This window comes from Populus trichocarpa, chromosome 17 (assembly GCF_000002775.5).
Source record: "Populus trichocarpa isolate Nisqually-1 chromosome 17, P.trichocarpa_v4.1, whole genome shotgun sequence".
In the NCBI taxonomy this organism is placed as follows: domain Eukaryota; kingdom Viridiplantae; phylum Streptophyta; class Magnoliopsida; order Malpighiales; family Salicaceae; genus Populus; species Populus trichocarpa.
In genome coordinates this window covers 7,920,497-7,992,585 of record NC_037301.2, presented here as the reverse complement: position 1 = coordinate 7,992,585, position 72,089 = coordinate 7,920,497, and the positions used below count along the sequence as shown (strand labels likewise).

The following is a 72,089-nucleotide window of genomic DNA, read 5'->3' as shown; positions in this document are numbered from 1 at the left end:
TTTTAACAATCACTACTATCATAGAAAGCTGAAAAGTAAACAAACGTTTATAACAGAATCTAAGGCCAGAAATTCCTCGCTGTTGCCCGAGCGCTCTTGGAAATGTAATGAAGAGATGCTGGGATGCTAATCCGGACAAACGGCCAGAGATGGAAGAGGTTGTCTCCATGTTAGAGGCAATTGACACGTCCAAGGGTGGAGGTATGATTCCTTCTGATCAGCCTCAAGGTTGTCTCTGTTTTCGCAGGTATCGAGGGCCGTGAAAGACTTCCTCCATGAATTAAACATCATCAGGATATCGACAGTGAATCCTATTGACCACTTCGCCTCTTGTTTTATTCAAGACACTGGCTTTAAAGAGCTGGGGGTGTAGTCTGCAGAGGCTATATGCTAAAGAGGAGCTCTGCGATCCCTGTCTTTCTTGGACAATGGATTCTGTTTTATTTCTTAAAAGTCACACCTCAGTTCTTGCTTTGTTTTATGTAATTGATTGAACATTAATATAATGGATGGGCCCTGTACACCTGTGGTTTTTTTTTAAGCAAATGCGAGGGGAGTCATACTTAAGTTTGTCATCAAGTTATGGAGATATCTTTTATTTTTGTTTTTATGTTTGAAATTGTATTTAAATATATTTTAAATGCTATAAACTAGGACACATAATTAACAAATATTAATATTTGATAAATTGTGTGCATTGCGTAATCATGATGCTGAAAACGAAATTTGATTTCTAAGAATTCAAATAAGAATATACAGTTAGAGCATGTTTGTTTTTCATTTTAAAGGTATTTTTTAAAAAATATAATTTTTTTTTTATTTTTAGATTGTTTTGATGTATTAATATCAAAAATAAATTTTAAAAAATAAAAAAAATATTATTTTAATGTATTTCTAAATAAAAAATAATTTAAAAAACAATTGTTATTATAATATCAAACTGCTAAGAATATTAGTAACGATATCCTAGCCTTCCTTTCACTCTCAACTAACCTCGTCATAGTTTTTAGTAGAACAAACTAGCATTTATAAGTTGTTATTACTCTAGGATTAGGATGGGAGAGAGGACCAAGTCCTAATTAATAATAAAATAATATTTTTGGGTCTATAATAAACCATGTATCAAGAGACAAACCATCACACCTATTTTTTTAATTGAGGCAAACCATGAGCCCTAATTAATAATAAAATAGTATTTTTAGGTCTATGATAAACCATGTACAAAGAAACAAACCATCACACATATTTATTTGATTAAAGCAAACCATGAGCCCTAGTTAATAATAAATTAGTATCTTTTGTTCTATAATAAACCATGTACCAAGAAACAAACCATCACACCTATTTATTTAATTAAGACAAATCATAGCTCACAATCTTTAATGGATAGTAATTTAGCTATAAACTTGACCTATTATTTTTTTATAAACCTTATATTCACTCCGACTTTTATTAAAATATAAAATCCACAATCATGGTAGCTCAGATTTTAGTAAAATTCTAACACCGCATGCCCATCATTGCTTGATATTTCATCTTTTAAAATTAAAAAATATTACAATTTTCAAAACAACACTTTAGATGATCAAGTAAACATACAAGCTCAAAGAACAAATATATCAATCTAGGAGTTTATCTACCGGTATTGATAATATAGAACTATAACAGTCATTGCAACATTTATCAACATAAATCACAAATATTAATCACTCAATGATATAAACCTCATGGTGTGACATGAAGTAGTGTGAAAATTTAGCATAATGATTCAAAATAAATTATAGCATGCTAATTTTAAATTATTCATTAGTAATTGAATAGCTCTAAAATCTCAAACTAATAGACAAATAGAGAAATATAAAAGAAGAAGCACGATCAATCACACAAGAACATACAAAGAATTTAAGTTGTTCGATAACTTAGACCTACTCCACGGTCGAGACGATCATAAAAATTCATTATGAGAAAGTAGGATATTACAAGGTGTTACACAAAATTGCTCTCTCACCTAAAATCCCAAAGTAACCCAAAACTTACCTTTTCTCTCTTCTCTTGAGCCATTAAAGTGTAGAGAATGGAAGCACTCACAAATAAACCTTAACCGTAAAATATGACGACTTTAGATTTTTCATATGAAGTAACTAAATAGGTATTTCTTTTCTCACTTAGGCTTATAATTTAAAACAAACTCAACAAATCTTCATTTTGGCTTAAATTGAGTCAACTTACAAAACTTAAACTTCTCTTTCATTGTCTCCACCAAGCACCTTTTAAGTATTACACAAGCCAATCAAGTCCAAACAATGCTTGAACTTGATTGATATAATACCTTGTGACATGATATCTAGAATAAAGTGTTACACGACATCAATATGTTTGATCATTTCATGATTCATCCAGTTCTTAACCAGATGAATAACACTCTGGCTATCACAATGCAGAACAATCAACTCATGTGACAAACCAAGATTATTAACCAAACTCTCAACCATAAAGCTTCTTTCATTGCCTCTATCAATGCCATATACTCAATCTTTATTGTAGACAAGGTAGCATTGGATTGCAAAATTGCTTTCCAACTAATGGCACACCTCAAAAGAGTAAAAACATAATATGTTAGTGACCTCTACCTATTCAATTCACCACCATAATTTAAATCTATAAACCCATCAACACTTTTTCTAATGCTACTACACTTATCATATACCAAGCTAAAATCTGTAGTATCTCTAAGATAATAGAGTATCCATTTTATGGTTTGCTAGTAAACTTTATCAGGATTTCTCATAAACCTACTGACCACACTAACAACATGTGAAATGTTTCAATGAGTACAGATGATAACATATATAATGCTTCCAACTATATTAGCATATGGAGCACCTGACATGTACTCCTTTTCCTTTTCAGATTTTAGTGACAAAGCTAAAGATAACATGAAATAGGTGCAATTAGAGCACTCACTGTCTTGTAGTCATGCATACCAAAATGTTTAAGTATTTGTTTGAAATACTTTCTCTGTGACAAAAACAACTTGCCAGTGTTTCGATCTTTACGTATCTTATACCTAAAATCATCTTTGCACCTAAATCTTTCATCTCAAATTTGGCACTCAACTGATCCTTTAAATTGTTGATGCTATACATGTTCTTAGAGGTAATCAACATGTCATCAACATACAACAACAAGCACAAAAATAAACCATTCAAGAGCTTTCTAAAATACACACAATTATCATAGTCACTTATAAAGTAACAATTTCCAAGCATAAAAAGTATCATACCTTTTATATCACTATCTTGGTGACTGTTTCAATCTATATAATGAATTCTTTTTAAGCACACATGGTTTTCCTTACCTTGAGTAATGAAACCCTCTAGATGATATATATATAGGTCATCTTTTATAGCTCACCATATAAAAAAGCTAGATGATATAAATAGGTCCTCTTCTATAGCTCACCATATAAAAAAGCTATTTTGACATTTAGCTGCTCAAAATCTAAGTCAAACATAGCAACCATAACAAGCAATACTCAAATGAAACTATGCTTTACAATTCGAGAGAACACTTTATTGAAGTTGACACATTCTCTTTATGTAAAGACCTTAGAAACTATGTGTACTTTAAACCTTGTATCATCAACCAATGAGATTCCATCTTAGTTCTTATAAGCCTATTTGCACCTAATAATATTTTGGCCTTATAGTGGTTTAACGAGCTTTCATGTCTGGTTCTTATAAAGAGACTCAATCTCCTCATCACAACAAGCATTCACTAAGAATTTTGTTTGCAAGAAATCGCTTTTTTATAAGAACAAGGTTCATGACCATCAATATTCTTTATAACTTTCAAAGTAAAATCAACTAGATCAACATGAACATATTTAACTAATGTTTTTATTTGTCTTATTTATCTTCATGTAGCAATACTATAAGGTTATTCTTCAGGTGCTTTTTTTTTTATATCAATAATATCATGCACCATTTTCTTAAAAGGCACAATTGAAACAATTTCCTCCACTATCTCTGAAGCTCTAACCTTAAGCTCCACTTATTTTTTAGTACCCTAATTCATCTCAACATCAACACTACTTGACTCATTTTCATTGCAAAATATAATGGACTCATCAAAGGTCAAATCTCTACTAGTAATAAACTTAGCCGACCTCGGATCAACACTCTACAATTGATATCTCTTCACTCTATATGCATAGCCTAGGAATATGTATTTCCTCATTCTCATCCTAAATGTATCTTTCTTAACATCAATATAAGTAAGACAACTAAATACTTTCAATTTAGAATAATCAGCAAGAGAACTAGACCATACCTCATATGAATTTTTCAACTCTAAAACTATCGATTGAGATTTATTCACCAAATAACAAGTTATGTTAACTACTTTAGCCCAAAAGTTTTTTGAAAATTTAGCTCCATACTACCTAATAAGAAAGCTCAAGTATCCTAAATGTATCATAAATGTATTGATTAGTGTATTAGCCATTAGTATAAGATATTTATCTTTTGGAGTTGCAAGATTTAGATATTTGAAATCTATGTTACCTTTAATTTGCCATTTTATTTTTCAAAATTGCCACTATATTGAATATTCACTAAATATATCTTACTAGCCTAATAAATCCAACTTTTAAGGGTCATTCAATCTCTACCTTCACATGATCAACCATATTTGGAGCCATTTTTCTTGGAGGTTATTAGTGTGCCTTAAACCCAGACTTGATTAGTAGAGGATGTCCAATCAAATTTCTATCTAAATTAGGCATTTCATTATAATCCTAAACAAAACAACCTTTTATAAATATGTTGTAAACACCCAAAAGAAAAAAAAAACAATATATATATATATATAGAATTGATGACTCAGTTTTCGCTGTCGATTTCTGCATCGGCAGCGAAGCAGTTTTCGCTACCTATTTTTGCATCGGCAGCGACGCAGTTTTCGCTGCCGATTTCTGCATCGGCAGCGACACAGTTTTTTTTTTTTTTTAAAAAAAATAATTAACTTAAGGAACTGGGAGGGAGGGGTAAAACCGGTTTTAGATAGACCAAAACAAGGATAAGAACACATCTAAACCACCCCCAAATAACCCACCTCATTTGATGGGGAGTATAAATACAAGAAGGAGAGAGAGGATGATCCATCCTCTTCCCAAACAGCAGCTGCATGTCGTTCTTCCCTTCCTCTTTCACAACAGTAACCTAAACCAAACCAGTAGAGAGTGCTTTGTGAACGTGTGAGGGAAAGATGAGACCTTGAGAGAAGATTAGACAGCTGCCTAGAGGGAGAGGGAAAGGAGGGCTGGAAAAACGTGAGAGGAAGAAGAAGGAGGAGAACCAGAAAGAGAAGAGAAAGAATAGTGTCAAACCTTCCTCAAACTTAGTTAGATTCGAAAGGTATGGGTCATGAAACTCCCTTCCTCTTCTCTTTAAGACCAGAAACAGAAATGAAGATGAAAACCCTAAGAAAATTGACCTAAGACCTAAGCTAGCTGTGAAGGAAACTGAAATTAACTAGGAGGACAAGGAAACAGAAATGAAATGAAGCCAATTTCAGAACATCTAACAAAGAAAAATGAATAAAATGGAAACAACAAATCATGGTAGAGGGCTGGCTTTAACTATGGGGTTGGCCAGCATGCATGTGTGTGTTCTGCTGGGATTTGTTGAGGGATTATGTGCTGAAATTGATGGTTTCCATGTGTGTGTTCTGCTGGGATTTTATTGAAGGATTATATGTTGAAATTGATGGTTTCAATGTGTGTGTTCTGCTGGAACTTAGTGACAGTGTATATGTTGGGGTTGTTACAGCATGTGTGGTATGAGTTCGTGCCAAAATGTGTGTTGTGCAGCGAAATTGTGATTCGCTGCCGAAACTGTGTCGGCTGCAGCGAATTAGCATTCACTGCCGAATTGTGTGTTGTGCAGCGAAACTATGATTCGCTGCCAAAACTGTGTCGGCTGCAGCGAATTAGCATTCGCTATCGAAACTGAGTTGTCTGCAGCGAATTTGTGATTCGCTGCCGAAACTGAGTCTTCTGCAGCGAATTAGCATTCGCTGTCGAATTGTGTGTTGTGCAGTGAAATTGTGATTCGTTGTCGAAACTGTGTCGGCTGCAGCGAATGCTAATTCGCTGCCGAAACTGAGTTGTCTGCAGCGAATTCGTGATTCGCTGCCGAAATTGAGTCTTTTGTAGCGAATTAGCATTCGCTGCTGAATTGTGTGTTGTGCAGCGAAACTGTGATTCGCTGCCGAAACTGTGTCGGCTGCGGCGAATTAGCATTCGCTGCCAAATTGTGTGTTGTGCAGCGAAACTGTCATTCACTGCCGAAACTGTGTCGGCTGCAGCGAATTAGCATTCGCTGCCGAATTGTGTGTTGTGCAGCGAAACTGTGATTCGCTGCCAAAACTGTGTCATTTGCAGCGAATTAACAATTCGCTGCCGAGTGGCGTGTTCTGCAGCGAACTTGCGATTCGCTGCCAAAGTGGAGTTGTCTGCAGTAAATCGCTGTCGAAGTTGAGTTGGCTGGAGTGAAATTGTGATTCGCTGCCGAAACTGAGTTGTCTGCTACGAGTTAGCATTTGCTGTCAAAATTGTGGCGCCAACAGCGAAACAATTTTCGCTGCCGAACTGGCTGCCGGTAGCGAACCAGTTCTCTCTGCCGAATTGGCTGCCTGCAGCTAACCAGTTCTCGCTGCCGATTTCTACAATAAGCCTCCTAGGCAGAAATAACTTAAATGCTAGTAACAATTTCATGGTATGATGGTGTAAAATGTGAAACACTTGAATGTGAACATATGAACTCTTGAAATAAGTGTGATGACGAATGTGATTCAAAAATACAAATGTACTTATTTGTGACCATTGATGTCTTAGGTGCTGCGGTTGGGATTGGACCATCGTCAAGACAAGAACAACCCACAAGTGGAGCAGGTAGGTGACTTGCACCTTTCTTTTTCATACGTTGAATAATGAAATACTTTATCATGAATATTACCATATTGCGTTAGAACCGATATTAGATTGTCGAACGCTTAAATGTTGACAAATGGTTAATTAGCTTCGGCTAATGGCATCCGAACGGATGGCCGGGACGAACGATTGATTAGTTTCGGCTAATGGCATCCGAATGGATGGCCGGGACGAACGATTGATTAGCTTCGGCTAATGGCATCCGAAGTGGATGACCGGGGTGAGTGAACGGTTAACCTCAGTAAATGATGCCTTAAAAGGATAGCCGGGTTTAAGATTATGGTTGATTGCAAAAATTGGTGCATCTATATGTACTACAAGCTGTTTATACCAAGTACATGAAGAAATTATAAATGTTAATGCTTCATTTAACTGCCAGACCGTTTAGTTACCATTATCATTATTATTAAGTAATTGCATTCTCTTAAATGTTTTGTACTGCAGCAGGGACGTCACACCAACGAGATGTCTAGGAAACCCAATACACGGGAACCTACTTTTGCAAGGAATCATGTAGATGCATTCTAAATCACAATGTATTTTGTATGAATCAATGTACTGAATGTGTAACTTTTATTAGATCCTTTTGTTTAAATTCGTAATGGCTATTAGTAGGATAGGAATGCAAACTCATGTCTATGTATGTATATTTTTAATATGAACTTCTAATCATGCAACCATAATATTATGTGTTTATGTAAGATTCACTTTTTAATGAAATGTTGATTGTATGGATTGTATTTTGATGATGTGAGGGATCAGGTTCGCTGATTACCGGCACCATGTGTGTCAGGTATATAAAAAAAAAATTATTGTTGTTTTGGGCTTGAAAAGCCGGGTTGTTACATATGTAGTAGTACTACTAGTTTTTTTTAAGCTCTTCCAGCATACTTGTACTTACAAAGGTTGGTATAAGCATGTCTTTAGTTCTAAACTTAACCACAATTAACATGCCTTGAACTCCACCCTATCCATTATCCATTTTTAATGGTCATGGAGGAAGACTAATCATATCAAGCAAGATCAATACACAATCTTGATCTAATTCTATTGAATAATCTGCTGCAGTATCCAAGACTTATTTCCTAAACAAGGTGTATGGTTGAGACTCCTCTCCTCTTACCAAATTATTTAGGTGTTGTATTCTCTTAAACTAGGCTTTAGAAAACTATCCTTATTTTTATGTCCTTTCCTAATCTAGGAGATGTTGGTGATGACTAACAATGTCATTCTCCTTGTCATTAGGCTTGAATTATTACTATTATAGCTAATGCATGTTCTAGTCATTGTTAGGTAATCTTTTAATCCTAAATGTTTTGGCTTGTCTCTAAGCTATTACATCATCAACATTTCCCCCAAGTCTTTACCCTTTGAAAGAATTATAAAGTGATAGAGCACTTATATATCTTATAATAAGGCATTTCTTGAGCTTGTTAAACCATCATTTTGGCTTTTCCATGATCTATGTATTTTTCCCAAAACTAGTGTTTGTGACCGACTCTAACGTTTGTCATGATTTATTAGTCTTTATCTTTTAAAGCTCACCATTTTCAAGGACCTATAAGGCTTAGAAGTAGCCACTGCTGTAGTAATTTTAGGTAATGAATCTTTATTTATCTTTATATCTTTGTCTAGAAAATTGATGCGTCCGAACTTTAGAACCTTTTAGATTTGGTTCTTAAAGGCTACATAATTGTTAGTGTCATAATTCTAAGAGTCATGGCATTTAAAATATTTATTTCCTTTAATTTTATTAATAGTAAAGATCATGTGATTTTCAAAGAGCTTAACTTGCCATTCAAGAATCAATTGGTTGAAGATTTCTTCATCTCTTTTGATGTCAAAAGATTACTCTGTCTTCAACTACCCTTTACTTCTTTACTACCAGATTTAGTAGCCTCCTTAGGCTTTCTCAATGTTTTTAACTAAAAGGTCTTTCATCCTTGATTTCAATGACCAATTTGAGATGTTGTTGAACCTCCTCAAAGTATTCATCAGAGTTTGAATCAATCAATGAGTGAGCACTCATGACATTATTTGAATATCCAATAGCATAAGTCCTTTTTAGTACCTTTTTTTTCTTGTGTTTGAGCATCTTCTCATAATGAGTAACATCATCTATGAAGGTATAAATATCTAAGTAATTGATTCCTATGAACCTCTTATTTATGTTTCGCTATATTTCTTTTAATAGTAACTTATGCACCCCTACTCATATATAATTATAATGTGCTTAGTTTTTAATATTTTAAATCATAAGGTACAACTTTCTATAACCTTGCTTCGATTATTCTAGCTAGTTTATCCAATGTTACTTCTAGTTTTATCCTATATAAGTACTTAGAGAAATGAGTTTCCATCTCTTGATAATTATTAATTGATTTGGGTGGTTGTGTGGAGAACCATTGTAAAGCTGTTTTGGTTAATGAAGTATCAAACAACCTTAGCCTTACAGTAGGGTTGGTTGAGTCTTCGTCATATTGATATGTGACTTAACGATGTGTTCCCTTATTGTTTGGTTATCTTTCCTAGAAAATTACATAAAATCAATAATTTTTATTCGTTTAGAGATTGTGTACATTTTATCAACATATTCAGGGTATGAATGATTGAAAACAAGTCTTATTATTTATCCTATTTCTAGCCCCATCTCTTTTAAATATTGGGCTAGTTCAACTATGTCTGTTTTATCTATTGTTGATCAATAATAGAGAATTGTTATGCAAGGGGATCAAGGTTCTATTGCTGTCAAATAGTTAGTAGGGAATAGAATTTTCTAGTAGTAGGTTATTGTGTGGGATATAATTTTATAGGGTTAAGTAGTTAGCTTGTTGTTGTCTATATACCTGAAAAACAATTAGTATGTCAAGAGAAATTACATTAAAGGTTAGGCTATGTTTGTTATTGCATATGATATATTGGGAAACACCATCCTATAATAGAGGCATATACATTCCAAACACCTTTACTATATTAGCAATTGCTTTAGATTTCCCTAGAATTTACCCCCAAATTATTTACATTCATGTGTTATTAGGCTTATTCTAACAAATTTTATTATGTGTGATTCAACTAATCAAATATGATTTGTATAACTCTGGTTGACCATCATTATATTATAGTGGTAGGTTGTATTAGATGTGTTCTCCATATCTATTTGTAAAGCCCTCACATCAACATTATAAATATTTATATGTTGATGTGAGATTCTCTTTCAAGAGCCACTATGGCCGGTTAGTTGAAATTTGCCACAAATTCTTGTGACCAATCATACAATTCCATCTTATCTATAAAATGGATACCTATATGATTGTGTATGGCATATTGATACATTAATATGCTAGTTTGTGGTTGGCTATTGGAACTGATAGGAATGTAAGAGATGCATAAGAGCACTAGGGATGTATCCAAATATAGTTATGTGTTGAAGTTTTCAACCAATTATTTTCACAATAAAAAATCAACTTACAAATCTTACAAAATTTGAAATAACTTCAATTGGAACAATGGTTATGAATAAGACACATCACAAAGATTAATATTACTATTTTTTTTATATGAGAAACACAAGTTTGTTTCATAGGTCCATTTATTTCCTATTTACTAAGAAGCTAATTAGAAGTGTGGTAGATATTACTTTTTAAAGTGCTTTTCACTTGAAAATATATCAAAATAATATTTTTTTTAATTTTTTTTATTTAAACATCAAAACAATAAAAAAAATACTAAAAATGAAAATTTTTCAAATAAAAAAATTCAAAAATTTAAAAAAACCATAGTTACTACAATGTGCCTAAGCTGAGCAATTATTGCGTCCTATTATGATATGATGTAGGAGTGGAATTTCTCACCAGTGTAATTGGAGACGTGCTGAAATTATTACGTGGATAGGATTGAATTGAATTGAAGTTTCAAAAAGTTGAGTGAAAGGAACCTCAAATTATCAAGTTGCTGAACATGAGGTGGTTGAGTAAACTCTTGAAGATATGTATGCGCACCTAATATGACCGAATTCAAGTCAGTCTTAGTGTAATCGAGCACCGAATTCAGTCTAATTTCCACTCAATGAAGGTGCAAGAAGTTGGTGACCCTCGTGATTGATTGCATATTGAAGTTTAGTTATCGAATATACCTTAATATGAGAAATATTGAGCGATCGTTTATTGAATTCCAGGCTGATTAGTCATAACTTAACTTAACCAACATTTTTTTGGCCCTTAGAGTTGATTGGTTCGCCCTATAGTCGGTCATAAAAGCTGATTGTTTCGCCCTATAGTCGGTGAACATGCTCGGAAAATAGCTGGCAACATGCCCTTAGAGTTCATAGGGTATAGCAGCAGCAACAGCAACAGCAGCAGCAGCACAACTAAAGATTGTCTAGAAGGATAGAAATTCTTAGATGATTCCGTAGATCCTAGTTTATTCCTCGGTATGACATTATAGTGTCCCATCATTTGTGTCAATTTACGTGATGTCAAATTAAATCTTCCAAGGGAAAGACATATCTAGGATTGAACCTTTTATAGAGGCGACAATTACCTCTCAGTCGAATGAATTGTGAGTTTCACATTATATGCAAAGGAATGATAGTTAAGGTTGTTACATAAAGACATGGAAAGGTACATGGAGATTGCGGGAGTAATTTTCTGCTTTATTAATACAGATAAGTTTTATGTTGATTTTCATGGATTTCTACAATGGTAGCTAAGCTTGTATGACAACTTCAGGAAAACAATGAAAAACTCGACTGGAAGGATGACTTGCCATGCTGTACAGGATGGTGAACTTGACTAGAAGGGAAGTACTCGAATTTGCACGTTGTAATTTGTGAAACGCAGAAATGCCAAGTGTTACAACCATCAAACCTGGGGATGCTAAGTGTTACCACCATTAGACCACAAGAGGCCAGTGTAATTTACACATTAGAGAAAAAAGATGAATTAAAAAGCTCCATGTGTTTACCAAGTAGATGGAGGTGAAGGCAAGGATCTGCTTTTTCCATTCAAAGAAACTCTAGGCGTCTAAAAAGTGATACGGAGGTGAAGGCAAGGGTCTGCTTTTTTACATTCATGACATATCAATATTATCTTCAAGTAGAATACATGATGCACAAACAGAATTTATTGCACAGAAACTGAGTCCAATACCATGGAGGAAAATTTATTCAATGCCACAAATTACATAATAACGCTTATGGTTGAGTATGCAACGAGAAGAACGAATAGATTTTAAACTGGAATGCTACAATTCCCTGGTGATGAAAAGCTTGTAGTCATTTAATGAAATCAACAGATCACAAACTTAAAATCTATCATGGTATTTCATTGCAAGTAGACCAAACTCCTAGAAGCAGTATCAAATACTGAATGGACTAACCGGCAATCTTATAGCTTGGATTAACCAAATTATTTAGGCCAGAAACCACTTGAATAGACTCTATGACATCACCAACCTTGAGATCTGCTAAAGAATCCTCATTTTCTGTAATATAACCAAAGACAGTATATCGACCATCCAATATATTTGCATTGCTGGGCGTTAGCTCACTTTCTTTTAGTAGCCAAAATACTTGGCTCGAAGCCGAGTTGCTCTCAAACTCCTGACAAAAATAAAATTAAAAATTAAAAACACGGCAACTTCCAGAATAATGGCATTGCCTGATACATCAAACACATGTGACAGAGTTAAAGTTCAAGTTCTCACTTCTCTGGCCATGGCCATTGTTCCAAAAGCATTGAATGGAAGCCTTGTTTGAGCCTTGTATAAACCAAGCTCCTGTCAACAAACAAAGAAATGATATCAGAGAATCTTACAAAATCAAATATTTTCTGAAATAACAAGAGAGAACAATGAAATAAGATATGAAATAAACATGCAAGATGTGCCTTCAGGTAAAACAATGAAAATTTGACCAAATACCCAAAAATAATGAAAATTTTAACGCACAATGTTGCAATTTCAATGCTATATTAAAGCTTCCACTGAGATAGCGAGACTAAAAGAATTTGAACATTGTGGTACCACACAAATTAAGGCACCTATATGAAAAATCCATCACTGGAACAAGGAATACTTATTTTTCATCAGCTGCAATCAGCACTATGAATTTCAATCTGCCATATTTTTCTAATGACTAACTGATTAATCAAACTCACATATTTGTTTAGTTATATAAAGGCCCCCGTGGTAAAAGGCAAAAAACTCTTACCAGAAAAGGAAGGCATGACCCATTCCATGTGAGGGGTTATACTTTTCTTAAAACTGCTGACTCAAGTGAGTTGAACACAAAATCGTGTGATCATTCAACTGAACCATAGGTTCAAGGGAGCCAAAATTACAGAATAGATTTAGTACAATTCTAATATGGACCTAGATAAAGTATACACTATAGAAGAGACAAAAATGCAACAAAACTAAGAATTTTTTGTCAAAGATCTTGTATTCCTTTTCAAATATGTATGAGTGCATTATTACCTCCAAAGTTGTCCCATAGAAAGGAGATTTCTCTCCATTCACCATGATTTCCAATGGTATTGTCCGAGTTTTCTCTGTACTAGGATCAATAAACCCCTCTGCAGGACCTTCAGGATCTCCGGTTTGAACAACAAAGCCATCCGCTGCAAAACATCCAAGGAAATCTTAAAGGAATTAACATAAACAAAATCTCAAACTAATGGAAACATTCCAGTTTATGTTAGATAGTTATATTACATTGAAGTTATAAAGCAGTAAAAGGCAATTTTAGCACCATTTTGAGAGAAATGATGAACATGCATCCACCATTCAACTTTATTCTTATGTAGTTCCCTAAGATATTTTACCTCTTTGAATTTCCATTCCATCGTAGAAGTGCCGTTCCACCAAGTCTAAAAAGTTCCCAGCTGTTACCGGAGCATTGTAACCATCTAGAATAATCCTGAAAACACACTCGTCTATATTGGGGTTGTCTTTAACCTTGACCTTCATATCCACAGTTGCTCTTCCCTTCAAGACAGGCATGCTCTGATATTCCTCAGGCACTTCGTATGGGAAGCCCTCCACCATATCCTCTTCAACACTGCAGAAATGCAATGCCCCAGGAAGATCTCAGCTGCATGTCAATGACGAGTGTATATATGAGAATAGCTTTTATCTTAAGAAGATTAACTTTTTCAAGTCCTCAATTTTTTTTAAGTAATATGCAGGAGGCAGTTATAAAAGAGGTACCATACATGGACACATTGTCGCCGGTGATCCATAGCATCATGGGAGTGGGAAAAACAGTAGCAAAGGTAAGAACTTCAGCCATGTGGGGTATTGTTGCATACCAGATGTCATGAAGGAGGTCATTCTAAGTTCAATTTATTTGAATACCATATGGTTGTGTTGGAGACCAAATCAATGTTGGTGCCCTAGACGTAAGATGCAAAGGGAAAATGATGCTTTGCAAATAAGATGGAGAAGGGAAAATGCTAAGCAAAGTTTCGGGGAGGTATGTTTTGTGAATTTATTGCCCTTTGACCTCAAATCATTCTTTGAAGATTACCAAATCTTTAACCATTGTGGCATATGCTAATATTGATGTGGGCAACAAAAGAATGAGATTTTGTATTTTATTTTATTAATCCTACGTTTGCATTTGGCATGGGGTTAAAATAAAATTTTGAAGGAGAAAGGTTAAGGGATTAAGATTTAAAGGTTAAGTATTAAGGGTCTAAAAAGTGTTTGGGGTGAAATATTAAGGATGTTTAGGAGGAGTTGAAAATTATAGGGATAAAAGCGGGTCCTAATATAAATCAAATCAATGTTTAAATTAAATAAACTTGTAAAATATTAAATAATGTTATACTTGGGTCTAAAATGAGAAGTGTAAGTGAAGAAAGAATACGAGGTTTAGGAATCCATTACTCTATATATAAGCATGTAGTTTTTCAATACTTTAAATGCAATAATATCAAATAATTTCCAGTAATTTGCATTGATTGGGTGACTCAATCTCCTCTTAGATGTGACTCTTATAAACCCCTGGTGTGAAGCTTGTTTTCTTTTTCCCTAGGTGTAACTCCTAGAAACCTATCCTGCATCTTTCCTCACATTCCAGCAAAAATCTACGTTAATATAGCCCTAAACAGCCTCAGAAGTTAGATCCAAAATAGTCCCGTGTTAACATTTAATGTCACACATTCATATTTTTTATAATAACAATAAAATGAAAAATAAACTAATGATATGGTTGGTTGAGAATAAGCTTTAAACAAGTTTTATACAAAGAACATATCAACAAAGCATGATAGATTTCATGAAGAAATCAATCAAGAAATCCAAGAAAGAAGCAAAGTGAAGACTTAGATTAAGTGTCCATTTTAATGGTCATGTAAATCTTCATATCCTACTTGATAACACAATTAAAATGAACTCACAAACTTCACTCTGCATGCATTAAATGATTGATAAATAATCTAATATAATCTAAAATAGATGATTTTAAAAATTCACCAAGGTTAAGCTGTTAAAATTGAAATTCTGCATGAATCGATCGACTATTTGGTGTTACCAAATGAACCTGTCGACCTCTTATTCATCAGTGGTAATCACTTGAGAATTTTGCAGGAATTGATCGACCATTTGAGCTATTAGTAGGATTATAACGGCTATAAATAACTAGTTTTTCAAAGAAACATATATACATAGCTTTTCTAATTGCTGAATTAAAAGGGTATTCAAAACATATAATGATATACAAGCTATTCTAAAAATAAAAACACTTCAAAATCATCAATCGTTTATTATACTCTAATTTGTGTTGTTAAACCTTCATAATCTAGTACAAGAATATTCTATCTCATTCTCATTACACTTAAAACACCTTCAAATCCTATAAGTGTTATCAAGTAAGGTGTAGAGATATTAGAACTTCAATTGTAATATCCATTCTATTGAGAGATTCTTGTGAAAACAAAATACTATTATAAACCTTTGAGAGTTAGATAAAAACTCTTGGTATTGAAATGGAAATTTCACCAATGAAAAAATCTTGAAAATGACATATCTTTAAGTGGTTAAAATCTTAAAGAGAGAATATCTTTAAGTGGACAAAATCTTAAAGAGAGTAGTGAAAAATCTTGAAAAGAAAATATTTTCAAGTGGTGTAAAAATCTTGATGTGGATTCATCAAATGACTATTGTATTCTTGAACTTGGACTAGTGAAGGAATACAATACTCAAGTATACTTTGGTACTTGAAGAGTGGATGCAGACTTGCCGAACCATGCTAAAAACAAGTTTGCAAACTCTCTCCCTTATTTCTTGTGTTTACTTAAAGTAATTTGCATTATTTGTAGAAATTAATGATACACCTAATTCACCCTCCTCTTAGGTGTTAAGTTGCCTTAATCCTTGAACAACATCCCCCAAGCTGTCCAATCGTACATCAATATCAGCTTGTAAACACCTCATGGAGAAACATCAAATGTTCAAAAACCTCTATTTAGTATTCTTCATGGCTGTTCTTTCAGATGAATATTTATTACTAGGCTAAAGATATTGTGAGAAGCCAACTTGCAAACTTCACAAATTTTTCCTGGCTGTTATTAAAAATCAGATTCAGTGACATGAATTGATTTTGTTATTATCAGGTTGCAAACTTCACTAAACTTCTCCATTTCTGTAATTTGACATTAGATTCAACATGATTTGATGAACCACAATCACTCCTGCGACATAAAATTTGACAAATATTTTATCGTTTATAACTTCATCACAGTTTCACCATTCCGTACATCTAAAGTGGCATCCATGCCAAACCATTAGATGCAATCATGCAATCGTCTTATTGCAGCAGCAACAAAATAAAATATGGTATGGTACTAATAGAGAAAAGCATATGTCATTGAAATGCAACAGGAGAAAAGTTGGGTCTTCAAGCACTTTACCCATTTTGAAGAAATCAAGAAGCTCAATCCTTGGCAAAATGATTCAAGTACAAAACTCACCTGCCAACATAATTAAGCAGCTCTTTCTGCTTAGTTGCAACTGCATCTCTGTTCCGACCCTCCACAATCTGTTGAAGTTCATCCATTCCAGTTTCAAGTTTATCAAGCAACTCCACTCCATGGTCCTTCTTTGATTCAGCTAAGCCTGAGATAATCACACTCTTTCCCTGCTCAAGGGATCGAGATGCTTGCCTGACATTCTATATTACTCAAAAAGAAAATTTATGACTACCGTTAAGCCATCATATATCCAAAATAAGGGGAAAAAAAGGGAAAAACTTAGGGTTTCTTACTCTCTCCACAGAATCAAGTGCCTTGACTCCAGCAACCTTGAGACTATCTGTGATATCTTCAAGTGGCTTCTGTACTTCCCTTATAGCTTTATTGTCAATTGGAAGAGCATATCTTAATAATGCACCCGGGTCCTTGATTGGTGGTCCAGATATTAACACTGAGAGATCAGGCATTGCTGGATTAGCTGCATAAGCGTTTGGAGACCAATCTACAAAAGGCATTCCTGTTACCAATCCAACCGCCAAAGCAATAGAGATTGCATATTCCTTAAAGGGAAATAACTTTTCATTCTGCACAAAAAAGATAAAATAAACTCTTATCATTATTCCTTTCAAGGCATTTCTATGTTTGCTGCAAAAGGAACAGGCTGCAGGCTTGCGATGGGAAAGGGAAATTCTTTGGCCGCCTGAGAAATTTAGGACAGCAACAAGCACAACAAAAAGTTGTGCCCAAGTTGTTTACCAAGTTAACCACATTGTGGGTTTTGTAGGTGCTCAGTTCAAAATTCTTTTACACGGAAGTTCAATAAGTAATTCAAATCTGAATTAAAATGTCAAACCTGATATCATAAATCTGTTGAAAAAGACCAGATCTAATATATTCAATTAAGGGTACCATTTTCCAAACAAAAACAACAAATACCAGTTTATTATGAAGCTGAGCCTTCTGGGAGCTTTTGAGAGAACATCTGAGAGAGAGCTGCCTACCCCACCGAGCAGCATTGACATGGCTAATGTTTCCCCAAGGAATATGGCTTCTGGGTAGTTTGGATATAGACAGGGAAGAACAATAGTGGCATGGGATTATGGCTGCCATGGTATTTAATATTTCAATCCAATAGAGATTGGCAAGACAAATAACAACGGGGTAAAATGATAGCAAAATTGATGTCTGGTTTATGAGTGAGAGAAGGAGAGTCCATTGGATAAGGTTTTGGGTTAGCTGGGAATAAAATAATGCAGAAGTCATCCTCACGATTTGGATAAGTTGCCTACACTTTCAGATTTTTTTATTTTTTTATTTTTTGAAGTTAGGGCCTTAAATAAACAATTCTGAATTATACTAGTATACCGAGATGAGATGTCCGCGTGCTGCCGCGGGCTTATAAAACAAATGCATTTGATAGTATTATAATTGTGAATCAGCGCTAGATCAGTAATAGAAATTAAAGGCATGATGGAGCAAATATTTCATGACAAAAAAAAAAGTTGTGTTGGTGATCCAAAACTTAGAGACTGAACAAAATGATTTGTAGTAATTTACAGTGTTTTGTGAGGAAAGATACAGTGCTTTCGCCACATGATTTAGCTTTTCAATTAATAAAAAGAAAAAAAATTACAAAGCTAAATTCTCAACCAACTTAATATTAAAAAAAAACCAACAAAGATAATTTTGGAAGGAAAAAAACCCATGAGAAAAAACGTTGTAGTAATTGACAATGTTTTGTGAGGAAAACTATAACGCTTTTCCTAATAAAATAAAATAAAAAACCATTTAGAGAAATATTGTAGCAATCCACAGTGTTTTGTGAGAAAAAATACAACGCTTTCCTCATATGATTTAGTTTTATTGTAATTATAATTCTTAACCAACTCAATATTTAAAAAAAATCGACAAAGATAATTTTGAAAAAAATCATAAAAAAATCACATGGAAAAACACTGCAACAATTCACAGTGTTTTAAAGAAAAAAATTATAAAGCTAAATTCTTAATCAGCTCAATATTAAAAAAAAATCGACAGAGACAATTTTAGAAAAAAAATAACAAAACAAACACCAAAAAAAGGAAAAACAAATCATGTTGGAAACACTGTAGCAATTCACAGTGTTTTGTGATGAAAGCTACAGTGCTTCCCCACATGATTTAGCCTTATTTGTAATGACTTGTAATTGTAATTCACAAACAACTTAATATTAAAAAAAATAAAATTGAAAAGGATAATTTTAAAAAAAATATACAAAAAAACATGTGGGAAAAAACACTGTAGCAATGAACAGTAATTTTCAAAAAAAGTTACAGTGCTTTCCTTACATATTGTAACTGTAATTTTTAACCAGCTCAATATTAAAAAATAAAATAAAAAAAAGATAATTTTGGAGAGAAAAAAATCATGCGGAGAAACACTGTAGCAATCAACAATGTTTTAAAGAAAAAAAATTACAAAACCAAATTCTCAATCAGCTCAATAATATAAAAAAATCGACAAATATAATTTTGAAAAATAAAAAAATAAAATATAAAAACTAAGTGGAAAAACATCACAGCAATCCACAGTATTTTAAAGAAAAAAATTATAAAGAAAAAATTTTAACCAGGTTAATATTTAAAAGGTAAAATCAACAAAAATAATTTTGAAAAAAAATAAATGAAAAAATAAGAAAAAATAAGAAAGTTGAAAAAAAATTTTGAAAAAAAAAACAAAAAAAAAAGAAAAAAAGGGAAAAGCTAAAATTTGAAAAAAAAAAAACAGGGAAAAGAATCACTGTGGATTACTATTGTAATCCACAGTGTTTTGTGTATGGGGGAACAGTAAATCCCCCACACGGTTTAGTATATTAGTTAATATTCGTTCATAGTAGGGGCGGAGCAAGAAAAAAAGAAAAAAAATAAGGATGGCCAAATTAAAAGAATCATTTTAAAAAGGTTTGTTTTATTGAAATATGTATTAAATGAGGGCCAAGAAAGGGGCTGAGAAAATTTTCCTTGCAGGGGCCGGCCCTGCCACCCCTTGCCTCCGCCACTGGTTCAAAGTAGTTTAGTAATATTTTTAAAAAAATTATTAAAAATATAAAGATTGTTTTAATTATTTTGGGTTTAATGATTAAGCCGACCCAAAATATATGATTATGCTAAACCCTAGAATCTTGAGCCTAATATTATTACCAGACTCATGAAGCTTAAGTCTAATAACCCTTACCTGATCCAAACAAATAACAAACAAATTGAAAACAATTATGTATTTTAGTTGTTAAGAGAAAAAAAAAACAAATAACACAAATAACAAAAAAATAAAATAAAAAATTAGAAGTGAAACTATTATTATAATCTATAGTAAAATATTTATTAATCTATAGTGATTTTTCCAAACCATTTAGCTTTTGTTATAATAAGATGACAAATAATATTATTGATAAATCAAGTTTATTTATATTTATATACAAGGTGAAAGGTTTAAATATTTAATATCTAATTATTATTTATTATTCAATATAAAATTTAATATATATATATATATATATATAAAGGGGTTAGATTAGTTTTGATAATATCTATATTATATTTATTATCTATTGAGTGAGATAATTATTTAAAAAACTTTCATTGGAGTCGATTAGAATCAGCATCTAATAAATTCATATTAAATTATCATTTTTAAATCTAAGATAGTTTTTTATTTATTTAATAACACGAGAGGACTCACGGTATAAATATTCAACAAATGCATTTTTATTATTTTAATTTGAATAATTGGGGTTTTATGCTCTTAGATTACAACAATGTTTTTTTTTCTTTTGTAATTTTAACTTTTGAATAGAAGGATTGACATGTGTTAAATTATATGAATTCCAATTTTACAAAAACATTTCACAAAAAAAATATTAGAAAATTTTAATTTATTTACAAATGGAAATGTTTTTTCAATTTTTTTTCTCATTTGCATTGGAAAGTACTTTTCTATTTATTTCAAAAAGAAAAAAAACATTATTACAAAATTAAAATTCTATTTGTTTATGCTAGAATTATTATTATTTTTCTAGCTAATTGTTTATTTAGTCAAAGCTATATTTTTATTATTATTATTTTTAAAAATCAAAGAAAAACCTTGAAAAACAAATTTTATATAAAAATTAGAAAAGCTCAAACACATAAAAATTAAATTGAAAAAATCATGCTTATGAAAAATGCATATTTACTACCTGTTTCATCAATAAATCCATAATTTTATATTTATTTAAATATTATTAGCCTATCTTTAAATTTTTAAGACACAAATGATCACTAAAACATCTTATTAGTTTATGATGATGAAAATTAACACAAAAATTTAATGAATTTTTAATTTATTTATTTATTAAAAAAATAAATTTATTTTGCTAGTGTGAATACAGTTTTTTTAAAATAAAAACTATATAATTAAAAAAGGAAATAATTTTATTTTTTAATTTTCAATTTTATTTTTAATCAATTTATTATTATTATTATTGAAATTATAACAAATAGAAATCAAACTCATAATACTTATTTTCTTAAAAAGTCAAAACTTGATATGATCATATTGAAAAGACTTTTACTGCTTAATGAACTAAAAGATATAATCATGCCAAACCCTAGTTATGTCTTTGTCAAAAATCAATATAACAAAGAGTTTTAGTGTTATTAGATCATAATTTCTCAATCAATGTAAAAAACAAAAATGCTTATATGTGGTAGAAATAAAGCTTATTTGGTTTATATAAATGAAGATTAAACTCAAGTTTTTAATTGACAAAATATTTCTAGCTTTTTGTAGTGGGATAGAAGAAAAAAAATACTTGAAAAAAAATCTTAATAAAATTCCAAAATATTTATGTCAAAAGACTTGGGTCCATCCATGAGGCATTACCTATATCTTATTAAAAAACAAATTAATTAACTATAGATATTTAGACAATCTCAACCATCCACGAACAAAAAATAATGATAATAATGGTCAGAACAATGGCTTAGTTTAGGGGTATTTTTACTTATATCATATGGCCTTTACTTGGAAAACGTTAGTAGATATATCATATGCACTCTTCATTTTCATAAAAATATAAAACTCATTATAAAAATAATTCACACACACACACACACACACATATATATATATATGTAAGATGCAATAGTACAATTTCTAAGAAAACAAATAATTTATCTTCATTGGGTAGCAACTAGATTGTGAAAAATTTCACATGACTAGTTGTGCAACAAAGGAGATGACATGTCATTGATACCTAACGGTGATTAAGCATAACAATTATAATACCTGATATCATGATGACCCGTCCTTTTTTTCAGGAAGGATAAGGGGTTTTTCGTGGTTTTTCAGGAAGGATAAGGTCTTATGTTAAAATAGACTTGTCACTTAGTATTATAGTCACTAGAAACTTTAATTAATTTTTAGAGTTTTAAGGTAAAAGACTAGTGATGCTAAAGAAAAAAATGTTATCACCCTAAAGCAACCTACCTAAAATAAGTTGAATTGATATTTGTCTTTTATTTATAATGGTTTGTTATGCATAATCTACAAACAGTCTATCTATATGGGTAATAGTGGGTTTACTGCAATAAATTAAGCTTCGGGTGTTTGGTTTAAGCTTAACTATTCTAAGATCGGGTTCAATTTTATCACTCCTAGTTATTATCTTTTGATAATACTTGGTGAATTGACATGTCTGTAATTGATTACTCAGGATCATGACCTATGACTAATAGCCTATTAATTTATGTCAATGAATAACCAATTAGTAGTGGGCTCATCAAACATAACCCAAATCCTAAGAAGGATCTATGAATAATGACTTGTTAAGGTTTATCTATTTTATACATCCCAAGATTCACTCACAATATTTGTTGAATGAACGAAGATTGTATGTCTCAATCTTATCCAAGCAGTACCATCATGGGTTCATCTACTTGGAATAGGATCTAGTGACATAAAGGTCCTTTATGAACTAACTTTTGACAAATAACCATTTTAGCGTTCACTTGTCTTTAAGGTGTATTATTTTAAAATCACTTTCTTATGATTCCAACTTTACTTGGTCCCTTTTATTAGTGTTTATACACATCAATGTTATGACTCGTGTATGTCCATTCACAACATGTGGACAACCCTTTGAGTTCGTATTAACATGTATATGTGAGAATTTTTAAAAGACGTCAATAATCCTGATTGTTTGGTGAATATTTTGACTTAGACATTTAAAATACTTAATTTTTTTCATTTAAAAATAAAAAGAATGAGCTAATCCTATTAATATCTAAGGTAACGACCCATTTTGAGTCCATTTACCCTAAATACCCAAAGTGAATAGCAAAACATCTTGGATATAATTTTTGAAAACAAAGATAGATTATTTTGAAATTTTGAATGTCAGCCCATTAGGCCTTTTAATGTGGGCAAAACACAATGAACTTTGCAAACTTGTTTCAAGGCCTAATGATGCATAAGTGAATGGTTTTGATTTGTTTTAGTTGAAAACTAAAAGGAAATAACTAACATATGTTGAAGTTTGACAATATCTAGTTTAAAACCAAAACAAGAGGTTATAACAGTATCTAAATGTCCAAGAACACATTAATAATACAAGATGGAGTTTAAAGCATGGGTCTCGACCATATACAAGGAAAACATTTTACACAAAAACGTTTTCACAAGACTAGACTGTGGTGATATATAGGTCGTTTAAAAGATCTATCTTAGTTGGCTATGGCTGACTCTATAGACTCAAAAAGGAAAAGCTAAACATGAAATATGTAATTTAAACTCTGAACTCCATACAGATACAAGTATATCATCATCACAATACAATAAGTATAAGAAGATACTATCATAAATGAAATAAAATGCATGTTTATACATATGTGACTGCCTTCAGTAAAAGACTTGGTATACCTAATGGTCAAGAAGATTTAATAACAAATAATCTTACAATCTTAACATAACTCATAAGAGGTGAGTATAAAACATATATAGGTTTAGTAATCAAGTTAAAGATTCCTAATTAGGCTTAAAAATGATGATCCTTGATGTTAACCATGTCATTTACATTAGAATCTTACATACACAACACATCTCAAGCATTTACAGGTCCATTTTAAAATATTAAAGGTTTCAATAGACATTACAAGCATACACTTACACAAACACATATATCTATAATGCTCGAAGTCCAAATATCAAACTTAAAAGGAAAGCAATAAAAGTAACACATGTTTTCAAAGCCTAAAAATCAAAACATAAAACTTAAGAGAAATGAAGCAAAAATAACAATATCAACACTATGGAGGTGTTTGGGAGTGTGGTAACGGTTACTTTTCAAAGTGTTTTTCGCTTCGTAATGCATCAGACTAGTGTTTTTTTATTTTTAAAAATTATTTTAACATCAACACATCAAAATGATAAGAAAACACTAAAAAAATTAATTTAAAGCAAAGAAACAAAATAAAAAAAATTTAATTTTTTCAAAAATGTTTTTAAAATGCAAAACCAAATGGGCTCTAAATCAAAACCTTACAACTTACTTTTCTCTAAAGTCCCGAGAGACCCAAAACTCTAATTTTTCAAATTCTCAGTATTTCTCTTAGAATCTCTATCTTCTTTCCTTCTCATTATTCCTCTTCTCCCTCCTCATTTTTTTTTAATCTAAACCCTAAACTTATTTATAGGTAGGATAACTAACTTAATAAGATCACATGAACTGTCAAATGTCTAAGTAACCCAAAATCAATCATTGAGGGGTTAGGACAAAAACTAGAACCACAGGCTTTGTACGGGAGCATGTAATTTCTCTCTTGATAAGGGTTGGCGAGATAATATGTGAGGAAAAGTAGCTAAATAAAACAACAACGAAAAAAAAGACAAAAAAATAACATATCGCAATGAAAGGCAAACTACTCAAAGAATGGAAGATGCCAAGATTGTGAAAAGGTGATATCTAAAATGGTTCTAAATGACCCTAAAATTAGGAAAATCAACAGTGATGAGGTGTGTAGGTTAATAGGATATGAAATGGGCTAATTGATAGGGTCTTGTATGAGTTAAAGGCTAGGTATTTGGATTTGGAATGTGATGGCTAAGGTTCTCTTCTTATTTCACTTTTGAGGAAAAAGACAAAGGAGGTTGGTCAAATATTTATATCGCACCTTTGAAACAAAAATGTTTGGTGTTATGAAAGTTCAAAGCAGTCATTAGAAACCAAAGCCTTTTCAATTTTAATCCTCTTGCAATTCTAATGACTCAATTTCCATCCAAATTTAAGTTAAAAAAAAACTTTCAATAGGGCTCATGGCCAAAATAAATGAACCCCTGTATTTTTCTATGCTTTCTTCAAAGTGATCCTTAACTCTACAAAACTATCAATTGAAGTCACAGTCAACTACAAAAGTAAGAAATATATTCAATTAAATCCTTAATTGAATTAATATAACCACTTAAATCATACTAATTTTTCAAATTTGGTCTTCGGTCCTTTAATTCCTATTGATTTTAGTTTAATTATACCATTGGAACAATTATCATATCCAATTAAAACCTGAAAAAAAAATTTAGTCAACTTGAATTTTTTTTCTTATTTTTAGATGTTTTGAATGTATTTTTGACTATTTATGAAAAATAACTTGAGGTCGAAATGGGTTATAACAATAATGATGCCCATTTTTTCATTTTTTAGAAATGTTTTTATCTTTTACATACTTAATAGAGATATGTTTACACTTCATTGCGACTATGATGTTTTTTTTTTATCAACTTGTAAAATATATATGCATTACAATGTTTTTTACATCATTAAGAGAAATTATAATTATGAACCAAAAAGATAATGTGTGCTTTTAATAAAATAATTGGAGAGTTATGCGTTCCAAGAAATGCCAGAAATGTTTCAGATGCTAATTGAAGTTTGAGCCAATTAAATTGATTATCTAATGATTAGTACTTAAAAGTGCATTTTTATCAAGGTTTTATATCATTATTTTGCACTTGAAGTATCAATAACTCCTTAACTAGAGCATGTTTTATAATAACATGTCTAATAATATAAGATACCTTTAATTTATGGTAAATGTTCATCTTAAATGCAGGCCTATCACATAAATCAAAGGATTGATTGATGAGTTCAATTACTGAAATTGAGAAGACAAAGAGAGGGTTAAGCTTAGAAAAGAGATGTTGGTTCTGTCCAAACTTGAACACTATTCAGTCACTGGGTCATATCTGGAGCTGTAGATCTTGGATTTCAATTTGGTTTATATGGCTAGAAAGCTAAGACATAGGACTAAAACATTCATATGAGTCCAAGACTCAATTCTGCTGTTTGGAAGTCCAAATCTTAGCAACAACGGAGAACTTAGAATCCGTCCTACAGCCCAGACACTGTTCAGTGTTCAACCCATATCTCGAGTTCTAGAAGTCCAAATGTACCGATTCTTTTTTTGTTGGAAAGCTGAGACAATTTCCTAGAACTTTCATGGGGATAATCTGTTCAAATTCTAATGTTAGCAATAACATTTTGTTCAGATAAAAAGATAAAGATTGTCACCAAGTTAAGATATGGCCACCCACTCAACAATTAGTCATCGAATCAATAGTTTCAAATTTTGGACTATAAAATGAGGCATTTGTCATGCATTTAGGCATCTTGGTTTTCACATCAAGATCATGCTCTTGCTCTATTTCTTTATATTTTTGTAATGCTTAAGTTTTGTTTATATTAATATCTTGTTTATCTTTTTCATTTCATTTCCTTTACTTAGTTAACTTATATCTTACTTATGTTCTTATCTTGTTTATTTATGTTTCTCTCGTTCATTATGTTTAGCTAAGTTTATTATGTCAAGGTGAAAAAGTTACACTAATGGTGTAAAAATAAGTATAGTATAAACTCAACATGGACTTTAATGTTTGATACTAACATGTTTTGTATTTGTTATGTTGTTCACTTTTAATACTTTGCTTGTTAAATGGTTAATCTAGATTTATGTTGTATAACCCTTGGTACAACAAATACTTGGCACTTTCATAGCCCAACTGTATGGTATAACCGACACATGTGCCATGAAAGGAACTTGATTTGTTGTTAACATAAGTTATAATCATGAATACTTTTTTTTTTTTGGATTCGAGGAAACCCCACCCCCCGGAAAGCGCATTTTGTGGGCCCAGGTGAGTGAGTAAAACCCCGGCTGTCCCAGGCTCTTACAAGAGGTGCACGCCCTGACTCGAACTCGAGACCTGCTGTGCAGATCTCAAGCCCTTTGCCACCACGCTACACCCCTTGGGGACATATAATCATGAATACCTTACAACATTTACAAGTATTAGCATTATTCGAATAAGATAACTAATGTAATCATGTTAAAAATTTATAATCCGATTGGAACCTCCTTTGTGTGTGGTTTCCAGTTGAGTAATAAGAAGAGTTTATACTATACTTGTTTGAAATACCATTAGTGGATCCTCTAACCTTGATAATTATTTTATCCTTGTTTAATCCTTATATCAATATCACATCTTAAAGCTATCTTCAACTCCTTTTCTGTTATTATCTATTTCTTTATTTGTAGTTTATACAGTTAACCTCCCTGTGGTTCGACCTCGGTCTTGCCGGGTTATTTATTACTTCGACACTCTTACACTTGGAAGAAGACATCAACTCTTTGGTCGTGTCAAGTTTTTGGCGCCGTTCCCGGGGAGGTAAATTCTTGTATAAATTATAATATTTATTTTATTTTCTCTTTTCTCTTTTCATTTTATCTAACTTTTGTTTCTTTTGTTTTGTTTTGTTTCTTTTTTTTCTTTTTTTTCTTTCTTTCTGCACTTGCATGAGAGTTTGGTCACGTACATTAAGTGGTAGACTTTATAGGGTATCCTCATCATTTTCAGAAAATATGGCCGAAGAAGATAACCAGTCGCTTCATAATGAGAATAATAAGAATAATTGTGTTAGAACACTTAGAGACCACATGAATCCCACAAGAACAAGTGCACCCTCATGCATATTTTTCCCCCTTGATGCATCTCATTTTAATTTTAAGCCAAGCATTATTCAACTTTTACCTTCTTTTCATGGCTTAGATTTAGAAAATCCATACTTGCATTTGAGAGAATTTGAGGAGTGTAACACCTATAATGACTTAAATTGTAGCATGAACACCATCAGATTAAAGCTTTTTCCTTTTTCATTAAAAGATATAGCTAAAACATGGCTACAAAATTTGAGACCAGGATCCATTTGTGCTTGGGATGAAATGCAACAATAATTTTTAAAGAAGTTTTTTCCGTCTCACAGAACAAACTCTTTCAAAAGACAAATCACCACTTCCACTTAAAAACCAGGAGAAATATTTTACCAATGTTGGGATAGGTATTGACACTTGCTTAATACTTGCCCTCATCATGGTTTTGAAACATGGAGATTGGTTTCACATTTTTATGAAGGGTTAACACTTAGAGATAGGCAAATGATTGAATTGATGTGCAATAGAACTTTTGAAGATAAAAACCCTAATGAAGCACTAGAGTACCTACACTTACTAGCTGAAAATGCTCAAAATTGGGACACTACAAGTACTTATGAGGCACCGGGTAAAACTCAACCTCATACATCTAGTGGAGGTATGTACAACCATGGAGAAGATCATGACCTCTATTATTACTCATTTTTGGGTTCCCACAAAAAAAAATGAGAAAATACAAAAAAAAATTAATATATCAAAAAATATTCGGAAGAAATCAAAAAAATAATGAGAGCGAGAAAAGGATGTTGGAATGCCAAAAAAAGGTCAAAAATTGGTTGAAGAGGTTCAAAAATGCTAAAGGTTGAAATTTGACATTATATTTTTGACTGGTGAGAGTTTTGTTGACAAGGAAAATTCAATTTGAGGAGAAAAAGTCCAAAATCAGATGTTTATGGACTCAATTAAATTTTATCTAAGGTTTAATTGAATTTATGGAGGGTTTGATTGTAAGAAAAAATGATTTTTTATTTCAATTTAGGTTTTTATTGGAAGAAATTAAAGTTCTAGGGTCCAATTATAATTTTGAAGAGTTGATTTGGTCAAATCAGGGGTTGAATTGCATAATTATTGAAGTTTGAGAGCCAATTAGGGACTTGATTGAAACAATCCGAAACCAAGGACCAAACTGGAAAAGGAACTAAAATCAAGGGATCCAATTACAATTTATCTGAGGGGCTTGATTACAAAATTGTAAAAACATCCAAAGACCAAATCAGAAATATCCATTTTGATAGGAAGATGGTGCCGTTTCAGAGCACTATTTCATCACATTTCTTCAATGCCGTTTCAGAGCATTATTTCATCACCTTTCTTCAAAGCCGTTTCAGCAGACAGTGGAGCCATTTTAGCAACAAAAACAGCAGATTGCTTCAGTTATGGGACCGTTACAGAAAAGAAAAAAATGCATGCATCGTTGGGCTATAAAAAGCGTGAGAAAGAGAGAACAGGAAGGGAGAACGAGACAACAAAGAACAACAGAGGAGAAAAAAAGAGGGAAACACAGAGAACAGGAAGGGGAAGAAGAGAAAGAAAGGAGAGAAACAGAGAGAGTGACCGTGGGTGGAGAAGAGAAAAAAAACAGAGGGAAAGGGGAAGCAGCACGAGAGGGAGACATAAATGAGCAGAAGGAAATAATGTAAGTAGAGGAAATCGTAGAGACCAAACCAGTGCTGCCATCGTCTTCGTCTTCCTCAGAACCAGTTACTACTGATCGTGAGCCAAAGTTTTAGCATAGTCATTTTCGTTGGTCTCAGTTACCAAGTAAGCTTCTCTCATTTTGCATTTTGATTACAACATACAGTTTTGTTTTCATTGTTGTTGTTTACTGTTCAAGTGAATTATAATTCACTTGAACAGTAAAAAGGAGATTGCATGCATGATTTTTTGCCCAGTCGGGTCACTAGTTTGGGCCAGTGACTTGGTTCAGCCTGCTAGGTCCAGCCCAGCCACATGGGCCGAGTTGGGCCCAATCCGAAAAAAAATTCTTAAAAAAAAATTCTTTTAAAAAATATGTGATTTTCCACAAATATTTTATTGCATTTTAAAATATTGGTTTGTATTTTTATACTGTAAAGATACAAATCCAGTATTAAAATACCTGGTTTTCGTAAAAAAACAAATAAAATAATGAAAAAATGAAAATAAAATAAAATAAAATGTTTTGTTTTCATGCATACAGCCAAGTCTCTCCAAAAAAATAAATCATATTGTATTTTCATATAACAAAGAAAATTTTAAAAATATGTATTAGCATGCATTTTGGCTTTAATAACCAGTTTATTAAAGTCACGAGAACTAGGCCAATATTTTAAAAATTCCAAAAAAATTATTTTGTTTTCTTTTAATATCTGGGGTTATGACCTTATACGTAAGACGTATTCCGGATATTAAATTCTTTTGTTGACGTCAGAATAGTTAGGTTTTACCCGATAAGATAATGATCTCCTTACTGAGGAGAACTTTTCTTAAACCATAAACGGACCAACAACTAGAAAACACGACAAGACCTTAGATTTTATCAGACAATAAAACAATGCAGCCTACCTTAGGTAGGGTGTATTTGGGATGCTAATACCTCCCTTTACGCAACCAGTCCTCGTACCCGATCTCTGAGACCAGTTAGGGTTCCTAGTGACCAAAATACTAGGTGGCGACTCCCATTCCATTTTTCCATTGATAAGAGATAAGAATTCCTTGTCTCCTAGTGTCTTCCCCTATTTTTAGATAGAGATAGATAGATAACAAATTTTTTGAGGGTGGATATTTTCGCTGCAACGCCGCACACGTGCGACAGAATGGCGACTCTACTAGGGACCTTGTGGATTAAGCTTTGTTTTTGTCTGATAATTGTGTTTTGTTTGGTTTGCGTGTTTTCTGTTAATAAGCTTATTTTATTTATTTTCTTACATGCTTTAATTTTTGTACATATATGTTCATGCATTGTATAGAATTGCCTCATACATCACATGCTTTAATTTTTTAGAAAGCACACACAAGCTTCTAAGTTAGATGGCGAATTAACGATCTGCCCTATGACTATTGGTCAGGGTTCAGATGCGTGAAACATCCAATTCATATCTGAGTGCCTGCTTGGTAATGGTGGGCATACGTGCCTTACTGTTCCTTGCAACGCCCCCACACTGTCTTGGAGTAAATGCAAATGTGGTTTTATTTTCTAGCTAAAACAATATTCACACCTCACATACACACAGTAGCTGCACATGGTATATTACAATAAAACAAGCATTATACAACAATGAATACAGCTGAGGAAAAACAAGGCTGCAACAGGTAGTCCCATCAATTCTCACGGCAGAAAAGAAAACAAACCAATATTCACACCTCACAAGCACACAGTAGCTGCACATGGTATATTACAATAAAACAAGCATTATACAACAATGAATATAGCTGAGGAAAAACAAGGCTGCAGTAGGTAGTCCCATCAATCCTCATGGCAGAAAAGAAAACAAACCAATATTCACACCTCACAAGCACACAGTAGCTGCACATGGTATATTACAATAAAACAAGCATTATACAACAACACTCAAGATTCAAGACCTTCAGGGAACAACACAGTGAAGGTAAATTAACAACTAATTCCATCCAAAGGTAAACCATTTAACATTAATAAAAACCAAAGTTACAGTTTAATTTGTAGATAAAATACAACATTAAAAACCAACAATTTCTCATACAAGTATCTTAACTCCCGAAAAGCAGTTTAATATAAATACAACAGTAAACAAATTACTGCAAATGAAAATGCCCGTATGTCTCAACACGAAATGTGGAATAATATAGTGACTCGGAAAAACTTTAGCAAATGGAAACTACTCTTTTTAAAACCGGCATCCCATTATTCTGCAACAATAAAATAAACATGTATAAATACAGTAAGCAAGTGAACATAGTTAATTGATTAACAGTTAAGAACATAAAATAATACCATGTCAGCTAAGCACGTTTAGTGCGTGCATATATTCGTTGCAACCATCTCAACTTCTGCTGCTTATTACCCATATTGGCCTACATTTCTCTTTTCCTTCTTAAACTCAAATACTCCGTAGCAAAGTCGTGAAACTCATCTTCAATTGAAACTCCAGAAATTGAGTGCAGCTCAGCCATCACCTCGCGAATACTACAGCCTTCGTGATCCATATGAACAAACGTGGAATCACTCTTAGTCGACATACTCTCAAGTAGTTGATTGCACCTTGACAGCAGCTGAACACCAATTCTAGACGTTTTCTTCTTTCTACCTCGCCCCTCATAAGGATCTCGTTCTTTTCTTTTGCCACTGCTTTTTGTGTTGCTGCTGCTAGACATATTTATCCCTCCAACCATTCGAGCCATGTCAGTCTGGAAATCTGGAATCACATCTTTCTCCGAATCACTGCTTCCTTCTTCCAAACCAGCACGATCAATGTTGGCATTGCTTGTGCCAAGATCGATATCACTGCCAGTAGGTACTTCTGATGAAGGAGCCCATGCAAACTCTCCAATTGCGACAATGTTGGAATACATTCTGTCAAATTTATTCTTCAAAGACGGTTCAATATCAACATGTCTGTATTTTTTGGCTCTTCTAATTTCCTGCATATAAATAAAATCAAGTAATGAAGGATCAACAATAAAAAATTTTGGTGTTGGAATTTGACAACAATAAAAGAAATTGTTAGGATGACGAGGAATTTACCTGAATTTTTTGTTTCCACCACTCATCGCTAGCTGAAATTGTTCCTAATTCACTATTCCAGCTAACACCAGCTTTAGAAACCAGCTTATTCCATATCCTCCAATCCTTTTTGCATCCATCCCATTTGTTTTTCAATTGTGTTTTAGTGAATGCATGGCCAGTTTGTTCTTTGAATGATGTTATAAGAAATTTCCACCCTGTTTTATCGAAATGAATATTAGGTCTCATTCCCATATCAATGGCCTTAATGCATATATCATAAAATATATGCAACATTTTCTTTGTCCAAGCAGCCTTATTGAAAGATTCAAGACCTCGCATGATATCTTTTAACACATTTAACAAAAGTTTAAAATCAATCAATGATATCAATTACATTGTGGCACATATATAACCGTAGACTCAACCAATACAAAAACAATCAATGTTCTGCATTTACAAAAGCAGTGTGGTTAGCAACAAACATTGACCATGCATTTAGTTTGAATGAGAATGTTCCCGTTACTTCCAAGTAAACTAGAAGGACTTGCAATTTGTAATGAAAACTAATTGAAACCCATTAATTTTCAACTGTCCAGAAAACTCAGTTTCAGTCATGATATTATTTCAATTATCAAGCAAAACATCATTGTCATCATGGCTGTTTGGATGCTCAGAAAACAGAGGGAAAAAAAAAGAGTCAGGAATTTATTTCTAGATTCAAAGTAACATAACTTTCTTTCGCAGCATGCAAACATACAAATGCAAAATCGAAGTTCTGATTTCCTTCAAAAGTAGAAATCAAAATAATCCTACATGACATGCTAACAGGTCACACTCCTTAGGATTTACTATAAACACACGCACAGTAAAGAACTCTACGGTTTATCAAGCAGAAATAACATCAATATGCACAGTGAACATATCAGACCATGAAGAACAATACATAAATGAAATTTGCAAGCATCACATTGTTTCTAGTAAACAAATTTTAATCAAACAGCAGCACTGTAAGCTAGTAGACATCTAAAACCAAACCAGATTTCAACGAAGAACAACACATAATTACGCACAGTACATAAACCATGAAGCAACACAAAAATACAGGTTTTAGCTAAAGTAAAAAATATTGAAGAACACACAGTATGGGTCATGAAGCAATACATAAAAGCAATGAAATTTGCTCAATTAAAAAAAATTGACGAAGGCACTGTAAACAGAAGACAAGCAGCAACAACAATGAAATTTATAGCTCAATTCAACAATTGAAGAACATATAGTAAATCGATCATGCAGCAGCACATACATGCAATTTTTAAGCTAAAAAAAAGTTAAAGATGGAGATAAGGCAGGAACTTACCTCAGTCTCTCTCTTTTAGGTGTTTTCCTAACACGATTCTGCAGCTTTGTTTTGCAAACCGAAACAATAGAGAACCAGAACAGAAATGAGATTTTGAGCTAAATTTTAAACAAAATTGATGAAGATAAGGCATGTACTTACGGGTCTCTCGCTCGTGTGACCTTTCCCAACACGAATCTGTAGCGTTTTTCTGCAATGGTAACAATGGAGGGACAAATCGGTGAAGGTTTGGGTTTTTGATCTTCGTTTGGAAAGAAGAAGGGACAGAGGGGAAGAAGCTTGCTCTTGAACTGACGTCGTTCTGTACGTGGTTGTTTTTGCAAAATTTTGAAACGGGGTTGTTGTAGCAAGAGATGAGAGAGGGGCACAGTCTGGGGAAGGTAGAAAATGGGAGTTAGATCAATGGTGTAACAACCCGGCTTTTCCAAACCCAAAATAACAGTAAATTTTTTTTATATATATATATACCTAACACACATGGTGCCGGTAATCAGCGAACCTGATCCCTCACATCATCAAAACACAATCCATACAATCCACATTTCATTTAAAAGTGAATCTTATATAAACACGTAATATTATGGTTGCATGATTAGAAGTTCATATTAAAAAAATATACATACATAGACATGAGTTTGCATTCCTATCCTACTAATAGCCATTACAAATTTAAACAAAAGGATCTAATAAAAGTTATACATTCAGTACATTGATTCATACAAAATACATTGTGATCTAGAATGCATCTACATGATTCCTTGCAAAAGTAGGTTCCCGTGTATCGGGTTCCCTAGACATCTCGTGGGTGTGACGTCCCTGCAGCAGTACAAAACATTTAAGAGAATGTAATTACTTAATAATAATGATAATGGTAACTAAACGGTCTGGCAGTTAAATGAAGCATTAACATTTATAATTTCCTCATGTACTTGGTATAAACAGCTTGTAGTGCATATAAATGCACCTCTTTTTGCAATCAACCATAATCTTAAACCCGGCTATCCTCTTAAGGCATCATTTGCTAAGGTTAACCGTTCACTCACCCCGGTCATCCTCTTCGGATGTCATTAGCCGAAGCTAATCATTCTTTGTCCCGGCCATCCATTCGGATGCCATTAGCCGAAGCTAATCAATCATTCATCCCGGCCATCCATTCGGATGCCATTAGCCGAAGCTAATCATGTTTTGTCCCGGCCATCCATTCGGATGCCATTAGCCGAAGCTAATCAATCGTTCATCCCGGCCATCCATTCGGATGCCATGAGCCGAAGCTAATCATTCATTTGTCCCGGCCATCCATTCGGATGCCATTAACCGAAGCTAATCATTCATTTTTCCCGGCCATCCATTCGGATGCCATTAGCCGAAGCTAATCAACCATTTGTCAACATTTAAGCGTTCGACAATTTAATATCGGTTCTAACACAATATGGTAATATTCATGTTAAAGTATTTCATTATTCAACGTATGACAAAGGAAGGTGCAAGTCACCTACCTGCTCCACCTGTGGGTTGTTCTTGTCTTGACGATGGTCCAATCCCGACCGCACCACCTAAGACATCAATGATCATAAATCAGTACATTTGTATTTTTGAATCACATTCGTCACCACACTTATTTCAAGAGTTCATATGTTCACATTCAAGTGTTCCACATTTTATACCATCATACAATGAAATTGTTACTAGCATTTAAGTCATTTATGCCTAGGAGGCTTATTATAGAAATCGGCAGGGAGAACTGGTTCGCTGCAGGCTGCCCAATTCGGCAGCGAAAACTGTTTCGCTGCTAGCGCCACATATTCGGCAGCGAATCACAATTTCGCTGCAGCCAACTCAACTTCGGCAGCGAATCGCAAGTTCGCTGCAGAACACGCCACTCGGCAGGGAATTGTTAATGCGCTGCAGACGACACAGTTTCGGCAGCGAATCACAATTCGCTGCAAAACACACAATTCGGCAGCGAATGTTAATTCACTGCAGCCGACACAGTTTCGGCAGCGAATCACAGTTTCGCTGCACAACACACAACTCGGCAGCGAATGCTAATTCGTTGCAGAAGACTCAATTTCGGCAGCGAATCACAAATTCGCTGCAGACAACTCAGTTTCGGCAGCGAATGCTAATTCGCTGCAGCTGACACAGTTTCGGCAGCGAATCAGAGTTTCGCTGCACAACACACAATTCGGCAGCGAATACTAATTCCCTGCAGAAGACTCCGTTTCGGCAGCGAATCACAAATTCGCTGCAGACAACTCAGTTTCGGCAGCGAATGCTAATTCGCTGCAGCTGACACAGTTTCGGCAGCGAATCAGAGTTTCGCTGCACAACACACAATTCGGCAGCGAATACTAATTCACTGCAGAAGACTTCGTTTCGGCAGCGAATCACAAATTCGCTGCAGACAACTCAGTTTCGGCAGCGAATCACAGTTTCGCTGCACAACACACAACTCGGCAGCGAATGCTAATTCGCTGCAAAAGACTCAGTTTCGGCAGCGAATCACAAATTCGCTGCAGACAACTCAGTTTCGGCAGCGAATGCTAATTCGCTGCAGCTGACACAGTTTCGGCAGCGAATCAGAGTTTCGTTGCACAACACACAATTCGGCAGCGAATCACAAATTCGCTGCAGACAACTCAGTTTCGGCAGCGAATGCTAATTCGCTGCAGCTGACACAGTTTCGGCAGCGAATCAGAGTTTCGCTGCACAACACACAATTCGGCAGCGAATACTAATTCACTGCAGAAGACTCCGTTTCGGCAGCGAATCACAAATTCGCTGCAGACAACTCAGTTTTGGCAGCGAATCACAGTTTCGCTGCACAACACACAACTCGGCAGCGAATGCTAATTCGCTGCAGCTGACACAGTTTCGGCAGCGAACCAGAGTTTCGCTGCACAACACACATTTTGGCATGAACACACACCACACATGCTGTAACAACCCCAGCCTATACACTGTCACTAAGTTCCAGCAGAACACACACATTGAAACCATCAATTTCAGCACCTAATCCTTCAACAAAATCCCAGCAGAACACACACATTGAAAACCATCAATTACAGCATATAATCTTTCAATAAATTCCAGCAGAACACACACATTGAAACCATCAATTTCAGCACATAATCCTTCAACAAATCCCAACAGAACACACACATGCATGCTGGCCAACCCCATAGTTAAAGTCAGCCCTCTACCATGATTTGTTATTTCCATTTTATACATTTTTCTTTGTTAGATGTTCTGAAATTGGCTTCATTTCATTTCTGTTTCCTTGTTCTCCTAGTTAATTTCAGTTTCCTTCACAGCTAGCTTAGGTCTTAGGTCAATTTCCTTAGGGTTTTCTTCTTCATTTCCATTTCTAGTCTTAAGGAGAAGAGGAAAGGAGTTTCATAACCCATACCTTTCGAATCTAACTAAGTTTAAGGAAGGTTTGACACTATTCTTTCTCTTCTCCTACTGGTTCTCCTCCTCCTTCTTCCTCTCACATTTTCCAGCTTTCTTTTTCCTTTCCTCTAGGGTCCAATCTTCTCTCAAGGTCTCATCTTTCCCTCACACGTTCACAAGCACTCTCTACTGGTTTGGTTTAGGTTTCTGCTGTGAAAGAGGAAGGGAAGAACGACATGCAGCTGCTGTTTTGGGAAGAGGATGGATCATCCTATCTCTCTCCTCCTTGTATTTATACTCCCCATGAAATGAGGTGGGTTGTTTGGGGGTTGGTTTAGATGTGTTCTTATCCTTGTTTTGGTCTATCTAAAACCGGTTTTACCCCTCCCTCCCAGCTCCTTAAGTTAATTAATTTTTTTTAAAACAAACACTGCGTCGCTGCCGATGCAGACATCGGCAGCGAAAACTGCGTCGCTGCCGATCATGAAATCAGCAGCGAAAACTGCGTCGCTGCCGATGCAGAAATCGGCAGCGAAAACTGCGTCGCCGCCGATCATGAAATCGGCAGTGAAAACTGCGTCGCCGCCGATGCTGAAATCGGCAGCGAAAACTACGTCGCTGCCGATCATGAAATCGGCAGCGAAAACTGCGTCGCTGCCGATCATGAAATGGGCAGCGAAAACTGCGTCGCTGCCGATCATGAAATCGGCAGCAAAAACTGGGTCGCTGCCGATGCAGAAATCGGCAGCGAAAACTGCGTCGCTGCCGATCATGAAATCGGCAGCGAAAACTGCGTCGCTGCCGATCATGAAATCGGCAGCGAAAACTGAGTCATCATTTCATATATATATATATATATACATATATTTTCTCTTGGGTGTTTACATTCTCCCCCCCCCTTTAATATGAATTTTGTCCTCGAAATTTATGGGGTTTCACACTCCATACCTGGTAGTTCAAATAAATCGGGGTACTTTTTCCTCATCTCAGCCTCCCTCTCCCAAGTTTCCTCTTCTATTTGAGCATTTCGCCATAAGATTCTGACGATGGGGATCTTTTTGTTCCGTAGCTCCATCACTTCCTGATCTAGTATCCTTATGGGCCTCATTTCCAGTGTTAGGTCTTCCTTGACTTCTACTGGAACCTGGGGTAGAACTCGAGCGGGATCCACGTCAGCCTTCCTTAACAGGGAGACATGGAACACATCATGGACCTTGGCTAACTGTGGGGGCAAGTCCACTTTGTAGGCTACTGGTCCTACTCGCTGTATGATTTTGAAGGGTCCGATGAAGCGAGGAGTTAACTTCCCTTTCAATCCAAACCGTAACATGTTCTTCCATGGGGCTACCTTCAGGAACACTTGGTCCCCCGTACTGAACTCAAGAGGTCTTCTCCTCACATCAGCATACTTCTTTCTGTCTATCCTGTGCGGCTTTGATGCGATCCCTGATAGTTCTCACTTTCTCCGTGGTGACTTGGACCAACTCCGCGCCATATAACTTCTGATCCCCAATTTCCTCCCAACACAAAGGAGTTCTGCACCTCCTACCATACAAGGCTTCATATGGGGCCATCCCTATTGTGGCTTGGTGACTATTGTTATACGTGAACTCCACCAATGCCATGTGTTCCTCCCAGTTTCCTCCAAATTCTAACACACAGGCCCGTAATAGGTCTTCTAGGACTTGGATGACTCTTTCTGATTGGCCATCCGTTTGAGGGTGAAACGCAGTGCTCATATCCAATCTTGTCCCCAAGGCATGTTGTATGCTCGGCCAAAGTCGAGAGGTGAACCTGGGATCTCGATCCGATACAATGGACACCGGAATCCCATGAAGTCGTACCACCTCATTTATGTAGATCTTGGCAAGCTTGTCCACCGAGTCGGTCATCTTTATAGGCAAGAATAGTGCGGATTTCGTCAACCGATCTACGATGACCCATATCGCGTCATTTCCTTTCCTCCCTTTGGGAAATCCTGACACGAAATCCATGGTGATCATCTCCCACTTCCATTCTGGAATTTGTAATGGTCCCGCGGGCCTTTGGTGTTCAACCTTGACTTGTTGACATATCCCACACTTTGACACATACTCAGCTATTTCCCTTTTCATATTAGGCCACCAATAGAGGTGTTTCAGGTCTCGATACATCTTAGTGCTGCCAGGATGTATGGAGAACTTGGACTCATGTGCTTCTTATAGAACCATTCGTTTGACTGTTTCGTCATTAGGCACGTACAACCGTTGTCCCATCATCAAGGATCCATCATCCGCTACTCGGAATTTCATTTCTGCCCCGGCCTCTACATTCTTCCTAATCTTGGACCCAACCTTGTCATGGAATTGGGCTTGTAGTATCTGTTCCCGATACGTTGGTCGCACCAATAGTTGGGCTACTAACCCACCTCTGGCATAAATGTCCAAATCTGCACCCATCTCTTTCAATTCCGCCAATTGCCGCTCCTTTCCCACTATTAAACTTCCCAGGGTGGCTTTATTTTTACGGCTGAGGGCATCTACCACCACGTTTGCTTTCCCCGGGTGGTATTCTATGGTGCAATCATAATCCTTAATGAGCTCTATCCACCTTCTTTGTCGCATGTTCAACTCCTTTTGCGACATCAGATACTTCAGGCTCTTATGATCAGTAAAAATTTGGGTTCGAGACCCATACAAATAGTGTTTCCATATCCTTAAGGCAAATACTACAGCAGCCAACTCCAGGTCGTGCACCGGGTAGTTCACCTCATGAGTCTTTAACTGTCTTGATGCATAGGCGATCACCTTCCCATGTTGCATCAGAACACACCCCAATCCCTTCCCTGAAGCATCACTATATACCACAAAACCCTCGGTCCCTGAGGGAAGGGTTAACACTGGAGCAGTGGTGAGCCTCCTCTTCAATTCTTGGAAGCTTTTCTCACATTCTTCTGACCACACCCATTTCTTATTCTTCCTAGTTAGCTGGGTCAAAGGGGTTGCAATCAGGGAAAAACCTTCAATAAACCTCCGATAGTATCCTGCAAGTCCCAGGAAGCTACGTATTTCGGTGACCGAAGTCGGTCTTTCCCATTTCAAAACTGCTTCGACTTTTTGGGGGTCTACAAAAACACCTTCGGCTGAAATGACATGTCCTAGAAACGTCACTCTCTTCAGCCAAAATTCACATTTACTCAGTTTTGCATATAATTGGTGATCTCTCAAGGTTTGTAAGGTTTGCCTCAAGTGCTCTTCGTGCTCCTCGAAAGAATTCGAGTACACTAGTATATCATCAATGAATACCACCACAAACTTATCAAGGTATGGTTGGAAAACCCGATTCATCAAGTCCATGAAGAGGGCTGGGGCATTCGTCAACCCGAACGGTAGCACCAAAAATTCATAGTGTCCGTAACGAGTTCTAAATGCTGTCTTTGCTACATCCGCTTCTTTAATCTTCATCTGATAATACCCTGATCTCAGATCTATCTTCGAAAATGCCCTCGCTCCCTTTAATTGATCGAACAAATCATCTATCCGAGGTAACAGATACTTGTTTTTCATTGTTATTTTGTTCAACTGTCGATAGTCAATACAAAGTCTATGGGTTCCATCTTTCTTTCTTACAAATAGGACTGGTGCTCCCCAAGGAGAATTACTGGGCCGTATGAACCCTTTGTCTAACAATTCTTGTAGTTAAGTCTTTAACTCATTCAGTTCTGCTGGAGCCATCCGGTAAGGTTGTTGGGCTATGGGTGGGACTCCAGGAAAAGTGTCTATGGACACCTCTACCTCTCGCTCTGGGGGTAGTCCTGGTAGTTCTTCGGGAAACACATCTGGGAATTCCTTCACCACAGGAATATCCTTCAGTCGTGGACCTTCATCATCAGAGTTTAAGATGTATGCGAGGTATCCCATACATCCCTTTCTTAAAAGTTTTTGGGCTGTTACCACCGATATTAAGGCAATCGGTTTGAGAATTCTCTCTCCTTCAAAAATCATTCTCTCACCCTTAGGGGTTTGGAAAGTAACAGTTTTAGCATAACAATCTATTAGAGCCTTGTATTTACTCAACCAATTCATGCCTAGGATTATGTCAAAGTCATGCAGCTCTAAGGGAATCAAGTCTACTTCTGTTTCATACCCAGATAGACTAACCCCCACATCCACATACACAATATTTGTTTCAATCATGTTTCCCATTGGAGTTCCAATTAAGAATCCCTTCTCTACTATTTCTACTCCCTTTCTCAGTTTAGTGACAATTCTCTTAGCAATGAATGAGTCGGTGGCACCCGGATCAAACAACACATGCACATTAAAATCATTCAATAGTAGTGTACCTGCCACCACATCCGATGCAGCCCTGACCTCCTCCTGTGTCAGGTGGAAGACCCTCCCTGGGGTCCGATCATTTTGTGCTCTCGGTCTCCCTCGACTGGAGTTTGCTCCTGATTGAGAAGATCTCACTGGCCTATTCACGGTGACTAACTGTTGGTGGCTCTGACTGGGCTGCCTATAGCTTTGTACCTGTCCAGTGTTCCTTTTAGGGCAGTCCCTCTTGAAATGACCTCTTCCACCACAGTAATGACACCCTTAACTCAAATACTGGCAATTCCTCCACCTATGACCTTCTCCTCTGCACACAAAGCATCGCCCGGGGGAAACTGAGCAGTCCCCAGGGTGTTTTTGTCCACATTTTATACAAAAAGGATAGTCAACACTCTTGCGGTCACCGGTCCCAGTTGAAGAGTTTTCCCTCGAGTGCGACTGCCCAACCATCACTCTCCCACTTGACTGTTGGTGGGGCGGAAACATCAAACTCCCCTTTTTCCTGTACTGCTCAAACACTCCACTTTTTCCTTTATTTGAAAGTGGTGGTCTGCCGCTGAAATAGTCCTCATCTCTCTTTTTGCCTATACCCTGATGTCCCCCTTGGCTTTCTCCAATGCAAGCCTCCAGAGCTTGGGCAGCCTCAATCAACTCTCTCACAGATTTAAACCGTAAGGCGATCAATCATTGTCTCAAATCCTGTCGCAAACCATCTCTCAACTTCTCAATCATATGTTCCTCTGTCGGCACATAGTGTGGGCCGAACAATGAGAGATCATGGAACCTCCTTTCGTACTCCAATACCGACATATCACCCTGCCTTAATGCCAAAAACTCTTGTTCTTTCACCTTGCGATGGTACCTGGAATAAAACTGATTCTCAAACTCTGTCTTGAAATCACTCCAAGTTAGTGTCTCGGTTGCACGCCTCAACTGAACTGTTTCCCACCATGTCATGGCCCTATCAGACAGTAACTGGGTTGCACAATTCACCCTCAAACCCTCGGGTATGCTTATTTGAATCATGGTCTTTTCTACCTTCCTAATCCATCTTCCAGCTATCTCTGCATCTTGTTCCCCCATATACGGTTCACAGCCCATTTCCCTCATACTCTTGATTAGTCGTACCAGTGGCACCACGTTATCCGTGGTCATGCTAGTCATAGGGGCTGCCTGTGGAATCTGCGTGGTGGGAGTTGTTTGTGTCGCCGAACCAGCCATGCCCTCCATCACTGCTTTAACTATTTGTACAAGGAGTCCCGCGTCTACATATTGTGGGGGCACACCAGTTGGAATAGTTGATGGTTGTGCTTCTGATCTTCCTTGCTGCTCTGCTGCAACTGGGGGTACTCCTTCTGTCTGGTTAGGCCTCCCGCCTTCCCCTGCTACCGCAGCTTCCCCCTGCAAGGTTTCGGGTGGTATTATCGGAGCATGAGATGCCGTATCATCCAAGGGACCTTCGTCTTGCCAACCTTGGGCACCTTGGTTCCCGCCCCTCCTTTCTAAGGAGGGCGGCTCAGTTCGTGTCCCTTGCCGGGTGCGTACCATCCTGAAATTCACCGCAGCAATGCAATTATCAGTGATCCTCAGGATCTAGACCAGGGGCTCTGATACCAACTGTAACAACCCGGCTTTTCCAAGCCCAAAATAACAGTAAATTTTTTTTATATATATATATATACCTAACACACATGGTGCCGGTAATCAGCGAACCTGATCCCTCACATCATCAAAACACAATCCATACAATCCACATTTCATTTAAAAGTGAATCTTATATAAACACGTAATATTATGGTTGCATGATTAGAAGTTCATATTAAAAAAATATACATACATAGACATGAGTTTGCATTCCTATCCTACTAATAGCCATTACAAATTTAAACAAAAGGATCTAATAAAAGTTATACATTCAGTACATTGATTCATACAAAATACATTGTGATCTAGAATGCATCTACATGATTCCTTGCAAAAGTAGGTTCCCGTGTATCGGGTTCCCTAGACATCTCGTGGGTGTGACGTCCCTGCAGCAGTACAAAACATTTAAGAGAATGTAATTACTTAATAATAATGATAATGGTAACTAAACGGTCTGACAGTTAAATGAAGCATTAACATTTATAATTTCCTCATGTACTTGGTATAAACAGCTTGTAGTGGATATAAATGCACCACTTTTTGCAATCAACCATAATCTTAAACCCAGCTATCCTCTTAAGGCATCATTTGCTAAGGTTAACCGTTCACTCACCCCGGTCATCCTCTTCGGATGTCATTAGCCGAAGCTAATCATTCTTTGTCCCGGCCATCCATTCGGATGCCATTAGCCGAAGCTAATCAATCATTCATCCCGGCCATCCATTCGGATGCCATTAGCCGAAGCTAATCATGCTTTGTCCCGGCCATCCATTCGAATGCCATTAGCCGAAGCTAATCAATCATTCATCCCGGCCATCCATTCGGATGCCATTAGCCGAAGCTAATCAATCGTTCATCCCGGCCATCCATTCGAATGCCATTAGCCGAAGCTAATCATTCATTTGTCCTGGCCATCCATTCGGATGCCATTAGCCGAAGCTAATCAACCATTTGTCAACATTTAAGCGTTCGACAATTTAATATCGGTTCTAACACAATATGGTAATATTCATGTTAAAGTATTTCATTATTCAACGTATGAAAAAGGAAGGTGCAAGTCACCTACCTGCTCCACCTGTGGGTTGTTCTTGTCTTGACGATGGTCCAATCCCGACCGCACCACCTAAGACATCAATGGTCATAAATCAGTACATTTGTATTTTTGAATCACATTCGTCACCACACTTATTTCAAGAGTTCATATGTTCACATTCAAGTGTTCCACATTTTACACCATCATACAATGAAATTGTTACTAGCATTTAAGTCATTTATGCCTAGGAGGCTTATTGTAGAAATCGGCAGGGAGAACTGGTTCGCTGCAGGCTGCCCAGTTCGGCAGCGAAAACTGTTTCGCTGCAGGCAGCCAGTTCGGCAGCGAGAACTGGTTCGCTGCAGGCTGCCCAATTCGGCAGCGAAAACTGTTTCGCTGCTGGCGCCACATATTCGGCAGCGAATCCCAATTTCGCTGCAGCCAACTCAACTTCGACAGCGAATCGCAAGTTCGCTGCAGAACACGCCACTCGGCAGCGAATTGTTAATGCGCTGCAGACGACACAGTTTCGACAGCGAATCACAATTCGCTGCAAAACACACAATTCGGCAGCGAATGTTAATTCGCTGCAGCCGACACAGTTTCGGCAGCGAATCACAGTTTCGCTGCACAACACACAACTCGGCAGCGAATGCTAATTCGCTGCAGAAGACTCAGTTTCGGCAGCGAATGCTAATTCGCTGCAGACAACTCAGTTTCGGCAGCGAATCAGAGTTTCGCTGCACGACACACAATTCGGCAGCGAATACTAATTCACTGCAGAAGACTCCGTTTCGGCAGCGAATCACAAATTCGCTGCAGACAACTCAGTTTCGGCAGCGAATGCTAATTCGCTGCAGCGGACACAGTTTCGGCAGCGAATCAGAGTTTCGCTGCACAACACATAATTCGGCAGCGAATACTAATTCACTGCAGAAGACTCCGTTTCGGCAGCGAATCACAAATTCGCTGCAGACAACTCAGTTTCGGCAGCGAATCACAGTTTCGCTGCACAACACACAACTCGGCAGCGAATGCTAATTCGCTGCAGAAGACTCAGTTTCGGCAGCGAATGCTAATTCGCTGCAGCTGACACAGTTTCGACAGCGAATCAGAGTTTCGCTGCACAACACACAATTCGGCAGCGAATCACAAATTCGCTGCAGACAACTCAGTTTCGGCAGCGAATGCTAATTCGCTGCAGCTGGCACAGTTTCGGCAGCGAATCAGAGTTTCGCTGCACAACACACAATTCGGCAGCGAATCACAAATTCACTGCAGACAACTCAGTTTCGGCAGCGAATGCTAATTCGCTGCAGCTGACACAGTTTCGGCAGCGAACCAGAGTTTCGCTGCACAACACACATTTTGGCATGAACACACACCACACATGCTGTAACAACCCCAGCCTATACACTGTCACTAAGTTCCAGCAGAACACACACATTGAAACCATCAATTTCAGCACCTAATCCTTCAACAAAATCCCAGCAGAACACACACATTGAAAACCATCAATTACAGCATATAATCTTTCAATAAATTCCAGCAGAACACACACATTGAAACCATCAATTTCAGCACATAATCCTTCAACAAATCCCAACAGAACACACACATGCATGCTGGCCAACCCCATAGTTAAAGTCAGCCCTCTACCATGATTTGTTATTTCCATTTTATACATTTTTCTTTGTTAGATGTTCTGAAATTGGCTTCATTTCATTTCTGTTTCCTTGTTCTCCTAGTTAATTTCAGTTTCCTTCACAGCTAGCTTAGGAAGTCTTAGGTCAATTTCCTTAGGGTTTTCTTCTTCATTTCCGTTTCTAGTCTTAAGGAGAAGAGGAAAGGAGTTTCATGACCCATACCTTTCGAATCTAACTAAGTTTAAGGAAGGTTTGACACTATTCTTTCTCTTCTCCTGTTGGTTCTCCTCCTCCTTCTTCCTCTCACGTTTTCCAGCTTTCTTTTTCCTTTCCTCTAGGGTCCAATCTTCTCTCGAGGTCTCATCTTTCCCTCACACGTTCACAAGCACTCTCTACTGGTTTGGATTAGGTTTCTGCTGTGAAAGAGGAAGGGAAGAACGACATGTAGCTGTTGTTTTGGGAAGAGGATGGATCATCCTATCTCTCTCCTCCTTGTATTTATACTCCCCATGAAATGAGGTGGGTTGTTTGGGGGTTGGTTTAGATGTGTTCTTATCCTTGTTTTGGTCTATCTAAAACCGGTTTTACCCCTCCCTCCCAGCTCCTTAAGTTAATTAATTTTTTTTTTAAACAGACACTGCGTCGCTGCCGATGCAGAAATCGGCAGCGAAAACTGCGTCGCTGCCGATCATGAAATTGGCAGCGAAAACTGCGTCGCCGCCGATGCAGAAATCGCCAGCGAAAACTGCGTCGCTGCCGATCATGAAATCGGCAGCGAAAACTGCGTCGCTGCCAATGCAGAAATCGACAGCGAAAACTGAGTCATCATTTCATATATATATATATACATATATTTTCTCTTGGGTGTTTACAAATGGTAACATTGATCTGCAACCGTAACGGAAAATTTTTAGGAGGGTAGATGATCGTTGGGAAAGTAATTGACCGTGTAATGGGAAAGTGTCGGTGGTGAGAGAGAAAGAGAGGAGAAAACGCATGAAGGGACAATACGGGGAAGGTAGAAAATGGGAGTTAGATCAATGGTAACATTGATTTGCAATCGTTCTGTGAACAATTTTGGGAGGGTAAGGACCGTTGGGAAAGTAATGAGAAAGTGTTGGTGGTGAGAGAGAGGAGAAAATGCATGAAAAGCAATGCGTAATTGCTTTTCACAAATTGCAGTTCAAACTCAATTTGGACTGGGACCCACATAAAAAAACCGTGGTTGGTGTTAATCAAACACTGTGTAAACTGATTTTAATTTTAGGCGCAGTCGCACTAGCATATCCAAACACTATCGAAGATTTAATGGAATCAAATTTTAATTGGACAAGATTCTTAATTTTGAGATTGATTCCACAAATAACTTAAAAAAAATTGTTTTTTTCTTTTTCATGTATCTGCCAATTCTTGGAGATTGATACACTTAGTGAATTTTTAATGTAAGAATTAATTCTTCTTCATCTTTAATTTCATAAGATTGGCAAGATGTAAATATTTGATTTGAAAAAAATCCCAATGGGCTGGGTAACGCTATAAACGCTAGAAGATCTAATAAATAGACTTGAATAAAAAATAAATGAACCGCACCTCTAAGTATAATTTTTTTGTGTCGCTAATTTTGAATTCCAAAAGCCAAAAAAAAATAATAAAAAAATTAGAATCAATTAATTTTTTCAAAATAATTCCATATTAATATTACAGACTTTAGTCTTGGCTTAAAATAAATTCACAAATAATAGTAAAAAACAATAAAATGAATAATGGCTTGAATAAAATTAGAATTTAGTACAACTATCATAACCTTTCTTCATAAAGAATGATTTGGGTTACCACTATATTTGTTTTTAGTAAAATCAACTTTTAATTAATATATTATTTTTTCAATATTTTTTTTAAAAATATCAAATTAACTTTTTTTAAATATTTGATTGATTTTAAAATAATTTTCATCATATATTTTATTTTGTTTTTTTGGGATTAATTGGTTTCATTTCCTTATTATAGGATTATTTGACTTAAATCATTTTAATATGTTGGCTTTTTAATATTTTATTTTGGATTCATATTTGAATTGTTTTTTTTTGTCATTTAAGTTTTTTTATTTTATTTTTTATTAATATTTTTTTAATTTAACTCCCAACATAATTCGCCAGTAACCTAATTAATTAAATTTAAATTTATAATATGTGTTTAGTAATGTAATGTTGAATATATTTGGATTATCAATTAAAAATATATTAAAATAATATTTTTTTTAAATTTATTTATTGTTTTACACTAGTCTATTAAAATTATAATTTTTTTTTAAAAAATATAAATTTAATATTTTTTAAATAAAAATATTTAAAAAAACAAATGGAACCGAATGAAAATAAAAATAAAAATAGTGATACCCAACAGCTTGACTATTCGCTCACTTTTGAGTCTTCACCGAATACCATACATATTTTATTAGTAGCATGTTCCCGTCTCTCTCTCAAAAACCAAACAAAACGACAACTCAGACGAACAATGCTTATTACTAGGAGTATGTTGCTATTGCAACTCGGATAATGAAACTCACAACCGATTCAAGCGATATAACGAGTCGCTCCCCTCTAGGCATCGATCTCAATGAGATCCCCTCCACTTCGACCTCTTCTCCTCCAGAAAATTCATTGGATGTGGTGCTGTCCTTTCACGAGAACCCAGACCCGGCGCCGGGAATGGCTGCTGGGTTGCGGGCCGAGGGATCGATGTGCGGGGCATGCGGAAAGCCGGAGGTGCGGGGTCAAGTGGTTGTTTGTGACGGTTGCGAGCGTGGTTTCCACCTAGGTTGCGCTGGAAGGCAAGCTATTAATTCGGCGGAATGGCTATGTGGAGAGTGCCTTAGTGGCGGCGTTAAGAGCAAACGTTGGCCATTAGGTGTTAAACGGATTTTGGACATCAACGCTTCGCCACCAAGCGATGCCGAGGATGAATTGCTTTCAAATTTGAGGTGAAACTGCTATCTATCTATCTAATTAATTAACCAAGTACATAGATTATTATCGTTAATCATTCTTTCAATTTATTCATGCCAAATGCACTCTTGGGTTTTTGTAACTACATATTTATTTCATTTTGAAGATGCCTCATATATGCTTGCTGTTTCCATTTACAATTGTTTTAGGAAGCACACTCAGAGTCAGGGTGATAATTCTTTTGGTGCCCCCCCTCTCACATATTCAAATCTTTTCTACACCGGGTATGGATTATTGTCAGACGTAATGCGTCCTATGCAAACTGCAGATACAAGTGCTGAGGGTGCAGGGATGAGTTTCCCTCAAGGAAGCCTTAGAAGCAGGAATAATACAACCATTAGATTATTGTCTCGCAATCCTAGTGAGATTTTCTTGCAGGGTCTCAGAGAATTCATTTCTGAAAGGCATGGTGTTCTGGAAGAAGGTTGGAGTGTCGAATTTAAACATTCTATCAGTAATTATGACCTCTATGCAGTTTATTGCTCTCCAGATGGAAAGACTTTTCACTCGATGTCTGAGGTTGCTTGCCATCTTGGCCTGATGCCTAATCGTAATTCAATCGACACGGACTCAACAAGTTACGTGTCTCCCTCTCCGCAGGAAACTTTGCATCTACCCAGAAAGAGCAAGTCCAAAAGATGTTCACTTACCAATGTTTTTTCTGAACATAAAACAACTTTGGTGAGCGGCTACTGCAAGGAGCTTTTTTCCAATGGTCAAAGTATTGAAATTAACAACGCTAACCTTGGTGAAGTTAGAGAATCTGAGATGCAAGGAGATGGCATATCTGATTTCCAGCCATCTAATGTAAGTACACATTCAATCTACATTTATACAGTTGTAATTCTCCACTGCTGCCATGGTGATAAAAATACAGTCCAACTTGTGCTCATCAAAATATTGCATTTTCTTTGTTTACCTGATTCTTGTGCGTGCTACTGTGCCTTATGTTTCTTTCAGGAAGGACTTCCTGTCCAGTTTGAAGACTTCTTTGTTCTTTCTTTGGGAAAAATCGATGTGAGACCTACATATCATAATGCTAGCCTGATTTGGCCTGTAGGTTATAGATCCTGTTGGCATGATAAGATTACTGGATCCATTTTTTTGTGTGAAGTGTCAGATGGCGGTGATTCTGGACCTGTTTTCAAGGTTAGGAGGGTCTCATGCTCATTGTTGCCTGTTCCTCAGGGGCTAACTGTTCTATGTAGGACAAACTTTGGCCAGTATAGTAGTCACAATAACCAAGATTGTCATCATATGATTTTCCACAATATCGATTGCGAAAGTGATGACAATATTGAGTTGATTCTTGCAGACCCTGCCCCGCCATCATATGATGATGTTCTAACCTGTCTTCAGGGCAGTTCAAATAGAACATCGGAGATTATGCAAACTAGCTCCTTTGATAGCAGGTCTGAAAACTTTTTGTTCAGTGATAAAGTATTAGGAGAGGAGATTGGTGAGATTTCAGTGGAAGAGCGTTCCTCAACTTCAGCATGGACAGTGATATCTCAGAAATTAGTGGATGCTTACTCTGAAATACATAGACAGCGAGGTACTCTTAAGGTCTCCTGCAACCATGCAGATAATGAAATGGGTTCACCAGGCTTGTATACCAAGAATGAAAATAGCAATGCAAGTTCTGCCTCATTAGCCAAATTTTGCAGCTGTCCCAACTTTGTTGGAATCCCATTGGAATGCCAGGGTGAACTTGAGGCTTTCTCTTCTACATTATCAGAATGGCTGGATCAGGATAGATTTGGGTTGGACACAGAATTTGTTCAAGAAATGATAGAACAGCTCCCTGGTGCAAAAGCCTGTTTGAAGTATGAATTTCTGATTAATAGGGGTCATTATTCTGTGTCTCCAACTGTTGGAAATGGATTCTTAATGGCTAAAAGAAAAAGTAGATCAGAATCAGATGCTTTATTTCAAAGATCCAAAAAAGCCAGGTTGGCTAAAGAGATTTTGGGGGATTATCAATATCCTGCTGGGAGGCCTTTGTGTTCCAGGCTCCCTCCTGTACTTGTTGGTGACTTTTATCAGGTGTGTGCATATGCTAATTACTTGTATTGTATAGGATTTTGAAGGAATCAGTGTGTTCTTTCTGGATAGAGAGCTTAGTTGCTTCAATCATTAGGGCTCACACTTTTGGGTCTGTGCAGGTATTGGAGTTATTGTGGCGCTTCCATGAAATATTGGGTTTGAAAGAGCCTCTTTCCTTAGAGGAACTTGAAGAAGAACTTATCAATCCATGGTCTAATCTTTCTCATCTTCTAAAGAATCTTGAGAACAAGGTCCATGGTAGTGAAGCCATAGATTTTTATGAAGCAGATAGTATGAGTGGACTAAACTCATTTTTACCTGATAAATCTGGCATGACAGTTTGTGAGGGTAATTCACATGCATGTGTTAATGATGAAGGATGTAGGATGGGAGTGAAGGATGGAGGCCAAGCTACAGTTGCATCTGTTACCCACATCAGTCGCAGTGGTGTAGCTTCGACTAATGCACATTGCTCGTTGTTAGGTATGCTAATAAGTGAGCTACAATGCAAGATTGCTCCACTAGTAGATCCAAATTTTGATTCTGGGGAGACAAAATCAAAACGGGGAAGGAGGAAAGACGCAGATAGCTCAGCTCCAACAAGAAGAAATAACCTCAATATGCTCCCTATTAATGAATTGACTTGGCCAGAATTAGCCAGGAGATACATCTTAGCAGTCTTAACTATGGATGGTAATCTTGAATCTGCTGAGATTACTGGTCGTGAAATGGGCAGAGTGTTTCGCTGCATACAAGGTGATGGTGGGGTGCTTTGTGGCGCTCTTACTGGAGTTGCAGGCATGGAAGCAGATGCACTTGTAAGATTGACTCTTAATCCCCCTATCAACTCAAAACATTATATTGAAAGACCTTTTTTCAAAATTATTAGTAGCATGAGAGAAACAATTTGTTATTTATCTTTAGCCTTGTTCAAAAAGGAATCGAGTGTTAGGATCTTCAACATGATGCATCTACTTGAGCTTGGTGGTGCTGGTTTGTGCATATGCTTTAATGTGTGCTTGTTATCTGCTTCCAGATGCAGTGAAAGTTACAAAGAAAAACAATAATTTACACTAATTTCTTAACCTTTGCCTTCAGTTTCTTGCAGAGGCTACAAAAAAGTTTTTGGTTCTTTGAGCAGAAAAAAGGATTTTCTTAGCATAGAGGATGAAACAGCTGATACAAGTTGTGATCATGAAAATAATAACATGAAAGATGGTAACATCCCAGAGTGGGCACAGGTGCTGGAACCTGTTAGAAAGCTACCCACTAATGTAGGAGCTAGAATCAGAAAGTGTGTTTACGATGCTCTGGAGAAATGTCCACCAGAATGGGCAAAAACAAGATTGGAACATTCAATTAGTAAGGAAGTGTACAAGGGCAATGCATCAGGACCTACAAAGGTGCTGTACAAAAATCTGTTTCCTTGTTTGAATCTCTTCTGTTCTGTATATTTTTCTGTGCTTATGCTTATTGATTTATTTTTTTCACTGTAGCCTGAATGTTACTTTGTTTTGATCTTTTAAGGTGCTGTCCCTATGCAGTTTAAGCTCTGTTTAAAAGTGCTGTTAATTCAGTGGGTAAAATAGGGATGCAATTTAAATAATAAGAGCTTGAGAAGATGATTGGCTTTTCAAACATAAAATGAAGTTAAAATCTGTTTTCTTTCCCATTGCCTCACAAGTCATGCTGAGCAGAAACCTTTCTTTGTACTCAAAAATTTTCTGAGTACTATAGTACTCGATGGAAAATTTTTAAAACATGGTTGTTCTGGCCCTTTTTGAAAGACATTAAGACTTTGATGTTCAAAATAAAATATGTAAACCAAAGAACATGGAAGTTTTGAAGCGCAGTACTACTCAAACCCTAGCAGAAACAGTTGATGTTACTTTTACTTTAAACTCAAATGGTGGTGTTGCCATAGTGTTTTTCTTAAACAACAAAAAGAGTGGGGTTGAAAAGTAAATTCTAGGAACCAAAAATCTTACCTGGTTGGAAATTTGTAAGTGAAATTAATAATGACACTTGATTGCAACCTCCAATTGTGTTCATAACAGAAGCTTGAGACATTGACGTACAATTTTTTAAAAGCCCTAGTGCATATGAATGATTTAAAAAAAAATGAAATTGATGAACATTGCTTCTTGGAAATGTAATTGTATTATTAAAGACAATATGAGATGGAAACAATATTTGTATCCTCACAAAAGCCTTTTATCTTAATTGTACTCTTCTGTGGAAACTGAATTGTGCACATTTTTTCAAAGTACCCATTACAAATTTGAAGATAATGGTTTTAGTGAAAATTTGCTGGCCAGGATTTAAAACCATTGGAGAAACAGAAACGGTGATAGGATCCAAAATGATGTGAATAATGTGCTATACCTTCATGCCTTTTATCTTTGAAATTTGAGACCTGCAGTTCCTGCTTGAACATGTGTGTCCAAACTATCTTTTGTTGCAGCAATTTTTTATTTCAGTTTAGTAATTTGGTGAATTGTATGTAAGAATCTTGTGCTCCTAAGATTAAACTTGGTGCCTTATTGTTGATGAAAGTGACCTCTTCCAATTGTTTGTTTTCCCTTTACTCCTGTCTCATATAGCCTTCACCTATAATTTACTTGTTGAAAATGGTTTATGAAAGAGTATGCTTCATTAAGCTTAGTATTATTTCTTGTTATGAGAATTTGATTTATAGGCTTTGATTCTGAATTCACTGCTGTTTGTTGATCAAACACAGAAAGCTGTGCTTTCAGTGCTAGCAGATGTATTAACTGGAGTCCAGCAAAAAGCGGTCAAGACAAATAAAAAGAAAATATCTATACCTATTTCTGACATTATAATGAAACAATGTCGTATTGTATTGCGGGAAGCTGCTGCCGCGGATGATGCAAAGGTTTTTTGCACCTTGCTGGGAAGAAATCTCAGAAATTCTTGCGACACTGATGATGAGGGGCTTCTTGGATCTCCAGCTATGGTTTCTCGTCCTCTGGATTTTAGGACTATTGATTTGAGATTAGCAGCTGGAGCCTATGGTGGTTCACATGAATCTTTTCTTGAAGATGTTCGAGAGGTTTGTATACTTATTATGAATTGGCTTGACATGTAAATCCTTTGATGATTCTAGCTTTTCGTTGCTTTCTAACATGGAAAGTTTTTCCTTTGCATGTTGCAAACGTGAACTAATTTTGTATGCTATTCATTCATTCAACTCCTGAAGTATGTTTATTTGAATTAATGCTCTTATTGCATTTATATGTTGGATATGGCAGTGAACTTCTTTGTTCTGCCCTGTGATTAAGTTGTAGTAAAAATTCAGTATCAATTTTTATGTTCTATCACTTCTGAAACTTTTTGGAGGCTCTACTTTTCTTATTGTCAAGGTGGGTTATAGATTTCCTGTCATCTTGGAAAGACATGTTTGGTGTAATGTTTAGAATTTGTAATGTATTAAGGATCTCACAAAACTTGATTCGTGTGTTTCTGTTTGCTGGTGGAGAATTTTCCAGCTCTATATTTTCTTTCAGAAAATAGAAAGCTGTGGAGAACATGTTTACAAATTAAAAATATAAAGTGTTTTCTGCTTTGCCAGTGGTAGACACTACTAACAGTTGTTTGCCCAAATTGTCCACCTTAGGAAACAACAGTCTTGTTTGGTTCATGTGTTATTTCATCCAATTCAATAGAATTACATTAATGGAAATTCAAACCAGGTCCTTGTTTCTAGATAACTGATTGGTAAATTTGTATTCTTGGTTTTTTACGAAGAATTAATTCTAGAATCAGGATGTAATCTAGACAATTGTTTTCTGTTTCTCCATTTGCTTTTGTGGAGTTGTTTTCCTAATTCTGAAGAGTCAGGTTTTAGAAGGTTTGAACAGTTTTTCAAGTACAGTAGGAAAAGTTGCAAAAGTCCATTGAATGTTATGTGTGATTGAATGTTTGAATCAAACCTGTAATGCAGTTTCGTGGCTGATTATCTTTATAGCTTTCATTTTTTGGTAAGTGTCCTTGAGAAATTAATGTTTAAGTTTTTCTGTCATCTTTATTTATACATAACTTTTTAAGAATTACATCACCTCCACATTTTATTAAAATGGTCTAGTATTTATTCTGTTCCTATGAAAAATAAATAAATTTCAGTCATCTTTATGCTTTCTTTTCATATAATCTCAACCAGTTCTGCTGAATTCAGTTAGTGATATTTTTCTAACTTGATAGATTGCTATGGATGATCTAATGTTTTACTACTGTTACTCTTTGAGTGGTAGTAAAATCTACTTACTGTTACTCTTACCTGGCAGTTATGGAGCCATGTACGCATGGCATTCAGGGAACAGGGTGATTTGGTTGAATTAGCCGAGACACTTTCCCAAAACTTTGAATCATTGTTTGAAAAGGAGGTAATAACTTCTGCTTCCTCCTCTCTCCACTTCTTACTGAAGTTGTTTCATTATTAGCAGTCATGTACAAGGAAATAATAGCTTCTACCTTGTCTTCTCTCAATAGCTCGCTAAACTTGTTCTGTCATTGCTATGTACATGTATTTAATGCATCAGTCGTAGTTAGCCATGAATGAAGATCTCAGTAACATGATGTATTCGCATTTAGAAATTTTTGTCCATAAATTAAAATTTATCATGTATTCATGTCATGATGCTGTCAGGAATTTTCATTTTTAGCATTAAGTTAAACTTTTAGCTGAATGATCATGTTATTAAGTATGTGGCTGATCATCTCGGGAGAATTGAAGTTTTTCAGGACAGTCATATTGGAATAAATTATGAAAATAAATTCGTGATGTATGAAAAAAATTTGGGAATAGAAAAACCTCTCTGATTGGAGTTTTCTTATTCTGTCAAATTATATATATTTGGTAAACAAGTCCGAAAGTAGATGTCTGCTAGATGAATGATGGCGTGGCTGTTAACTGCTGATATCATTGAAAACGTGGTATGTACCACATAAAAGCATATAATCATAAATCGTATGCCACATTAGGGTCTTTCTTTAAATTTCTCTGTTTTTTGCCCTTTCCTTTTGCTTAAACTTCCCCACTGACCAAACACCTTCACTCTATCACTTTTCACACTTCCATCATTCAAAAGTATCCCAATAACAATCGTGGCCAGTTAATTAAATGTTTCCCTCTCTTGGTGAAGTTCATTGTTATGAAGATTCGCTGCTTCAAGTTGCTCTATGATTTGGTTATATTTATTTCCACAAGTCTAGGAATTTCTTGGGTGGTGGATTAGCATGGTGCTTTTGCTTGGGTGTATTTTGGTAGCTATGATTTATCAATGTTCTGGATGGTCGTATCACTTTCTTGGTTGAGGTAGAACTTCTATGGGTTCTTTCATCCCCTCTTATTTGTGTTTTGATTGCATTTTGTCTGACAAATTGCATAGAAGAGTATTTTTGTTGTTTGCACTACTATGAGGCTTAACTCAATGACGAGATAAAATCTGGGGCACTTGTTAGTTAATATGGTTGCTAAAAATCTGTAGACATTTAATCACGAGATAAAATCTTCAGATTCAACACAATTTACATACAAAACATGTGAGCCATAGACTGAATCATAGATGGATGTGAATCATGCAATTCAGTTATAATTTAATTCAACTTGGTATGGTTTGTTGCATGGCAGAGTCAACTCGAATAAAAAATAAACCTTAGAGGAAAAATGCATAATTTGGAAGAGATGGTAAACATCAAAGATGCTCCAAATCTAGAAGTCTTGAACGACAAAATGTAAAGAAATCAAAATTCCTGTAAAGAAAGAGAAAGGAGTGGGTGAAACAGTGCAAGAATACTGATAATGGTGATATCAATATTAGGGAGGATTACTACTTTTTATTAAAATTGCCAGGTTTGGTATTTTGACTGGTTTGAAATTAGCTTTTGGATATCTTTGAAGTAATTTACTTGTTAGGATATCCGAGTACCATGGAACAATTTCTCTAATCTTTTGAATTTTGAGACTTTAGAGTCTTCAATAACTTGAAACTGATTAAGTGAAATGAATTGATATACCTTCTGTTCAATAAATGTTTTTTTTTTTTTTTTTGTTAGAAACAAGGTTATTAAAATCGGGATTCTAATTAGGATCATTGGAGGGTTCAAAAAATCAGATCAGAAGTTTGGAATGTAATATCATAACACCTTGTGAATTATTAAAACCCTACAAAATAAGAATACACATAGGACCTTAACTATCATAATTCAAACAGTTAGTACAAAAATCATATTCTTGTGGGCATCCTCTAATTCATATCAAAGTGAAGTACACATACACACATAAAGTAAAACAAGGAAATTATTTTTTTTTGGACAAAAGAAGCGTATTCACAGAGTTAAGAAGTACCAATAATTCATGTGAGGAGAAACAAGAAATGAAAAGAATCAGTAATAGGCTGTTTTTAGATGAAAATAGTAATTAATAAACATGTACAATGTTTTGAAAACTCATCTCCAATTGTTCTTACTTAACTGAATTCTAAAGCATTTGAGATGCAGATTAAATTATGTTCTACTTTGGTTTTTATAGTCAACAAAGCAATTTTGTCACTTCAATTTTTTTTTTTTTTGTAGATGTATCTTTTAACAATAGCAAACCCTTCATTTAGGGATGTTTGATCCACCCAGCCTAGAAACAAAAGCAAACGCTCGGGCATTAAAAATATTTAGTATTTTGGTTTTTTAATATTAAATATCAAATCCACTATAGAAGTATTCATTATCCATATCTCATAAATTAAACAGTGAAGAAAAAAGATCCACCTTCTCAAATTAAAAAATAAAAAACAAAGTACTAAAACTAAACAGTGGCTCCAAGATTAAAATAAATAATGAACTAATACAAGAAAAACAAAAAGGAAACCCGACTACAAGGAAGTAGCCCAAAAAATTTGAGCTGATATAAAGTCCTAGAAAATCCCATCAAGATCTCAATTTTATGATTTTAGCTATTAAAATTCCGATTTTACTATTATCTTACACAAAAATGAATTTTACTATTTGAATCCAAGATTTTAATAAACATGGTTAGAAATTTGTAGTGTGGTATTTATCTTCTGCAATATATTTTTCTTTGTTTCCAAATCTTAAAATCCACAATTTGATGTGATTTAAAATATGCTTTCTAGCATGAATTGAAACTTGATTTGACAACCATAGGTTCCACTATGACATTTTTAACAGATGCCAAAATCATTCATTGCATGCAGTTGGAGGACGGTTGGGTTAATGATGGAACAAAGATAGTGAACCTAAGTATCCAAAACAAAAAAAAAACATGTGGAAGGGGACTGATTTAACCAAGCTGGCACAATGTAAGGGTGTGTCTTATTAATCCATCAACTAAAACATGGACAAGAGACAATCCAAATTTCTGAAGAATATGAAGTGATGATGATGATGTACCCTAGGTGAGTTGTTAAATGGACCTTCTTTCATACCTCTTTGATGGAGTTGCTATATCATTTTAGAGAATAGTCCTCCTCCTTGGAAACCCAACGCTAGACTAATTGGTTCGTCATCAATCCAGACATCTTTCTGGTCAGAATACACATCAATGGTAGATTTCTTGGTTTGGGGTATAAAGTTTTTGAATTATCTGTGATCATGTAAGCAAAGTTATAATTGCTATTTCTGTATATTCCTGCTGTTTTGTGGTAAATTTTAAATGTGACTCATCGCTCCTTATCTCTTCATTTATTGATGCCTTTATGAAGATATAATATATGTATTTATTTTTTCATGTAGGTGGTCACCCTTGTTAAGAAATTTGAGGGTTATGCTAAATTGGATCACATAAGTGCAGAAATAAAGAAAGAATTAGATGATTTTCTTGCTTCAATACACGAGGTTCCAAAAGCTCCTTGGGATGAAGGGGTCTGCAAAGTATGTGGTGTTGATAAAGATGATAACAGTGTGCTGTTATGTGATACTTGTGATGCCGAGTATCATACTTATTGCTTGAATCCTCCACTTGCAAGGATTCCTGAAGGGAACTGGTATTGTCCATCTTGTGTTGTCAGCAAACATGTGGTTCAGGAGGCATCAGGAATTTCACAGGTTATTGGGATAGTCCACTGTAAAAAGTATCAGGGAGAAATTACCCATGTTTACTTGGAGAAACTCTCACATTTATCCGTTACAATGAAAGAAAAAGAGTATTGGGAGTTTAGTGTTGATGAGGTTTGTGCGTGGACCTAGTGCTCTGTACCTTTCTTGCTCCAATATGCCTTGCTAGGTCTTGATTCATATTATCTTTTCTAGACATATGTGCCTCACTATTTACTTGAACTCAAAAGCTGAAGAATTATACATGATGGAAGTCCACAATCTCAGATTTACCTCCCACTATTCCCTAAGCAAAGAAACTTGTTGCAAAACTCTGCAGTGAATTGTGATTTAAAAAGAGAAAAAAATTAATCAAATGTGACATCAAGATCCCCTTGATAAATTATCACATGCATGTATTGTTGAATGCTTTAATGAATATCTAATTTTAAAATGTCAGGTGTAAATTGTTTCAAGTCACTTTTCTGCTGATGAGAAACACTGAACTGAAAGACTCATTTATGGAGATGCTACCATGTGATTCATACATGATTTTTTCTGTCTTGTCACATGTGAGATATTCTTTTCTCATGAGGGAAAAGGTTGTGGTGTTTGATAGAATTTGTTACTCTTCCTTATGTTTGTTCAAATGTAATTGATGGGAACAATATAACAGTGATGGCAATAAAATCTGTGAACATTTTTGTGTCTGCTTAAGCTTTTAGTTTTATGATTTTTTATTTATTTTGTCTCCTTTTTTTCATATTCTCTTAACAAGCTCACTCTTTATTGGCAGAGAATCTACTTGCTAAAGTTTCTATGTGATGAGCTGCTAAACTCAGGTCTTATTCGTCAAAACCTTGAACAGTGCGCAGAAACAACAAATGAGTTGCAGCAGAAATTGCGTGCATTCTCTATGGAATGGAAAACCATGAAATCAAAAGAAGAATTTTTGGCTTCCAGAGCTGCAGATATGGATGGTAGTGCAGTTGGTGAAGTTGGTTTAAAGGAAGCCCTTGCTTCTGCAATTCCAAACCAGCCCAAGCAGGCGGGACAACAACCTGATGTGAGTGATGGACCTAGCCACTGTAGCTCCTTTGGTCATGATGTGCCAGCACTAAATGGTGGCCAAGATGGGACTAGGATTAATGGATTCGATAAATACCCTTCTGTATCAAGTTCTGGGAAAAACCATAGTTGTAACAGCCAAACTGTGAATCATACAGATACTAAAGAGCAAGTAAATGATCCCCTTGCTGTTGTGGATGGCAGTAAATTACCTTCTCGAGAAAATGAAAAATCATCCGGACCAAATAATTTGTCTCAAATAATTGGTGACATGGATGAAATTCAATTCCAGGGTAACCTGCAAGGATATGCTGGAAGAGGCACTTCTCTTCTGCCACCACCAGATGTAGGATTCGGCACCGCATTAGAAGAGAACAGTCGCGTGAGTCAGCATGTGCCTCCTGTTGCTATCAATGAATCAGAAGGCTTCAATCTTGAGTTGAGTGCCGTTAAGAATGATCTTCTTCATCTGCAGAACTCAATTAGCAGGATACAATCACAACTTTTGAAACTATCTGTGCGGAGGGAGTTCTTGGGTTCCGATTCCAGAGGTCGCTTGTACTGGGCTTCAACTGGACGAGGTAGTGATCAACGAGTTATTGTTGATGGAAGTTTGACATTGCAGCAAAGGAATTCAGATCAGTTTGGCACTCGTTTAAATCTGGAAGAGCAAAAAACTTTCTTTCCATTCCAATGTACTTCAAATAATGTTCTGGCTATGTGCTCGCCATGTGTTTCTTATGAAACTGAGGAGGAAATTGAACAACTCATTAGTTGGTTGAAGGATGATGTACAAAAGGAACGAGAGCTGAAAGAGTCCATTTCACAGTGTCTGAAGCAAAGATTTCAAGAGACTCGACAAGCTAGAGACTTGGTTCAAGAAGAGCATCAAGCTTTGTCAGTGATCACAAACAACAACAACACTGCATTTGCTAATTATCTTGTTACCAAGGCTGCGATGTTTCTGGAGAAGAAGTATGGTCCCTTGGTGGAGTTACACACCAGTGACAAGCTGGTCAAAAGGGCAAGAGTGACTGGCGAGGGGAAAATGTACCGTTGTGATTGCTTAGAGCCCATTTTACCTTCCAGACACCACTGCCTCTCTTGCCACCGAACTTTCTCTGATGATATTGAATTCAATGAGCATAATGGCGGTAGGTGCAATTTAATTACACCAGCCAATGCAAAGAGTGAATATATCAGTGGTTTTGTAAAAGTAAAGGGGAATATGAAATCCCAGACCACCCAAAAGGTACCTATCAGTGAAATGGACGTGGTTGAAACTTCTAGAAGTGGTTCCTCTGGGCTTGGGTCGAGGTTAATTAAATCTCAAAATGAAGGGATATGCCCCTATGACTTCAGTGAAATCAGTTCCAAGTTTGTGACAGAAGATTCCAACAAGGAATTGGTACATAAAATAGGTCTTATTGGTTCAAATGGGGTTCCTTCATTTATCACATCTCTTTCATCTGATCTCAATCATTCCATGTCAATGCTGATTTGTCATGGAGAAAATAATGGTGTTGTTGGTGATGAGTTGAGTATTGATGGAAGGATGGTTGTTTCAAAAGGAAAAAAGAGCGAAAGCAGTGCAGCCCTTGATAATATTTATGATAATTCTTCATGGAAATCTGTTGCAAATGAAATTAGCAAAGTATCAAAAACCGAGAAGCCGCCTCCAGGACATGTGGAACATAGAAAAAAGAAATCTTCTTCAAATAAACATTTTCCTGAAATAGGGGCTGGTTTCTGCTGTGTAGTTCCTCGGTCATCCTTGAGGCCCTTAGCTGGAAACGTTTTGCATATTTTAAGGCGACTAAAGATCAATTTGCTTGATATGGAAGCGGCCCTTCCTGAAGAAGCACTTAAACCCTCAAAAGTGCATTTGGATAGAAGATTGGCTTGGCGTGTGTATGTTAAATCTGCAGGATCAATCTATGAGGTTTGTCTCACTGCTTTTGTTATTCTTTGGTTGCTAATTTCATTACCCTATTAGAATGCATTTTGCATGCCTATCAAACCTTTGGTGCTGCTACATATGTTTTGATGTGCTTATGAATTTGTTTTTGGTTGGACGTATTTTTGTGCTGTTTCTGTTATCATTTCATGTTCTGCGAGCTAGGGGGTGGAGGAGCAATTGCATTTCTAGTTCAATGACTTCATAAACTTGTGCGACACACTTTTAGGATATGTTTATGAACTCAGTAAAGATCATGATTGATATACTGAAGAATTTAATGATAATTATTTTACTTTTTTTGGCTTCTTTAGCAAGTAATAAGTTTCAATCCTATCCAATGGCCACATGATGACCGCTTATGTTCTTAGCATAATAAAAACAGGGGGAATATGAAAACCACATGCATGTGCTCATGCCTGTTTGTTTTTCTAATCCATAAGCCATTGCAGTTGGCTGGCATTTTGCTAACCCATAAGCCACACACTTTTAGGATATATGTTCATGAACTTAGTAAAGATCATGATTCATATATTGAAGAGTTTAATGATAATTATTTAACTTGTTTTGGCTTCTTTAGCAAGTAATAAGTTTCAATCCTATCCAATGGCCACATGATGACTGCTTATGTTCTTAGCACCATAAGAAGACATGAAAACAAGATAGATCAATTGTTATTACACTAGATTGCAATTTTGGTCAGTGCTTTTCCATCATTAAAAATTCCGTGGAATGTTCAATAGAAACCTATTTGTGTAAAAGTTCACTTACTATTGCTTCACCGCTTAACCAAGGTGTAAATGTTGTTTCTATGAGAGAGCCAAAATTTGAAGAGGAAATTAGTGACAGAAGCCTAAAACATTAAAGCTTGTTTAATTGTGGAAAACAAGGCTGTTCTACAGAACAAATTTTCACAAGGAATAGATAACACAACTGTGTCCATAAACCATTTTTCCATCTAAAGAACTGGAAAGTCTTTTACAATTTTCTGAATTTGTACTGGATTTGGAAAACACATTAAAGTTGTTTTCTATATTCCTCCTTTATATTTTGCACACTAGTTAACAAAGGGAAACAATTTCCAAACTGAAAAAAAAAAACAAGCAACCATTCTCTCCTGCATGAACATTTTTACCAAACAAAGATTAGCCTTTTCTTTTCCATATTAATTTATATTGGTTCTTGCTCTCACCATGTTATCGCTAAAAAGAACAACTGAACTATTTGTTGTTGATGCATCCACACTTCCATCCCTTGATTTTTCTTTTATAAATCTGACAATCATCTTAGTTTTTTTGTGTTAATAAATAGTAGAAGTTTTCGAAAGTTCTTTATCTAAACAGGATAAAGCAATATGCAAGATGAAATTTACATGATCATCATTACAAAAATTTTAGATTATTATGGTATATTATCTCACTTTTCTACCAATAGAAACTTTATTTCTTTCTAAAAAATGAATGCGACTTCTAATTTTGGTTGGAAAAAGAAAAATGGAGATGGAGATGGAGATGGAAAGCTGTAGTCTGTAACTGTTTATTTAGACTCAATAATTTAGACACGGGAGAAAAGATCTTTGTGGGACTGTTTTTTAACTGAACCAACTTTTTTTTTTTTTTTGTTGAAATAGAAGCGGGTACATTTTTTATCTGGCAAAATAGCAGCCAGGTTAGGATTACCTGACATGCATTAACAAATCATTTATGTATATATGTTTACTTTTGTGCACATATTGTATGATAGTGGTGGCATGTATGCTTCTGCTTATGTTGGTGGCACTAAGAGCACATTTGCTATGTACTAGTTGCAGTGATGCAATTCTAATGTTGGTCATCGGGAATTTGTTAGTTGATGATTTATGTTCTTTTTTTTCCTCCTGTATTTATTGGAATTGAGTTGTTGACTTCATTTTCAGTATATAGGACCATATTTAATTGAACCTTCATTCAATTTTTCGTTGGTGTTATCTTCATATCTGGTTGGATGCATCCCATCCGGTCTTTTATTTTGTTTGGTAGATAATTAGATAGAATCCAAGTGTGTTTGGTATTGTTGTGGCTTACCCGGTATGAAAAAAAAAGGCCAGGTTACAAAAAAAGCATTTATGGAGAAAAGGTTGAATTGAAAGTGTTTGGTTACACGTGGTTGAATAAAAGATTATTTAAAAAATGTTCTGAAAATGACTCAGAAGTACATGTATTGAAAATATTTTTTATATCTTAGCTTTTCCAAACAATATCTAAAGGTTATTTTTCTAACTTTAAACAAAACAATAATAATCAATTCCCTTTGATAAAAGCACCAAAATCATGTTTTTGTTGCTTTTGCAAAATCAATGGTCTGACCATAATTTTGAATGGGTCTCACACAAGCTTTTCCATTGCCAAACACTTCTGTAAGTTCAGTTGGAGTGAAAGCAACTCCAATTGCAAAAGCAAACGTAGTATTATTGTATTTATTTCAACTCCATAGTTTTTGGTTATTTTTTCTCCTAGATATGGCAAGGCTGCAAATAGAATTTTCTTTTATGTTTCAGATAAATTCTACTGTAAATAATTAGATATAATCTGAGTATTATTGTACTCATTTCAACATGGTTTTAGTTATCTTTGCTCCTAGATATGATAACCCTGCAAATAAATTCTCTTTTTGTTTCAGATGATCCAAGCAACAATTATATTGGAGGAGATGATTAAGACAGATTATTTGCGGAATGAGTGGTGGTACTGGTCATCGTTTTCTGCTGCTGCCAAGACTTCGACAATTGCTTCCCTAGCTCTACGAATATATTCCCTTGATGCTGTGATTGTGTACGAGAAGGCCACGCCGAACTTAGATTCAACCAACAGTTTGAAGCCTGTGGGTATGCTGGATAAGAAGCCATTGCCTGGTTTGGATCTAACAGACAAAAGCAAAGTAAGCAGGAAGTCTAACAAGAAAAGGAAGGAACCAGAATGATGATGAGGGAATCCAGGCTTGCTCGGGTACCTAGCATACGGAAGAAAAGCCTGGGGTGAGACAGGGAAGGAGAAAGTGGGGTAGACTGTCGATGAGGTGTAAAATAAAATCTGTTTCTTTCCTTTTTCTTTGAAATTCAAAATACTCCAAGAAACTAATCCACACAAAAATCAATGTATCATTCACAAAAAAGAAAAAAAAAAGAAATTGAAAGAGTCAGAGTAGGAAGATGGGTAATGATATCTCTATTTTATAGTGGTTCTACCATCAATCATCTACACACACTTTCGAAGCTGTAGGTTTGATCATTCTAATTCACCAATTTGTTTTCGTTCAATATCATCTCGTTACAGTATGATCCTTCTATTTGGGATCCCTTTCATGGCGTCAAAGAACGCGTAGGGTGCTTAGAGATTAGCTCAATCAGTCAATGGGAGATAAAATCTGACTGACCAGCAAACCCCACACTGTTATGAGCGTGTTCTTTAATGGTTGTTTAGCTGCCCTCTTATGCATGTTTTAACGTGTAGACAAGATCTTGAGCCCTCTTAGACTAGCCATCCAAACTCGTGGAAGAAATAAATTAGGAGTCTTGCATCACGAATGACCTGCGCCATCTTATTGCGATGCCTCATTGTTAGTGTATTTTTAGAATGACAGCATCAAGCACTAAGCATATTTTAGCACTTCTTACTAGATCTTAGAGATCCATACATTTGATCCCTCTCGAAGGTTCCTTAATGGACAAAAGTGAGGATAAGAATTAATAATGTGAATCATCTCTTTAGCTCCTTTAGCTTAGCTATTGACCCAACCTATAGCCTACTAACTCATGCTCTATTTTTGTTTGCTTGACCATGATAATGTCCTGAAAAGATAGAGTCAAAGACATGGTTATTTGACATGCTTTTAGTAAATCTCTCTGTCCTAGATGGACTCATCTATAGGGTAAGTTTCAAGTATGTTATTTATAGAGAAGTCCTCATGTTGTCATACCTAAACATTTAAATGATCTAGAAAAGAAGCTCTTGGAGAATGGTAGAGTCACTACTTTATTTTATTTTTTTTGAAGGTGAAAACTAAGAAAAATCTAACACTTGTCCTAAGAATTTTGGTTAAGGGGTTGCTTGCACAAACTACTAAAGACCAAAGACTAGTCACCCTAATGTTTTCTTAATGAGTTTATCACCAATTTTTAACCTATTGATATTTTATTTTACAAGTCCAATATTTGTTTTCACATTTCTATCCTGATATTTTTGTTTTTGTTTTGTTTGTAATTTGACCTTTTTAATGAATTCTAGATGAGGTGATTTGAAGAATGACTTGCAACTTTAAATCACTAGAATGCTTGGCATATTAGAAGCACATAAGAAACTTAATGTGTGTTCAAGTATAAAATGCAAATTACATAACTATTTCAAGTTGACTTGAAAATCTCCCTTAGTAATAGATTAGAAACTTAACATATATTCAATGACAAAATTAGCTTAATTAGTGATATAAAGATATATCAGAGAAATAACTCATTATCTATGAACAAATTGAACTATTAATCTTGATGATAACGATGATTATGATTATGATTATGATAATAATAAATTAATAAATTAATAACACATCAATAAATCAAGACAGAACACTTATATTGAAACCAAATTGGTTTCAAATCCTATATCTAGACTCATCTAAACTAATCTAGATTAAGATAGCATCAGATAATCATTTAAAGTTACCAATTATAAAAAAATAAAGCATGACAAATAACATATCACATAAATACAACCACATAAAAATTAAAATAGAGAACTAGTCTTCATATTTATAAAATAAAAATTTAGCCTATTGCTAACTTCTTTGATAAAAAGTTCTTCAAAAGCTTTTTTAAACAAAATAAAAAGATAATATAAAATATGCTTATCATCTTAACCTAATAATACATATACCACATCAAATCTCAACAAATATATTTTATGCACATAAAAATCATAAGAGTATTATTTCTTCAAATGTCAAACATAAAACAAGAATTTAAGATCTATTATATTCATACAAACCAATTTAATTAAGTTAATACTTACTTAGATTACATTTTAAATAATAATAAATTAAATTCTAAATTAGATCCATGCAACATAAAAAAGTTATAGGTTAAAATCAAAGAGTTAAAGAATAAATAGCATAATGAGTAGATCAAGGATTAAAAATTATTAGGAGAAAATATATATAGTCTAAAATGAAGAAGGATTGATGGGTGGTAGGGCAATGTGCAATCCCATGAATATATTATATTATAGTCTTTAATTTTTAAAACCTATTTAGAATCAAGTCTCACTTAATTAATCATCATAATTTAATTTTTTTTCCAATGGTTTTTTTACATGGGTGACTCATTAATCACATATAAATGAATATTAAAGATAAATAAAAACATTTATTAATAATAAATATGATTTTACATAAATAAAGTCTTACCAAGTGTAACCAACCAATTGGCTATAAAGCATATATAATAACAATCTTTCCACTTACACTAAAGTCAATCGTCCATATATCTAATACCATATCACTTCATATGGTGATCATGCTTTCGTTGGAATAATACCTTAGTGAGAGGATTTACCATATTCTTTTCTGTGTGTACTTGCTTTATCTTTATATTTTTCTTTTCTATGATTTCTCTAATAAAATGGAATCGCCTAGGTACATGTTTGGATAACTGATGAGACCTTGGTTTCTTTTCTTTTGCAATGAATTCATTGTTATCACAATATATGGCTACTAGATCAATAATGCTAGGAACCACATATAGTTCAATGATATGATCTCTTCTTTTACTGTCTCAGACGTAAAGATGTATTCATATTCAGCTATAAAATCTGCTATGGTCTCTTGTTTGGAACTCTTTAGCTCATACCACCACTATTAAGAGTATAAAAACATATACCGACTAAGATTTGTTATCATCAATAGCTGATTAAAAATTAGCATCTGAATAACCATAAACAACAGTTCATCTCCAAAAATAAACTAAAAAAACATTCTTTGTTCTTCTCAAGTATTTAAGAATATTTTAAAATATCTTCAAGTGACCTTCACATGGATTAGATTGGTATCTACTTATTATGATCAAAGCATAAGATATATATGATCTTGTATATAACATCATATATATGATGGATCATATAATCAAAGTATAGGATATCCTTTTCATCCTATATCTCTTTATTTGTGTCTTGAGGCACATATCTTTAGAGACACGCCTTCATTATAAAATAGGTAAGTATACTCTCTTGGGTTCTTCCATGCTAAACCATTTTAGTATTTTCTCTATATATATAGATTAAGATAATCTAAGTAACCTTTTAGATTTATTTGTATAGATCTTTATAGTTTGTAAATGTAGATTGAGATGATATAAGTAACCTTGGAGACACTCCTTGAAGCTTGTTTAAGTTCATAAATGATTTTATAGTTTGTATACTTTGTTAGCAAATACCTTAGATTTAAACCCTTCAAGATATATAAAATACTCATCTTTGTGAAAATCCCCATTTAGGAATGCAATTTTGACATCCTTTTACCAAATTTCATTATCATGGTATGCTGCTATAACAAATAGAATCTTTATAGATTTTAACATAACTAATAATAAGAAGGTTTCATCAAAGGTAACTCTTTTTTTTTTTATCTATAATTTTTAGCATTTACTCTAGGTTTGTATGTTTGTACCTTGACATCAATGTCAGTTTTTCTCTTAAAGAACCACTTGTATCCGATGAGTTTTATCCCTCTAGGTGGATCAACCAAGGTCTATACTTGGTTAGTGTGCATGAAATCCATCTTTGATTTCATGGCCTTAAGTCATTTCTCATAATCAATATTAAATATTGTTTCCACGTAGTTGGTAGACTCATCAAATATGAACAACTCATCATTTTCACCTTTTATAAGAAGTTCATATCTCATCAGTGTATAACATGTTTTAATAGATTGATAAAGTTCATGTATTTCTTGAGCTTTAGGATGAACATCCAATGTTATAGCTCCAAGATTGGGTTCTATTTGAATCTCAATTTATGGTTCCAAAACTTTTTTAAGTTATATTTTCCTTACATTACTTCGTTCAAGAACAAATTTCTTTTGTAGAAAGGTGAGACATATACCTTTTGCATAAGGGGATAATATAAATAATATCCAATAGTTTTTTTTTTTGGATATCCCACAAACATACATTTATTTTACTTACTTCCTAGCTTTTCAAATACAATACACTTCACATAAGCATGACATCCCCAAATATTTAAGTATGATAAGTTTAGTCTCCTATCTTTCTATATTTCATATGGAGTTTTATCAACAGATTTTATCAACACTCTTTTTAAAAGGTAAGTAGTAGTTTGTAGGGTATAGCCATAGAAAGAAGATGAAAGGTCTACATAACTCATCATTGACCACATCATATCCAATATGATGCGATATTTTTTATTTATTTTAGAAACTCTATTATGTGTGGTGTTCAAGTAGGTTTTCATTGTGAGAGAACCAAATTCTTATTATATAATTTTTAAATTCTTAGCTCAAGTATTCACCACATTGATTCGATCAAAACATCTTAATGCTCTTTCCTGTTTGTTTTTTTTTAACTTGATTTCTAAATTCTTTGAACCTTCAAAATGATTCAGGTTTATATTTCATCAAATGCACATAACCATATCTAGAATGATCATTAGTAAATGTGATGAAATATATATATATATATCCTTCATCTATGGCACAAATCGGTATTAATCCACATACTTCTGCATGTATTAGATCTAATAATTCATTAGATCTTTCATTCTTTCTAGTAAAGGGTGTTTTAATCATCATACCTAATAAACAACCTTCACAAGTTTTATATGATTCATAATCAAAAGGATCAAAATATCCTTATTTCTATAACTTGGTGATTCTTGTTTCATTGATATGAACTAATTTATAATTTCATTAATAAGATGGATATTGATTATTTAAAATATTTATCTTGTTGTTTATATTGAACATAGGCATTTCTAAATCAAGTATATATAAACATTATTATTATTTAAAATATTTAAAATATTTATCTTGTTGATGGATATTGATTATTTAAAATATTTATCTTGTTGTTTATATTGAACATAGGCATTTCTAAATCAAGTATATATAAACTATTTGTATAAATATCAAATCTGTAATAAACATTATTATTATAGAAGAAATAACACTATACCTCAATAATAAATCTAAATCCATTCAAAGCTAAGTTAGAAATGAATACGATGTCTCTAAAGAGTACTAAAATAAAATAATAATTTTCAAGTTCTAGTATCAGCCCACTTAAAAAGTTAAATAATAAGTTCCTACAACTAATACAACAACTCTTGCTCCATTGCTAACACATAGGTCTACTTTGTCTTTGGGTATAGAAATGGATGAAGCTAAGGTTAAGGCTATACAAGCATGACCTCCACCTAAATCAATCATATTTTTTTATTGTTTTCATGTTTTAACTAGTTTTTACCGCAGGTTTATTAAAAACTTTAGTACACTAGCCGCACAATTGACTAAAGTAGTTAAGAAATCAGTAGGATTCAAAGGGGTGATAAACAAGAGAATGCTTTTAACTTATTGAAAGAAAAATTAGTTTCGACACCATTGTTATCTTTACTTGATTTTAATAAAGATTTTGAGATTAAATGTGATGCTTTAGGAATAGGCATTGAAGCTGTTATGACATAGGAGAAATGGCCTATCGCTTATTTTAGTGAGAAACTTAATGGTGCATCTCTTAATTATTCAACTTATGACAAAGAGTTGTATGCATTAGTGAGGACTTTGGAAACTTGACAACATTAATTTTGGCTTAGAGAGTTTGTGATCCACACCAATCATTAGTCTTTGAAGCACTTAAAAAGCCAATATGTGATTAAATATATGCAAGATAAGAAGAATGTGGTTATTGATGCTTTATCATGAAGAAAAACACTGTTGGTGAAAGATTTGCATGCTATGGTACGATAACACTTTCGCACGTGGACGCGCGATGTCGGGGTATTAAGGAGTCGCCACCTAGTTGTTTGATTCAGGGTCGCTAAGAAACTCGAGGGTACTAATTTTATTAGAGATTCTAAGTGTAAGAGATTTGTTGTGGCTAGAGAAGATATTAGCACCCCTAGCGTACCCTACCTGAGGTAAGCTGCAATGTGTGATCCGAATGTGATGTAAAGGTTTTGATAGGTTCCTAACTAATGGTCAATCTATAGCTCAGGGTGAAGATTCATTCGCGTGAATAAATCTGGCTTTTTGAATTCATTATGGGCTCGTATGCCCAAACAAATTCTTATGGAAATGATCCATATAGGTGCCCTGATAGGGTTCACCTATCCTAAAAGGCGGAAGGGTTTTCCACAACTCGAGTATTGTGGTGAAAAATACTCTCAATTAAAATTGGTGAATATTCAGAATAATTTCCATAATTTTCTAGTGAATTCCTGATATTTAAATATTAGCTTACTTGTAGGTATGCAAATATATATTTTTTGAATTTTGTATAGAAATGCTAAAACACCATATATTTTATTTTTAAAGCAATTTATGATTTTATTTTTATTTTTGAGAGATTTGATCATATGCCCACAAATAAAATCATATCTTTTTATTTTGTAAAAATTTGCACAAACCAAACATTGCCTTAGAGGCTGAAAGGTCCAGCCCAACCACGCGGCCTGGGTTTAGGTAAAAAAAAAACCTAGCATTCAACCCAACATGCCATGACCCATTAAACCAATAAAAAAAAAATACTTGCATATCAGGTCTGCATTTCTAGCATTCCTATTCTCCCACCATTATTTACATTTCATGCAAAAAAAAAA

The 72,089-nt window shown here is 35.1% G+C and overlaps 3 protein-coding genes across 3 annotated transcripts in view; 2 read left to right on the top strand and 1 right to left on the bottom strand.

Moving 5' to 3' along the window:
* The window catches only part of LOC7482348 (serine/threonine-protein kinase STY13), a 3,873-nt gene extending 3,327 nt beyond the window's left edge, over positions 1–546 (top strand). The window contains exon 6 of the mRNA XM_002323978.4: positions 57–546. Within this exon, the coding sequence (XP_002324014.3) occupies positions 57–263 (207 nt within the window). The 3' untranslated portion in view covers positions 264–546. The remainder of the gene's footprint in view (positions 1–56) is intronic.
* An 11,583-nt stretch (positions 547–12,129) lies between these two features.
* On the bottom strand, positions 12,130–18,216 carry LOC18107279 (peptidyl-prolyl cis-trans isomerase CYP38, chloroplastic). Its single transcript, XM_006373226.3, has 7 exons — positions 17,902–18,216; positions 17,259–17,549; positions 16,966–17,165; positions 13,816–14,051; positions 13,469–13,611; positions 12,698–12,769; positions 12,130–12,593 (listed from the first exon to the last, which is right to left on the bottom strand). The coding sequence occupies exons 1-7, from the start codon at positions 18,073–18,075 to the stop codon at positions 12,366–12,368; spliced, it is 1,344 nt and encodes a 447-aa protein (XP_006373288.2). The 5' UTR covers positions 18,076–18,216; the 3' UTR covers positions 12,130–12,365.
* Positions 18,217–48,545: 30,329 nt separating this feature from the next.
* On the top strand, positions 48,546–65,530 carry LOC7496657 (methyl-CpG-binding domain-containing protein 9). Its single transcript, XM_002323974.4, is given in 11 exon segments — positions 48,546–49,072; positions 49,247–49,904; positions 50,058–51,143; positions 51,263–51,961; positions 52,242–52,254; positions 52,257–52,546; positions 53,884–54,216; positions 55,448–55,546; positions 58,911–59,345; positions 60,007–62,220; positions 64,894–65,530. Coding segments are annotated over 11 exon segments (6,552 nt in total). The 5' UTR covers positions 48,546–48,647; the 3' UTR covers positions 65,194–65,530.
* The last annotated feature ends 6,559 nt before the right edge of the window (positions 65,531–72,089 follow it).

What these genes read in the sequence shown, in the direction of transcription:
- LOC18107279 (XM_006373226.3), bottom strand. Translation starts at nt 18,075, where the DNA reads ATGGCAGCCATAATCCCATGCCACTATTGTTCTTCCCTGTCTATATCC. An exon ending in CTCAGCTTCATAATAAACTG is followed by an intron (nt 17,550 to 17,901) that starts GTATTTGTTGTT and finishes TTTTTTGTGCAG; the next exon opens with AATGAAAAGTTATTTCCCTT. An exon ending in CAATGGCCATGGCCAGAGAA is followed by an intron (nt 12,594 to 12,697) that starts GTGAGAACTTGA and finishes TATTTTTGTCAG; the next exon opens with GAGTTTGAGAGCAACTCGGC.